We start from the raw sequence: 72,089 nt of genomic DNA, 5'->3' as shown, positions 1-72,089 counted from the left end.
TCGCTGTTCAATGCAGATATGATGTAGAATTATTTCAAAGGATCGAACAGCTAATTGCTAAAAAGTTACCGGAATATCCGACAGTTGAGGAAGAAGTTATGTTGCTAATGGAACGCGTTGCAGAAGCACAAAGATACGCTAAAATGGTAATTAATCCAGTTAACTTATTGAACAAACGCCTCGATATCATTTAACTGAACGTTCTACAATACAGGAGTTGCAGGAAACTATGAATAAAAAGAGAAGGCCACTAGATGATGAAGAAGAAGGCGCTGCAACATATCAACTGGCGAAGAAAGTCAAACTAAAAGGAGCTAGATTTAAAAAGCGCTCGAAATAATGTTTATAAAGTAACAAGTTTCCTTTTGAACGATTTTAAAGGGTTGCATCTGCACAGCTACAGATGTATTGTCACCATTTTTCTGACTATGATACCAAGTTAGGGCTATTGGTTAATAAAGAATTACTTTGGATTTTATAAAAATCATTCAAAAGTATTGCCACATTATTCTAGAATCTTATATTAGCATTACAGAAAATTTTTATTTCCATCTATTTCTACGGAAATTGAAAACTTGAAATGAAATATTACACGACATTTTGACCTAGATGCTCGACCTAGTCGTAAATTCACAATTTGGCTAATAAACTACGAGTAAACTACGTATTGCACAATTTCAAAACGTAGGTCAGAAAGCGGTCATAAGGTAGAATACCTACAAAAAATGACATGACATAAATAATGCAGCATTGCTCTCAATCTTATATAACATAGATATAAATAATTATTACTGGCGTAACAGAAGCAACATTTGAAACAAGCGATAATAATATAATTTGACAGTTGAAGTCCAAGTAGCCCATACATACTATAGCCGACGCTAGCAATTGCAACTACCGTTAGAAATTATCGGTTGATATTATAAAGGTACCTCAATTTACTTTCGAAACTTACATCATTGGTAGAATGGCATAAAATTGAGTTAATTAAACAACGTTTAAAATACAGTACTATATAGCAATGGTAAGGAGAAAGTTTTATGATAGCAACGTTTGTCAATTTCAGCCTTAAGGTTAAAACAACTACATTATAAATTGACCGATTATACCATTCTTATGTAACGATATTCTTTCCTTTGTCTTTTAACTAACCTTACAGATGTTACTAAACCGGCTATAGCAATTATTTTTCAATTTACTTCTCAATGTAAAATAGCAAGTACTTGCACTTGCTGGTGTTAAATTGCAAACCATCGGCAAGGGTAAAGGCTCTACAGTGTCTACAAATTTCCAACGGGTCTTTGAAGACTGCATGACACTGTAGTCCTCAATAAAATAGATGTCATAGCCAATGACTGCATCATAATTATTGCTACATTTGGGAAGGGTCCACATCAATTTTATTAGATCTTGTGATTTTATCGACTTTAGCTCAGGCGTATAAATTTCTACAAGCTTCTGTTTGCAAATATTTTCAGGAAATGGAAAGAAGAACGATCGATCATCACTAGATGATATTCTCGGATCACTTGGGCGTAGATCATTGATTCTCAACGATGAAAGGGGTTGATAGCGAACTGATTTAGGGTCGACTTGGCTTCTCACGCTGTTGTTGACTCCATTTGTTAAATTACTGTTAGAATGAGTCTTAGTTGAAGTAAAAATGGGTTTTATAGGCCCAGGTTGTGTTGTTCTCAGGTTTGCAGTTTGAGAAGCTAGCGAAACTTTAATGGATTCTCCTTTGCTCTGGCTATTCATAGTGTTTGTTCTAACTCGTTCATTAGAATTCGATACAGCGGCCGAATCCATAGGAATTACAACATTATTTTGAGTAGATACACGTGGTAAAGCAACTTGGATACCAACGTTACATTTTCGATTTTCAGGAACGTATTTTTTAGCTAAACCAGCTTCATCGGATAACTTTCTCTATCAATCAAATATGATAGCTCAGTGTATACCATCAATTCCATTCATACTAAATTGTAATTCAAGGTTGATTTATAACACTTACAATGGATTGGTATAGTTGATCGGACTTTTCTTTACAATGAATATCCACAAATTTTAAGAAGAGGTCTCTAAAGGTTATACACTGTTGCTCAATAGCATCAGTTTCATTTTTTAATTCTTCGACCTTTATTTTGTACATTTCTTGAAAATCATGGTGGAGTTTCATTTTTATTTTATTGATATGTTCAGAGACGCAGTTTGAAATTTGCTAAAATAGGAAAATTAAGAAATAGAGTGACGATGTACGTTAATAACTGATGAACTATTAGAATAAACAATTTCATAGAAACGTTAATAATATTATACATTAAGTAGGTAATCCATACCTAATCGAATTGTATTTATATATTTTTAATAATATCTCAACTACGCTATACTGCGAGTACATTACTCTGTCTGATATGAATAGAAAAGTACTGCAAAGATCAATTTATCGACGTAGCTGCACCTAGCTATTCGTTTTCATTTCGAGGCACTCTTATATGTCCTCCGCTCTATCATTTACGCTTATGAAAGGCGCATTCAGTTTAGTAACGTTTTGTTTTAAAGTAGCTATGCTGCAGTTTACAAACATCATTCTTCCTATCGTCTATCTTACATATAGTGTTTGATTTAAACACCCTTAGTTGCAGTAAACATACATATATATAATAATAGGGCGCTCAATTTTTACATCATACTAGTACAGGATGGCCTATTTTACCAAAATAAGTTTAGCATGTGTAGTCGACGTATTCAAGGTGAATGAGCAAATGTCTATCTTCAAGTTTTTACGGAATAGTCTGCATCTAGTATATTGATCAATACAACAAGCAACTAAATGGCCTAAAAACCCTGCATAAAATAGGCACTACACGGGACTTTTACTAATCGTACTTGCTTGCAAAGTTATGTCAAAGTTAACCATTAAGGAGAGATATGAAGTAAAATATCTATTAAACGACTCTTGGATCATCTACTCTTATTGCGCTATATAAAATTGTATCAAAAGATAGATATTGCAGTGAGAATCTACCAAATCACTCTTTACTATCTTCGATAAGTTAATGCTCAATAAATTCATCATCCACATGATTAGTCACTAATTGCATCCTAGCTAACGCGCCGAGTGAACGCAAGTCGCAATTTATACGATTTCACGTAATGCTATTTTAATTTCCAGCAATACTGTGCAGTAGATTAGGAGATTGGTGTCGTAGAGAAGACTCTAAAATCTCTCTATTACTACGCCAATCCTGTATGTGAACAATTAGCAGTAGTTTGTAGGTAAGATTCTAAAAAGCGTTGACTAGTCATCGCCAACTACATCTATTGATAATATATTTATCGATTACTAACGATGAGAAATGATGGATATCGTCTAGAATTGTCAAGCCTTACTTCCTGAGTCATCTGGTTGTTTTCAGGGAGTTTAATGGCGATCGTATTGATGTCTTCATGTTGATGATTTGGGCTCGTGTCTATGGGCTGGGCATGGCTAATTTGTGAAATCTTGATTTTCTCTCCATAAACGCCTTGAAAAGTCAATTGATAGTCCAGATAATGTATTGGGAAAGCAATCATGGCATGGTGATCCACCAGTAGGAAATAAAGAAAGAAAAATTAGCCGATTACTGCAAGACATGCAAACAAACAAAGTGATCATCACGGGTTCAGCAGGACAGACTACAAAATGGAAGTGTTCTTATGGTCAATATAAGAAGCAGAGGTAAAATAGTGAGGCGACTAGAATTCAATGATGGAAACGAATTGAGTGGCTCAATTTTCCTGCATAATATTGTGCGATAGAAATTAAGCTCTTACCCATTACTTTCTTTGCCGGTTGTTCATTTTCTTGCGCATTACTATTGGAATGTTTGCGTTTTTCAGCGATCGCACTTTGCTCATTTACTGCCCCATTCCTATCGGGCCTGTGAATATTGGCGTTTAACTGTTGTGGATCATCCGTTGTACTAGGCTGTCCTGAGTGGTTGATATCGCCATTGGGCGACGGGATAGAAAGATTTGTTGGTTCATTTAAACAGATATCTTGTATCCCTTCGTCTTGCTTTAAAGCACTATGATCAGTATAAGCATCTGTCAAGGCCGTATTAGCCTCATTTGTTAAAATATTGTCCACTATCTCGGCATTGGTTTGCCGTCCCATGGCCGTTAAATTGATAATATCGCTCTCATCGTCGCTAATTTGGACTACTTCCGTTAGTAAATTGTTGCTGTTATAGGATAAAGGTTGCCTATTATCCAGTTCATAATCATCAATCTTTTCTTGCTTGATTTTAATCTCGCCTATCAAATCCATCGTTGCAAATGGCAATCCAGCAGCAAGATCAATTCTTGACTGTCTCGATTCGACTACTCCAGTATCCTAAACGATGGTTGATAGTCAGCCTATTGGCTACATTAGTCAATGTTGTTACTGTAGCCTCGATTGGTGGTATGGTACATTGAAAGTATGCCGGCCGTCCACGGTGCAATGTTGCAATATTACAGTACAAGGAAGAAAATGGCCGAAATGAATCAAGAAACCTAGCGGAAAGTGCTCGAGCCGAGGAAAGAAAGGGCAAAGGCACACCATTCGACGAAGAGGAGAAGTGGCTACTGAAATCGAAACCCGTAGCAAGCATAAATAAATACATCCTGCCAAGGCAAAGCCAACGCCAGTTGAAAACCTGCATGGATGAAACCCTGCAGGGGTGCCGGAGATGACGACGATTGCTATCCCTTACATAGGGAATACTTGTACTCCCAAAAATAATAATAATTATTAATGATAATACTGTCATGATGATTATTGATGTACTGTATATGCCATACAGATGATAAAATACTTTTCATATCTCTATCATCTATACGTATATATGCTATGCGTCTTTGCGTAGTACCACTTAATTCGTTCGTCTGTGATGGCCAGTTTTACGCTTTTCCTGCTACCTGCAGAAAAGTATGGCGGAATTGCAAGAGCTGGATGAAGAATGAACAATACGTCAGCTTTTCATGCCGGTTGGAAAGAAAACCTTTCAGATTGTGGAATATTCATTTGGAGTAAAAGTTTAAAATTTCATTCTGATGGCCATCCTCTAGATCGGGACTACTCAAAGAAAGAAAGAATACTGTCTAGTTTTAATTCATGAATTTGCCTTCCGTATGCCATGACGGAATGGCCATACTAAATTAAGTGCAGCTCGCAGTTTAATCATAAATTACTACTTTCACTTGGTTTGTATCTCTTCAAATAATTGATGGTTATAACTTTACCATCTCACTGATTTGTATGCATTCTACGAGGGATCTACTAAACTCTATCGTATGTCTTAATGACTTCTCCTAAAAAGCAATAGAAGATAGACTCTCCATGCTGCGATTCAGTAGTTGATTGCAATTTTACCATCTCACTGATCCGTATGGAAGCTGCGGGACTCTATCGTAGATATTAGTGACTTATCCTAAATAGCGATAAACGATAGACTCTCTCCATGCTGCAATTCAGTAATTGATGATTATAATTTTACCATCTCACTGATCCATATGCATTCTGCGAGGAAGCTGCGACACTCTATCGTAGATATTAGTGACTTATCCTAAATAGCGATAAACGATAGACTCTCCATGCTGCAATTCAGTAGTTGATGATTATAATTTACCATTTCACCAGTCCAAATACAATCTACGAGGGATTTACTAAACTCTATCGTACGCGTATGCCTTAATGACTTACTTTTATCCTAAAAAGCATTAGACGATAGACTCTCCATCCTATAATGTAGTAGTTGATGATTATAATTTCACCATCTTACTGATCCGTATGCATTCTACGAGGAAGCTGCTGGACTCTATCGTATACCTCAATGATTTATGCTAAAATGCACTAGACGATAGACTCTCCATGCAGCAATTCAGAAGTTGACGATTATCATCTCCCTCATCTGTATACATTCTACGAGGAAGCTGCTGGACTCTCATATATCTCGATGACTTATCCTAAAAAGCATTAGACGATAGATTCTGGATGCTGCAATTCAGTAGTTGATAATTTTACCTTGTCGCTGATCCGTATACATCCTAAAAGGGAGCTGCTGGATTTAATGACCTCGATCCTAAAATGCTATAGACCCTTGATGCTGGAATGCAGTAGAAAGGTTAATGTATTTCCATTGCATTTGATAAAGCATCATGTACTGATAGTGTGCTATCCAATTTTCTTCAGATCACATCAGCCATATTTCTTTCAGTGGATTTATTTCTCTACACACTAATCTTGTTATGGATTCATTATCGTACGAAATGATTTTATCTGCATCATGGCAGGACGTAGTCAATGATGCGAGGAACATGATGGATAGTGTATTTGTCCAAAAAGGGAAAGATCTTTTACCCTCAACTCCACATAGAGTTTATGCAATTGAAAATAACGTTATCTACGAATGGTGTGCTATCCAATTTCTATTGTAGACTATGCTGATCATCATGATCTTCTTTTAGAGATCGATTCTGTCGAGTTATTTTGTTCTTTGGTGGACAGCATAAAATAGCAGTACAGTTTAGCTGATTCAAACATGTCTACTCCTAGAAACATGTACTACCGCAATCCCGATTACTTGTCTTAAAAGCTAATCTGCTTATTCAGGTTTAAAATTCAGTGGAAACTGAATTTTCTATTGCAGCAACATCATACAGAATTGGCAAATTTAATGTTGACGACATAGTTATCCAACAAGTTAATTCTATTAATTACAGCTTAACAGTCTCTCTCAAAGAGTTGATTATTATAATTATTGTAATTATTTCTATTCCCCAATTTGATTTTACTGACATAAAAAGTATCCGTCAGTTTTTGATATCAGTTGTATTTTCAGAACAGAGAATTCCAAAATCCATAATGGTTCTCTTTTAATTTTCGGAATTAGAGAAATTATTCATTTCTTTCCCTAAACCTCTTGCGTAGAGACTATAAAAAGCTGAGATATTATGACAGAAAACGTATCGTAGAAAAGTCATCGTTTATTACCATCGTTAAAATAGATGCATAAGTTTTACATTTGTCATGATAGAAATAACCCGCTCAAAAATGATCCAATTCCTATTTACAATAGCAATAATTACAGCCATCTCTTGAATCCTACCAGTGAAATTATTCGAAAATAAACTAACGTAATAATTGTTTTCGTTGCGCTTCCAATAACATTTCTAGATGATCAGCCCGTTTAATGGCAGACTAATAAAATAAAATAACATTAGTAATAGTAAGTGTATACGCTACTCCTCTTCCAAATTGACTAGTAGCAGCTTATAACAATCGCAATAATAAAGCTTGTAATGGACTTTACATGTGAATAATATTCATACCAAAATTGATTCTTAAAGTAGAATGCTAGACCTTGAACAATCTTGGCCCTTAGATATTATGATAAATGCAATGATACAAAAACAAACCTGATGCTGTGATCGCAGCGAATTCAAGGTTTCTTCTTTTCTTGCCAGGGCTTGTTTTACTCTGATAGGAGAAAAAAATTCAAAGATATTTTAAGACAACCACAACGGCAAGACATTTCTACTTTTAAATTGTCAATGCACGCTTCGTTTCTGTTATGATAGAAATACCGAGTATGAACTGTATCCAATTCTTCATCTTTCTGTTTTGTAATTCGATCCACTTCTAATTTACAACGTGCCCTTAGTTCGTTCATTTCTAATTTTAAAGATTTATTCTCTTCTTCGGTAACCACTAATCTATTAATTATAGTATCAAAATAAATGGGTTCAATGAATGCAATTTACTTGCATCGATTTAAAGGTAAAGTTCTTGTGGATAACAATATGAAACGAATTGACTATTGCTAGTTCCTTCATCCTATCAACGAGATCACCTTAGGCTAAATCTTACCTATCAGCAAATTCTTGCCTGACAATGTCAGTTACATTGTCTCTTTCTTTACTTAACTTGTTCTTTACCTAATCGTCATATGAGTACCGATATAAGAATTTAATCGTGGGTTTAAGTAGAAAAGAAGAATTATTGCAAACTCAAAGTTTCTTAGATAATCTTTCAGTTTTGCAGTGCTATATAGCATTGAAAAAGTTACCTCCTCTATTTCAATGATGTACTGTTCTCGTTGAGCTAATAACCTTTTACATTCGGTTAATTCACCTTCTAAATTGATATTACGATCCTAAAATCAGAAAAGAAAGAATAAAAATACAAGATTATACAATATTAATGAACGTCACAGCATGGCTTAATTTTCATCTCGATAAGAGCTCTGCACGGCGCAACAATAAATCTTTTCTTTCTAAATGTTACCTTAAGCTCATTAAATTTTTCAATTGTATTCCTCTCTGATTTTTCAGCTTCTTTTAACTCAATGGTGTATTTCTCTCGAATTCTCCTACGAAATTGATTGATTATAATTAATAAATAGCCTGAATATAATAACTACGCCTTATAAAGTGTGGGACAATTCAGCCATTTTAATGGCGGATCATCCTATAGTCTTGTAACATTACAATCTTTGTACAAAATTAATCAATTAAATACAATCTCGATAGCTTGAGAATTAGACTGTAGATTTAATTAAATATGGATCTATATTATATCGAAATGAATGATTTAGCCTATTGATAACCGTATTGAGATTGGGAAAGAATCGAAAATATTCAAAATTGGACTCTTGCAATTATCGCTTACGAAATACGAGATTCCGCTTGTCTTTCTGTTTCCTCTCTAGCCTTTTGGGCTTCTTCTTCTAGCCGATTTATAACCATTTCAATTTCCTAATCGAAATATGTAAAAAATTACAATGATAACCGATTTTAGCAGAGAGAATAACAAGTATTATACAGTGCTATGGCAATATACTATCTCCTCGATATACTTTACCTGATCTCTTCCTCTTTTAACAGCTTCTTTCAATTCTCGCTCTTTCGCAGCTAGAATTACTCCCTATGCATATTGGAATCATTAATATCGTTTAATTCAATCACTTTAATATAGTGATATACTCTATATTCTTCAGAAACCTACTAAGCCGATCAAAATATGATGGCAAATGCAGTACAAGCACAGGCTAATAATTTTATACCATTGACTATGTATAAATGATAGACATCTATTCATTTACAATAGTTTCAATATTCGCAATATCGATGTAGCTTATATCATAACCATGAATATCCTCCCTTGTAGCTGAGAATTACAGTATTGTAGAAAATTAACTATAGATATCTATACCCGTGAAAATATGCTTTTCGATAGTAGGGTATGAGCGATTACCTGTTTCTTCATATAATTCTCTTCCCAGGCCTCCTTTTCGATTTTTAACCTCTCATCAATATCTCTAACTTCATTCTAGCCATCATCAAATAAAACATTTTACTATTTATTATACATACAGTACACTTGGTACTAGGCTAAAGAGTTACTGCATAGTTAATATGTTGCCGTTATTTTGTAGTAAATAGAAATTAGCCAATATCGCTCGTATAGTAAATGCCGCTTTACCTGATGTCGTCTCTCTTTCTCTGAGATAGTTGCTTCGTATTGTATCTTTAATTTTTCTAATGCTTTTTCTTGATTTTCCTATCGCAGAAAATTTATAAACAGTCCATAAGCTTAGAGCGAAATTACTTCTTTCCACTAGTGAAATAGCGATACTCGCAGAAATTATTTCTTTATTATCAGTGGTCATAAATTCAAAAAGCTTTCCATGATAATGACTATAAACTCTACTTACTTGTATGTCTCTTAGTTTGTGATCCAATTCTTTTCGTTGTCTTCTAGCTTGTTCGGCCATTCGCTCCTTCTCTTCCTGAATTTCAGTATATAGCCTACGACGTTGTTGTTGGTAAGATTGTTCTTCCATGGCAAGTTGTTTTTCCATTCTAACACATTTTGAAAAATGGATTGTTGATAGCCAAATTAGCTTTATCCTCATATTGTAACTCTGTTTAATATTCACATAAAGATAGTGCTAACTTTATATTAAAAAATGAAATGAATATCGAAAGGACTTTAGCGCTCATATTATATGACATTGAAGGTCTTGACTTTGGAAAGCATGAATTTTTTAAAATATGAAACATGAAAAGATCCTTGTCCAAAGTCACTACACTCTATCACAGGATATAGATATTCCTGTCTACAAAATTACTTGACAAACTTCATTTTAATACTCTAAAATAGCTTGTTTAATAGCTATGAATAAGTCATAAAATTTTATAATGCAAGTTAACAACGATTGTATTTAGGGATAATCGCCCTAAGGAACTTTTAAAGAAGATAATTGATATAGGTTTTGATCTGATATTGCAAAGTATAATCACTTTCTAAATGATATAAGTTAAATTTATGCATGCTATGAACTGAATGGGTTTATGCTCTTTTTCCCCGCATAAAATAGGTAAGCAAGGCTAATTACAACCCGTAGATTATTATAACACTTCATGCATACTATATCATATAAAATTGGCTTTAAAATGTTGAAGTCAGCAAGGAAAATAGATTCAAAAATTGAACTAAATATTGCCATAATTTGCTCGATCTGTATTTCTCTTGCGAAATATTACAGCTAATTATGTAAATGTGGATTCATTTTAAGAATAAAATGATCGATAGATGGCATACTATGTATCACAAATTTTAAAACGGCAGCCTAACATACGTAAAAATGTTTACTTTAGTAGTTCCAAAATAATTAAATCTATCGATCACATTTAAATATAGTCAGACCTTTCTTTTGCAGTTTGTCTTTCCCTCTCACAAGCAGCGTCCTTTTCTTGATCTAACTGTTCTCGTAAATTTTCAATTTGTTTTACAAAACGAACGCTAGCTCTTTCATCTGCTTGCAAAACTTCTGCTTGATTCATCGACTGAAGACGTTTAATTTCCGCTTTATGCTTAGCAATTAATCGTTGAATTTCTGGCTCCATACTTTTAACCGTCATTTCCTGTCATACGAACATAGCGTAAGAATATGATCTTAGCGCTCTTACATAAAGATATGAAATTTATCTTATGATTACTAATTTCTCCCACCTTTATTTCTCTACTTTTTTGCTCAATCCATTTTTCTCGTCGCATTTTCTCAGCTGCAGATGTTACTTCTTTTAGCTTGTTAATTTCGCTAGCGTGCCTAATAAAACATTTTATTTAGTGTCGATAAGAAAAATGTTAGGATCAGCCTTAGAATGAAAATTAAATCTCTTTAACCATTTTCGAGTAAAAACTGCAAAAATACAGGACTTTACCTCTCTTCCATCGCTTTCACTTTGTGATAATACTTTTTGTCTATCTCCTTCAATTTTTGAATTATTTCTTCATTTTTTTGACTAAGCGTATTTTTATCATCTATCAACTAGTAATGAAATTGAAATATGAATAGTGTGTCCTAAGGAGAAATATACTTTGTAAAATAAAACTTCCATCTCTAAAACCTACCTGATCAATGAAAGTAACATGCCGCTGTATTGTTGTTTCATATTCTTGACGCTGGATTGCAAGCCTTCTTTTTAAATCTTTTTCTTGTTCTCTAGTGTGCTTGATGGATAATTCTTGTTGTTCTTTCTGTGATAGGAATATTACAATTTAGTACTTTAAATCGTCTACGGTATTAGCTTAAATTAACTTGGCGTACAATTGCTTGATTTAACACTTCGACCGCTCGCGACTTTTCATCTAATTGTAATTTTTGTCTTAAAATTGCGGCATTTACATCAGAGGCCATTGCTGATGCTGATTCTATATATTGATCATCATCTCTAGAAAAAGAAAGTTACAACAATTACCAAAATAGCTATTGCTTGAGTTCTAGCTATATCATGCCATAATCGAACGGATAAAATGACGGAGAAAATACATTGCATTTCTTGTTAGACTGTACCAAATTTAGATACTTAGCAGAATGTAATTTATCCATATTTCTTGATACTATAGTAGCGATTAAAATACTAGGTTTCTATTGCAGAAATTTCAAGTGTTACCGATTTGATTCTCGAGCACTTGGTAGCTGTAAATCTTGAGCCGTAGTTTCGATCGGATCCTATACGTTAGGTGAAGATGATAATAAAAGTTTACCCCAACTTTTAGCATTGAAGGAATGTCACTAGAAAATATTTTCTGTCAGCTTAAATTTAAAAATTGCTTTATACAAGCTAAAAGAAAGATGATTTCTCAGCATTTGAACATTTTACTATTTGAGTGGCCAGAGACTTACTAGGCTTTTATTACTAGTCGTTGCAACATCAACCTTCTCTATATCGTCTAAATAAGTAAGTATACTCCTGCCATATAAGAAATTATTTCAAATGTTGTTGTTAATTAGGATTCTCTTAAGTTACCAATGAAAGCAAATTTTAACTTATAGTTAAAAGTACGAGGATATTTAATTTTTACTAATAGCTCTTGATTAGCATTAGAATCATGATGTATTACTGTAGCTTTGCGTCCGAAAGAGTTCCAGTTGCTCTGTTGCTGTAATCGTTGTAAAATAGATTGGTATGATTAGTGTATTGAATGAAGGAATGAAATAGATTAATTTGTAAATAATACGATAGTAAAGGCAAGATAATCTTAATATTTGAGCTTAGTTATCATAGGTGTAATTTATTAGACTTACTTATTCGAATTAAGCTTATAGAGTTGTTCTGCTGACAAGTAAACCTAGTAACAATCGGAAAATTGATATTTCGAGATGATAATTTTAGACCAAGTGCATTTATATATGCCAGATAGAAAAAATTTTTGAACGTAACTGATTAGCACTCGTATACTACGTCTAACGCTACGGTATATTATACCTGTATATACATTTTCAAAAAATCGATTTTTACCTTCAAATATCTAGCGTATTAAATTTGGCTAATAATTATGTAAATTGTAAAGCTATCGTATCTGATATTACATGAAAGTAACTCATCTTTTATTTAATAGAATCCGCATATAATCTAAACCTAATGGGTAGGACATGCCAATATGTACACATACTTTCAAATAATTTTTAAAAGCGCTGGTAACTGTACACGAGAGACATTTTAGGCTTTTACTGTTTGCTTTAATTTCACTAAATTCCTTAACATTGACTTTAGTAATTTATTCGATAAAAAGCCTCTCTATATTATAGAGCGCTACTTTTAGATTGATTTTAATGTAATCAATTTTAATATGCATGCAATAATGAAATTTTAGAGGAATTATGCTGAAGTAATACATTTTACCAGCTCTTAAGAGCTATTTTGCGATATTTTTACTAATTCTATAACTATACAGTTCGATACTTGCCTTATCTTCGTAATTTCCTACACCGGCATCATCTTCTAAGTGATCACGATCTAAGCACAATTCATTGCAGTTAAAATGATTAATACATAACATTTACTATTGTACTTTATTCAGGTAATAGAAATGTCCTGAATTTTCAAAAGGCTAGTAACTTTTAACTTGCTGTCTTACCCCAGTTTGATAGGTTAGATCGCGTAGTAGTATCTTCTTTTGGATGTTTTAGCTCTTCAGGAGCCTCCTCGAGCAGCTTTAGTGTTTCCATAAGATCATCAAGTGCTGTTTTCTTAGCGCTAGCGCTTGTTGAATTCTCTCTAAATTGTGGAAAAATTACGGTAATGAGTAAATAAATAAATCTAGATAAAACACATATGCCTAGTCAAAGTTGCTTAGTTATACTGATTAAGACAACAATATCTATTAGTTATAAATCATCATATAAAGATAGACGAATGAAACATTCGAAAAGTCGATACGCGAGGTAGAATCGCTGCTTTATCAGTGATAATCTATTTTATCAAGTAGTGAGCAATTATGTAACGCGTGAGTTTTATTTTACAGTAAATTACTCAAACTTAATATTTCATGTCTTAGAAATGACCCAAAAGATTCTATATCAAATATTAATAGATTCTGGTGCATTCTTACGTTGGCTCTCTTGCAGTAGAAACTGTTGAAGAGACGCCTTGATCGAAAGTTGTAGAAGATATTCCCTCCTAAAAGTATTTATAATATTTGTTAGCGTCGTTCTTTCTTTTGAAATATGTTAAATATCAATTAAACTTGTAATCAATCTTTTGGTAACAATCAGGATTATTATAATTATCAGATTCTATTATCGATTTGTTTTATTACTTGAAATATTTCGTCTACTTTTCTTGAAGTACTTGCTGAAGTTCCAGGTCTGTTTACTTCATTTCCAGATTCTATAATGTCACTACTTTTATTCTGTGACCTTCTTGGGCTACTCGATTTAGGAAGGTGGTGGTTTGGTGTCGTTTTTGATTTTAGTTTGGAGACTTTCCCGCTTGCTTCTAGAAATCGCTGTCATATAAATATGAACGTTAATATATGTATATACGGTAATTTAAGCGATGCCACTGCTTATTATTGACCACTGAGATAGATTATAAGTGCTAGAGATAGAATTAGATAGTTATTCGTTGCAGTTTTATACCAATTCTTCTTCAGCTTTTCGTTGATTTTCTAATCGTTTTTCTTCTCTCTTTCTGCGTAAATCTTCAATAGCTGACTGTCTAGCTTTACGTTCCTTGTCTTCTCGCTTTTTCTTTCGTTCGATTTCATTAGCTTGAATGATATCGCTCTAAAAGTAAAGGTGTAACGAATAATGTGGTAAGCATTTATTTGGTATCCTTATCTTTAAAGGTAAATGATTGTAGCTTATAAGTGAGTCTATCGCTTTTTTATTATGTAGATTAAGTTAACATTTACAGTGGGCAAAGCAGTTGTTGGGTCTGCTCTCATTCGCTCCATCGCTGTCTTTTTCTCCATCAGTAAGCGTTGAACCGCGGCTTTACTCGTTTTATTACGTGCTGCATGTCTTCGGTACCAACGTTGAATTTTAATCGCTGAATTTTCCATGACATTTTGTAATGGTCCATGGGATATGTGTGGAATATTTTGAACATTACTCTTTGAAAGTTTAAATGTCGATTCTAAGCTATCTGAAGTATGACTATTCTTGGAAGGTGCATTGGAAACTTTTGCAGTTGATTTACTTTTGTTGGTAGATGATGTAGTTTTTCTCGTCTATTAATCAGATTACCGTACAGGTAAATATATTAATGGTGAATAATTGATCAGAATTAAAAAATGGCTGGAATTAAAGCGTTTTTATTAAAGTAATATCAGTAATTTTACATTAATAAAGCTCTGTCTAGATCCAGCTAGTTTATTATTTTCAGTCGATACATGTGATAATCTATAGTCTTGTTCAAATACTTTTCTCTATAGGTGCTATCTGATATCAGCTATATTTTGAATAAGTAGAAAATCCTTAAGAGATAGTCTTTTTGTAATCATCTACTTATATACAAAGATTATCAGTGTATAAACGAAATAGAAAAATTAAATATGCTTATCATTTAATTTGTACTGTACGATAGGAATCTCGGTCTGCCTAATGAACTTCATTTTAGCTTTACTGTAATGGTAGAATTTCTATAAGGATAGATCTGTGCATCGAGTTACTGTTTGACAAAATTGCTACAAGAGTTAAAGGTAAAAAGCAAAGTAAAGGAATATCGTTACTAGTTTTATGCTTATGATTTTATCGGCTTACTACTTATGTACCGCATAAATATAGACAAACGTTATTCGTAGAATTGGTATAAATAGTATGATAGTGTATGGGCTCACCTTCCCTCTAGCCCCTTTTACTGGTTGTGAGTTAAAAAAGCTACTGAGCGAGCTTCGGCTAGATGTACTCCTTGCAGAATTAGGTGCGGAATAATTCGATCTACCAGAAGTAATGGATGTTCCATCGATGCCAAATTTGCTACTTGATACTCTCTTATTGGATGACATGTCGAGTGACCAACTATAGTCTATCGATATTTAACGGACACAAGTCGATGGTATTGCTCCTAATAGAATTAATCACCTACATATATTGAAGATTAGCCGTTATTTGTTTAAAGTTGCGTGATTAATTACAATTATGGAAGAATATATCACTACAGTACTGTAAATTTAAGAATTTATAATCAGTAGAATAAGACCGTTATGTAATTTTTGTGATATATCGTGTCATAAGAATTAGCAATAAGATTGAAGAATCACGGTAAAAAAAAAGCGGTATCTTTAAAGGAAGTGTCTTGCATCATTAAGCTACAAAAATTCGATATGCGATAACTCAATGATTGAATTAAAGATATTACGAGCATGCTATATTTTAAATATAAATCGATCACTGCAGATATCGAACTTTTGACGTCCAATTTTACCTGTTTACTATAACGATGCATTCAGGTCAAAGCGTATTATACTATCTCTATAGCATATCAAGATGGTTATTACTACGGATAAAAATATAGTCAATCCTAGGCCATGGAAGTGACTTATTGATGTTCCTGTAGTTTATATATGGCGATATATATAAATAATCCAATTGGATATCGATTACAGTATGCGGTTGTGCCCGGCTTGAATTGTTGACTGTACTCGTATGTTGAATTACTTTAATACTATTTAATTCTTTAAGATGACAATTACACGAGAGTAGGTGATGTACTGTATCTTCAATCGCTTCTCCTAGGCTAGTACTGACTACGGTATAATGGTTCAAGCAATATACTATGATTGTTATTATTATTGTTATTATGTATGAACATTGGTAAGTTTTCTTGTAGATTGCTTATGTCATTATGTATTACTTTATGAGCGCGACAGGATGCTGCACTTGCAACAGTCAACGTTGTGGTCGCATACTGTCCGTATGCAAGGGTAGCAACGTAAACTGGATAGCAACGATCGTACTGGATAAGATATAAAAATGATAGGTTTTAAAATAGGTGTTGCATTGGCACCAACATGAAAATAATCAACCTTATTTGGCTTGCAATCGAGCTGCAACGTGATAGAATATCCTCCTATCCACGGCTCGAATAATGATCATCAAAATACGTTACAAGGCGAGGGAATTTTTCGTTTCCAAGGTTACTCATTGCGCAAGCGTGACGTTTTCAAATTTTCTCGATGGTACTGGGCATACTGTAGGTGCGAAGGCAATGGATAAAATCCTATACAGTTCAAGTGGAAGTTGCAGTTAGCGTTGTCATCTTGCCCACTAGAGTAATGCTGCTGTAGTTTAACCTTTATTAGTCGCGCAGCCGCTGTCGCAGTTGCTCTTAGACTTCTTGTTGCCGTATGGAAACAATTCAGTTTATACTAGAAGCATTTAAAATGGCGAACAAGATGGACGTTATCCTGCAGTTCTAGCACTATAAATTAGTCTTTTACAAGGTTTTAAAGCTAAAAAATCGCTTCGTTTTTGAAAAAATTTCTTCTTAAAATAGTACTCAGCATTAGAAGGGTTAAAATGTCACTATTTCTCATCTTGCTTGCAAGCAGGAATTCACTCTCTACGTCCATATAGTAGTTGTAGTTGGCGTTGTAAATCTATGATTCTGTACGTCTACTGTCTGTCTATCGTGGCATTTGTTTACTAGCAAGGCAGAGGTCCATCTACGGGGACAGCTAAGTACTGTACAGCTGCAGTTTAGCGTTCTCATCGATGTTGCATGTCAGCAATATGATACAGTCAGTACTGACTGTAAGTGGAAAATCCTCCCGTGCAAGTTGTTAACAAGCCAGGGGTCCATGGTCCAGTCAGGAAGAAGTATACATACAGTGTACTTTACTAAATTGGTACTGTTTGAGAGTGCTAAAGCAGGCTCTCGAGTGCCATCCTAAACAGCCATATACACTGTACGGACACTTCTATATGTACATTCTACACTCTTAGTGTAGACTGTACAGTCGATGGCCCTTCGACCTGATGGATAAGATGTTGAACAAGACGAGTCATTTGGGGGGATAAGCTTGGATCGAGTACTGATTTTACTACAAAGCTAAGGTCTATTTAGCATGGAATAGAGTAGCATCAGCAGTAAAGGGATACTTGCTAATTTGCGGTTGCTATACTCTAAGGCAATAAAAGGAAAGCCAAAGAGACGTGAGCACGTGGATGGAAAGAGGAAAGGGATTTTTTTCACCTTTGGATGAAAAAAAGCTGCAGACTAGTTCAACATGGGAGTTTTGGACAGCAGTTCCACATCGCGTTTAAACGTCTGCTGGCGCTGGTACAATACCTCACTCTCACACTCTCATTACGGGCATCCAGTCTATTTGCTAGTACAGTCCTGTACAGTGCAGAGTCTACAGTCACAATGTACAGTACTACAGTACAGTATTGTAGACTGCTAGAACTGTTCTGCGCTTCTCAAGTACAGGAGGGTGTTTTCACTGCCGTACTTGGATAGCTAGCTAGTAGTTTTCTTCGATCAAGTCGCCCTAATTATTGCTGCTATTCATTCATGAATGCATGAATTGAATATGCAAGAGTTCTGCTACTCGCATTTTGAGCATCCGTCCATTTGCTTGTATTACAGTACAGTATACTGCGCAGTATAGTGCTACAGTAAAGATGCTAGTGCAGAGTCTACACTCACAATGGACAGTACTGCAGACTGCTAGAACTGTGCTGCGCTTCTCAAGTACAGGAGGGTGTTTTCACTGCTATACTTGGATAGCTTGTAGTTTTCTTGGCTTCCTGAATCAAGTCGTCCTAATTATTGCTATTTATTCATGAATGCATGAATTGAATATGCAAGAGTTCTGCAACTCGTATTTTGAGCATCCGTCCATTTACTTGTATTACAGTATAGATGCTAATGCAGAGTCCACACTTACAATGTACAGTACAGTACTGCAGAACTGCTACAACTGTGCTGCGCTTCTCAAGCAGGGTGTTTTCACTGCTATACTTGGAGAGCTTGTAGTTTTCTTGGCTTGTTGAACCAAGTCGCCCTAACTATTGCTATCCATCCATGAATGCATGAAATGAATATGCAAATGTTGTACTACTCGCATTTTGAGCATCAGTCCATTTGCGTGTACTAGAGCATAGTATTACAGTATAGATGCTAGTGCAGAGTCTACACTCACAATGGACAGTACTGCAGAACTGTGCTGCGCTTCTCAACTACAGGAAGGTGTTTTCACTGCTATACTTGGATAGCTTGTAGATTTCTTGGCTTGTTGAACCAAGTCGCCCTAACTATTGCTATCCATCCATGAATGCATGAATTGAATATGCAAATGTTGTGCCACTCTGCGCAGTACCATGGACTACTACTGTAAACATACTGTAGATCAGAAACCAACGCCTGGTCGAAAAGAGAATCTTTCTCTTTTCCCATTACTGCAGTCCTTGACCGCCCAGCTAGGCTTTTATCACAGTGACGGTACGGTTCGGTTCGGTACGGTCCGTTTCGGTTTACAATGGATTACAATACAATGACCGTGCAAGGCACTGCGCAGTCTCGTCTTCCCCGTGTCCAGTGGTAGCGTTACTGGTAGTATACTGTATAGAACAAGAGTCAAAGTGCAGTTGAATCGAGTGTCAGTTTGGCCAACGGCATCGACTGGCTTCAACACATCAACCACCACCCTTGGCAATGTCGATGGTGGCAGACTCGACAGTCCAACTCGAGCGTGCAGTATAAAGTAGTCTATCTTTAGTACTGAACGGCGCAGACTACTCTGAGTGTGCGCCCTAGCCTACAGTATATTGTACTGTAGGCGCCGACACCTTCTTGTACTGTAGACTTTCCACTGTACTCGACGCCATCTTGACTGCAGCGATCACGTCGTCGCCCACCAGCCCCATACAGTACTAGTCTAAGCGGATCGGACTATCAAGCCACAGTACGGTTAGCGGCGTCTAGTAGTATGGTCAACAAAGTTGGCAACTGCAGGTTCGACAAGTTAAAGGAGAGGTTAGTTGGATGCGATGGCAGATAAAAGAAGGTTACAAGGTAAGCGGAGACTGTTTATCATGATGCAAGGTGTATTTTAATGGAGAGAGTGTAGACGATTTCATCTACAATGGACAAAAGTGAAGGGGATACTGGCTTGCCAGGGGTCAGGGGTCTAGTTGAACAGCAAGAGTCGACTGAAGAGATGATCAAGAGGTTGATAACTTGATGCCACTCTTCTCCTCCTTGTTCACTTTATCATGGCATCATTTGCCACACAGGAGTAGCTTAGCTATACAGTCTATCAACATGGTTTGCATCTTGTATCATGATAGATTATAGGGCAACAAGAGTAGGACTATCGACGAGTGGATGAGGGGATAAAGAGCTGTTAAAGAAAGGAGTCCATCGTCAGCTTGCGCTTGGCCGTAGAATAATACTGTAGTAAGAGAGAAACAGTGGCCTTTTGCAACGCTACAATAGCAACATGGAAAGCAAGTGGATGATCGTAAGCCATAGTATAACAACATGGTAGTAGTTTTCCTACTTCAACGCTACAACAAAATCCATTCTAGGCGAGATAACTTGACACCAAGTAAAAGGATCCCCATTCTATCTTGTCCACGGTATTCCAATAGTACTACTACTAGCAGTCAGTCATACGCAAGGACTACGACGGGGCCCAGTGATCAGCTTAGTGGCTTCTTTGTTGCCAATGGTGCTCATCGACGATTGAAGAATACGATCAAAGCAGTTCAGAAGAAGAAGCAGATAGGCAAGAGCTCTTCTACAATCCTAGTTGGTCCATCATACCTTTGTCAAGGTTATCATTTTGATTTCAATTGTTATAACTTGAGTTGTAATCGACATCAAACGCGGCGGTAGGAAAGAACTCGTTCAATACACTCTAACTAAAGCGGGTTTATCCTTTCATCAAGCATCGATGACCACTTGATCGATCGATCCAGTTGTACTACTGGACTAGTCTACAATAAATCCACTCTAAATAGACAATCTTACTATGAAAATGGATATTTCTACAGCTGTAGTCTACATTACAGGTTAGGAAAGAGAGAAAGACAGTCTAGCTTGGACCCCCATGACACGCTCTATCCACCATCAGTAGATGATCACTTGATCCATGCTGATGACGGTTTGGAAACACCACAATTGCTCGATATTCTAGCTTATAACAGTGCAAATTTTCATCCCAATCAGTACTTATTCAGTTATAGCCTACATTATTTTGACACACTAGGAAAATACATGCTGTACAGTCCAGCTAGGGCAAATCATACTTCATCGACATTGCCGTATTTAATATTATTCAACATTGGAAATGATAGATGGCGGACAACGTTACGCCATTTGACCATAACATTCAACATTGATTTGTGAACAACGCTGCCAACAGTATTGACTTCATGGATTGCTCGCTACAAGGATACAAATGGACTATAGTAGCCTACTGTATTGAGGGAGAAAACGAAAAGAGAGACTTTTTTTTTTGTATTGGGTCTTTCATTACAATCATAAACAAGAAGACGATGAAATAGAGTAATGAAAGCATTTTTGAGTCTATGTGTACCCTAATCCACTACAGTATGACTAGCCCTGATTACTTATTACGCTTCAATTCAATCATCCAGTGGAGAGTTTGATTACAGTTTACTGTTGAAAGCCAAAGGAGTCTAGTCAAAACAGCGTCATGATAATTAAATAATGTTGCTGAAGGAAATGCCACTGTAATGAGGTTTTTATTCGACTACATGTCATTAATCATAAACAATCAGAGTAGGTCTACTGCTTCCAAAATGGACGATAGAAATATTTCCCAAGCATTTTTCTGCCTGATAACAGACTACACTGTTTTAAATTGTGTCACAAATGACCGTAGAATGGATGGTTATCTTACTCTGGCTCGTACTCGATGATTACTAAATTGTAATATTATTGGACTAGAACATTTCCAATCAGATCAATCTCTTCTACATACTCGCTCCACCATTTTCTCTCCCTAGGCGTTGGATCAGTAGTTGTAATCATCTTTTAGTCCATGATTTTTGTTTAGATAACACATTGAGGTCGATGAAATTTCACCTTCACTTATTAGCAAATGAATAAAGTCGCTGTAGGAAATCATTCCTTACAATATCTTCAGTCATCTTCTTGGCGTTTTCCATACCACTATTTTACTATACTGTCGTCATATCAACAACTGTCCACCACGCGTAGTTTATCTTTTCCTATTAACCCTAATTTGACGAGATCGTATATATATATTAATTAGCCCACTCACTCAAAACTGTCTTTTACTCTTGTCTACCAAAAAAATATTCACATCGTTTACTTGATTTGTAACGACAATCGTCGGTGGGAAATGGTCTTGTAGATGAAATTATGAATTGAATTACATTATGACTTTAATCATATTATACGATGTATTGACCGTATTATTCATTTTTTGCTATACTTTCTCTTTCTATCATTTCATCATCAAGTGGAAATTGACCGTTGTATTAAAAAAGTCAACGAAGGTATTGAAACGTTCGAAGACGTCTGGAAAAAGGTACGAGTAATTGGCGACATTGAATCGATTCATCAGTATTTTATTTCTTGACTAAATTTCACCATCGTAAATAATTAAATTGTGCTCCGTCTGCCATGAGTAATAGAAATTGGGGACTACGATAATGTCTGGGCACCTGTGATTATCTTGTAGCCCACGCTAAGTAGTATTTTAGATCAAAATTTTCAAACAAATACTTGTACTAGTTAACCTAGAAGGTGGCATGAATAGACGGCAATACTGTATAATTTAATTTTTTTTAAAATAGCCCTTTATGAATCACTACTAATCGATTCTATTCAGTGTCGTAATTAGTAATTTTACATTAAATGCCAACTGTACATGCCATTGAAATTACATTTACTACTGAAATGATTAATTGAAATGGACCAAGCGATCACTGTAATGCTAGCGATTTCAGTTACTTAGGCGATTGGAAGTATCCTTGTTATACTACTATACGAGTACTTGTACGTATATCTGCGCCTTTTAATACTCTCATACATAATGATGGACTAGTACAGTAATATTAAAAATAAGGCATCAACTACGAACTTGACAACGAAATAGAAGAACTTTGCCCGTAGTAGACGCTTACTCTTCATAATACGATCGAATCGAAATAACGGTTTAATAATTTACCTTGTCGTTGATTCTACGGCATAGTAATATATTCCAATCGAATCCTATTCAAGAAATAATTAAAGAATAACAATTAAAACTTTGCAATAAATGATCTAATTTTCTCAGTATTTGAAAAAAAATTGCATTTGCCAACGATAAAATGAATGATAATATTTACCGATTGAATAGTCTACAGTATGATATATGCATGGATAATATACTAAAATTGATTATAAAAGTATTGCCATAAAACATTCTCTTTGCTTTAACTCTTTCTCGCATGGGATGGCAGTGAGTGAATTTCGCAACATTTTTGTGTCGTCACACTCATCGGCTGTTGTGATGTACATCAAACATATATCATCAATGCTTTGACTACCTTAAGCAATCCAGCATGATATAATGAATTAGAACATAATTATTATTTATTGCGGACTTGTAGTTAAATAATGCCAGCAATACCAATCAGAAAGAAAAGTATGAGGCAGATTTAAAGAAAGAAATTAAAAAATTGCAGGTAAGCGACTTGCTCGTGAAATTTTTTATTTCAATGTCTTTCTGAAATTGATTGTTAATCAATGACTTATTTTATTTACCACCTATACAGCGACATCGAGATCAACTGAAAAGTTGGTTATCATCCAATGATGTCAAAGATAAAAAGCATTTACTCGACTACCGAAAATTAATTGAACAGGTATTTCTCATTTTAACAAATCAATCATAACTGCTTGGTCTTTCAAAGCCTTTTTCCCTTGACTGACTATAAGCGATACGAATCATTGAAATAATGAATTCATCCACCCCTATTTGAATTATTTACCTAGCAAATGGAGAGATTTAAGGTAGTGGAGAGAGAAACAAAAACTAAAGCATATTCTAAAGAAGGTACATAACTGAGTATTTACGTGAAGCTTTTTTTGCCTTAATACCATAGTTCGAGTTGCGAGTATATTGTTTATATCATAATTCAAAATAGAATCTGCTATTATCAATCTATATTTAGTAATTTTACCACGACCATTTTATAACCAACCAATCCTATTATCCTTGCACACTCTGATACCTTTTGCTTTACTCTTTCTCTGCTTAATATTAGGTTTAGGTATGACAACTAGGCTAGACCCTATGGAAAAAGTAAAGGTGAAAATTAGGCACTGGCTAACGGTAGGCTTAGGAGAATATTATACTGAATCATTTGAATATTGAGCAATTTATTGCGCACTCTTTGAGATTAATACACATGATATTCATTGTATTGTATTGAATCTCCAGAATTCCATTGACGACCTCCGAAGACAGGTAAAGTAGCAAAATAGTTGTCAATTTCTTGCTATAGTGGAACATATCGTTTGCTCTTAAATCGACTTAATTTACCCTGAATATGCAACTCTTACAGGTCGATCAATTTGAATCAGAAATTGAAGCAATGAGTGCAGTAACGAAAAAGAAGAAAATGGACAAGGAAGTAAGCGTTGATGCTTTACGATAGAGCTCAGTTTTTGGATCTTTGTATAATTTTTTTTTTATTTACCTATCTTTTTTGCTATGTGTATCTAACAGCGGAGTGATAGAATCGAGAGTTTAAAGGAACTAGTAGAAAAACATAACTATCACATCACAAATTTGGAAGTAGGCTAACTTTATCGGTTTTGATTTAATGTAAACGCAGTTCTAATGTTACACCTTTTAATTATCACTAGTTAGTAATGAGACTCCTGGAAAACAATACGCTTTCCCCAGACGCGGTATAGTATTCCACAATACTTTACTCGATAGTCATTCCATCTGTATAATTTTCCATTATGCGCTAATAATAGGTCCAAGACCTCCAAGAAGATGTCGAATACTATGTAAACGATTGCCAGGTTAGTGTTAGCATCTTGGTGTAGGATTATTACAGTTTTCATCTAATGTCGCTCAATTCTATGATAATACAGGATCCTGATTTTATCGAAAATGAAGACATGTATGATGCTTTAAATTTAGATGATGTAGCTCAAGGTTAGCATACCTATTTAGTGTGAAATGCTGTTTTAAAATCTATATTTTACTGTAAAATTTCTGCCATGGTTTGTTACTATGATTAAATTAGCTCTCTATTGCATCTTCTTTACAAAGATTCTATTTGATAATATGGGTTGCACGTCTATATAATTTATTCGTTACATTTTTGAGCATTACATGACAATGTATGGTATTAAAAGATTGTATTAATGCATGTATAATAATTATAGGGACAACGCCAGTTTCAGCAATTTCTGGAACTCCTTCAAAGCAGGTACAATATAATTATTGTAAGGAGTGTTACGATGCCATTATTCTTAAAATCCGTTCCAACTCTATTGCAGTACGATGTAGACGATAAGAAGAAACCAGCCAAATCAGATCCTATCGATGTATGTAAACTTAATCATATTTTTCTACTTTTAAAGTAGTCGTTAAATTTTATATAATACCTATGAATTTATTATTATAATTGTTATGTACGTCATCATATTTTTTTATTTATTTATACCGTACCGTCCATTTTAATGTTTTTCTAAGATTGGTTCTAAAAAAGGAAGAAATTCGAAAGATAACGGTGGACAACGTTCATCTCAGAAATCGACCATTTCTCCTTCAAGCTCAACTCCAACGACTATCATTTCAGCAGTGACAACCACAGCATCAATCACAAGCACAAGCGAGATAAAATCAAATGGTAAATGAACTATTATATCTCAGTCCTTATTACTGATAATGTTGGAGGACTCTGAAAGGTTGTGCGACTCTTCATTATAATATAATTGTTGTTTCCGACAAAATTCTAGCTTCTACTCCACTTTCAAGTAACGGCGAGGATCTCATGTCATCAAGGTATAATACAATAATTACTGGCTACATGATTGCATGACTTTTCTAAGGTAGAAAAACATTATAATGAGCTTTATATTTTGGATTATTTAGTAGCAAAGGTACATCAGTTTCTGAATCGAACGCAAAAAGTGCTGTAACATCCGCAATAGCGACTTCAACAACCGGGATGACAGGATATGCAACAATTGCTGGTGGATTAGCAAAAAAGCAGGGTGTAAAACAAGATAGTTCTGTCAATTACGGTGCGAATATTATAGACTTGTTACATCGTGAATACTTTTGATGCTGCATGCTATACAGAATTCTATATGACAAGAACTATCCTGATTTTGTAGATGCTGCAGAATTTTTAGAGGGTCAAAATAGCCCTTCCATATCTAGTTCGCAATCGACCAAAACGTCGGAATCTTCTTCACCATTACCTGTTTCTGCATCCCCAGCTCCATCACCTAGTCTACCTCAACGTCATTTATCTGAAGAGAATTTAACGACCAGAACTAACGTATATAGCTATGCTAGTGCGACGAGTTCCTCTAATGTTGGAGTAGGTTCGATTCCTAACTCGGCGATATCGCCTTCAATAGTTGGAATACCTGGCGATAATAATAGTAATAATAATAATAGTTCGAGTTTATCTCAACCTGCTACGACACTATCGCAGACTTCTATGTCACCGGTTGCTTCCGTAACAAAACTTCAAGGAACTGCTTTTGAGGTACGGAAATCGAAGCATAACAAAACTAATAATGCAATAAATTTGGGATTAATAGAACATTTATATTATCTTACAGGCGGTTGAAGCTGTACAAGAAAGTAATTCAACTGTACCTAGTAGCAATTCACGCTCTTCAACTCCATCAGTAACAAATCATGTACCTTTAGATTTTGGCCAAGAGAATAGTAAGTAAACTATGGTAGAATGCTTATCGTAACTCTTGCGACTTTTGCTTTAATAGATGAACTGGGGCCTTTTATTTCATTTATTGCAGGTATTTTGCCAGTAAGTGCAGCAAAACTTAATGAAGATAGTTCAACTGATTCAATGCTACCGGATATCAGTGTGAAACCTATACTTGGTGTTGCTCCTCTTGGACCTGTACCTTTAAATAAGGAGAAATGCTATCAACTTGCAATGTTAGAATCGGCTTATCATCATATTCCTCAACCCATTGACTCTCACCGTGTTAGGTATGGTGGCAACATATCTTGATTCAAAAAATTGGCCACTTTATATGTAACTATTTGATTTAAGGGGTTACTGGCTTTATTAATATTTGTGACTCTATGTCTAAATTCTTATACTCGTAGAACATACCTACCAAAGAATCCATGTCCAATCCCAGCGTATCATTATCTAAATCCACCTGCACATTCAGATTCTTTTGAGTACTTTCAACGCTTACATCCAGAGTCGTTATTCTTTATCTTTTACTATCTTGAAGTTAGTACATTAATTTAAGCGAGAATGAAGTATATTATTCAGTTTGCTTTATTTGCAAATTATAATGCATGGTATTCTATTGCAGGGAACAAGAGCCCAGTATTTAGCAGCTAAGGCTTTGAAAAAGTTGTCATGGAGATTTCATACCAAGTACATGATGTGGTTTCAACGTCACGAAGAGCCTAAGCAGATTACAGAAGAATTCGAACAGGTACAGAGACTATTTTAATCGAATTGCCTTTCATTCTGTTTACTGTACACTAGAGGAATGTTCATTCAATCTTATAAATGACAGGCTATTCATAACTCCATCAGCCTAATGTATATATATATACATTATTATACATATTGTAGTACTCACTACATGAATTTATTGTTATCAAAACTTTAATTTAGGGAACTTACGTTTATTTCGATTTTGAAAAGTGGCAACAACGGAAGAAAGAAGGCTTTACCTTCGAGTATCGTTACTTAGAAGATAAAGATCTTGTTTAATGTTTATTTGAATTATTAGTGGCATTTAGGTTAATGTTATTATCTTGCACAGTAGCCATGAATGCCAGTTTATGTATCACTCGTTGTTACATGACTGTATTTGGCTATCGATTTTATTTCATCGTCTGCCATCCAACTCTTACGGCAATCCGATCGGCTTACAAACCAACATTTGCAGAAAAATATCAAGAAAATTAAAGTTATTCTATTCAACCTTCGTTATTAAACGACATTACAAATACTGTAATTATGTTTAGTTCGGAAATTTTTAACTCTTTTTTCCCTCTCAGTCTTCACTATCGAATTGGAATGATACCGGAGATTTTTTGTTTGTGTATTGGGTATAGTTTTCAGTTACGGCCTTGATGAATCGATCAATGGTTTTAGAAAATTTTAGTGTATATATGGTAGGCGAAGAAGGATGTTTTGGGATATTTCGTTATGGCTATGTAAGCAATTGAATAAAGAAAACGTTTATCATCTTATTTCCTGCAACTACTTTTACTGCTTCCATTTGAAATGTGTTAATTATGAGCTACTAAGTCGAGAAAATTATAAGGTATTCAAAGCATTTCTCGGCTTTGTGACAGTAAGGAAACAGTTGAGCATTAAATGCAAACCAACATATTTTTCTACCTACCGTTAGTCATCTACTTTTACGTCTATAATTCATTAAGGCGTATAACTCGATTGCAGTTAGCAAGGTAATTTTGCATGCATGTAGTAAAAGATTGCAATCCTATCCTACAGGAACGCAATTCTTTGACTAGATCAACTACTTGGCAAGATTACAATATGCGATTGCTAAAATTAGTCACAGCAAAGTCAAAAGCTATCGCAGACGGGAATGATCTACTACAGTACAGCTCCAATCTTGTCGTAATTTATGTCTATGAAACGATATCATGCATACTCATCAACAGTAATTGCGAGACGATTAGGAAAGAATATTTTAATAGTTTTTTATTTCAATTTTTATTATTGTAAAATACAATGTTTAGACATGATAATTTTAAAATTTAATTAAAATGATATCAAGTAGAACGGTAGTAGTAGTCACTCCTTATGGTAATGTCGTGGTGTCGAAGTTTAGCTATCAACAAAAAGTGTCTAGTATTCGTGAAGCTATTCCCAATTTGTTCACATTTGTAAGCTAATGCAATCTATTTTAGTTAAGTTATTGATCTATCAAGCAATATTCAGCAAGGAAGTATTTATTGGACAATATCATCAAGCGTAGAGAAGACGATAGTTGCACATAAAAGTACGTGTGTAACAATGGAGTCGAGCGTAAAAGTGTTTTTTATTAAAAGCGAAATTGTTGTTGTATGGCGAAAAATAGATAGGGAAAGTTTTGACACAATTCGAGCATAGACAAGATGATAGTACATCCACTGCGTAAGAAAATAATAATTTAAACAAGAGGAAGTCAAAATTTCCACTAAAAATATCGATCTCCCTCCAAAATTTGACCGCGAAGTGAATTTATTCTCACCCACTTTTTCCCCACCCCAAAAAAATCGTTGCGGAAGGTATGGAAATTCTTACAGCTATTTTTCAAGTTATTCAATAAGAATGGATTGAAATAATCACTCGATCATTGCAACTCTCTTATCCTTGTTAAAATTATAAATTCTTTACCCTTGAACCATTGCAAGAAATAGTTCTAATTCAAAATGAAATCGAACGTCGATGCCGTGAAAAAATCCGATTGCCCCAAGACAAAAAGACTTTTCTTTTTTTTTCGCTGGCGAAAAAACACATAGGGTCACTGTATCAATTCAATGATGGAAGAAAATGGTTGATCAAAGCATCCAAAAAACAGAAATTGGATAAAAATCATCATGATTGATAGTATTAATTTCCTATCAACTCGGTCAATCAAGTAGATTAACTTTAAAAAAGTTTTCTCTACTTTCTAGCATTTTTGGTTGCCCTCTTTTGTTCCTCACCAAGCGATTGGTTACGCGTCGTTTTGTCACCGAGTTTTTTTTCACGTTATCCGCCCATGGCTTAACCGATGGAGCGTTTACTTTAAAATATGACCCCATTTCTTACTAATAGACATGATAAAAATACTTCAAGGGGCCAACTAACTATCAGTTGATCCACTCTTAGATGGAGAACTACTGCATAAGGTAATTTTAGCAATGCTATTGATGACTGTTGTATGTCAACTTTGGGCCTTGCGTTTTTCCACCAGAGAAAAAATAGCGTTACAATACAACAATGAATTTTGGGGCAGTTTGAAAAAATTGAAATTAGCCAATTTGTTGGAAATGTAGCTGAAAATGACGATAAACCTCCCCCCAAAATAATCCTATAAGAATTCTACTATAGCAGGATAAAAGGGAGAAAGATAAAATCCTATTTAAGGGCAAAATAAATCATAACGGGAATTAAGAGACTCTCATTTCGCCTTGTTGATCATCCATTATTATTGTCAAGGCTTGATGCATCAATGCATCCGTGACGTAACAGCAGTTGGATTCGACATGGTAAATTCGATTAAAATCATATTTAAGCTATTTCCAACTCCTTCTTTAGCTAGAATGAGATGAAATAATGAAACTACATCATTATCGAGCATAATATGATTGAATATCGCAATTTTGTAGCCTTTATGGCATGAAAATACTATAGAGGATAGCATTTTGAGCGAAGGTTCAATTGGTCAGGATTTGCACCTTGGACGATTGTGACAATAGATGCGTCGATTTTCCAAGCTTGTACCATACAAATGTTTTGATGAAATCGATTGCTAAATTTCACTCATTACAACATTTTAATGGATTGATAGGATAACCAATCATGCAAAGTTGCATTTGAAAGCATAATAAGTCATAAAAAGTAAAATTGGACAAGATTAATTGCCATTTTAAATTGTGTTCTAACCTGAAGGCAAACCTACCGTCCATCCATCCTCGCTAGAATTGCCATGTTATGTGATGAATTAGACTGAATGGAAATAGACTCTTTAATTTGACTATTTTGCCATTTCTTTCATTAGGATACGTTGTACATGGATAAAATGATTATTGCTAACCTTAGATAGCCCATAGAGCTATCCATTGGACAGGAGAAAGCGTCCATGATGAAAATGAAATCGAGCGAAGGAGGACGTCGTTACCAGTGGGAAGGTAGCCATTGGTAACCGGACATGTGTTTGTTGGTATCAGAATTATCAATTTTAATTTAGCATCCAGTTGAATTGACCTCAAGTTATCCTTGCCAATATCGATATAAGAGGTGTGCTAACTTGTTCCTATGCCACTTTGGCCAAGGTAGAGTCATTTTAGGAAATAATCGACATTTATAACAAAAATTTCCATGATGGAGACCGACGATGTAAAGTTAAATTAATGAATAAATTGCCAATTCTAATCAGTAAATTATAAAATAACCTACAATGCAAAACAATAGCATCCATTGCATATTTTAACCTAAAACTAGCATCATTCTATCAAATTAAAACGATTAAAATCATGATCGCCGCACGAAGAAGAAGCACAAACCTGACGCCATGATGCTCTAAGGATGAATGATCCACACCCTCAACAACACTGCCTCCGATTAGGTCCGCATGTTGGCTATATAAAGGCGTGCACACCAACCCGATCACTTAGTTACTTATTTGTCGTCAAGCGCACTCTCAGTAACAAGAAAGTTATTTCACTATGAGTTCCGACCAAGCCGCAGCTGCCCCAGCCAAGAAGGTAAGCAAGCCTAAGGTTGCACCAGCCCATCCCAAGTATATTGAGATGATTTCAGCAGCCATCCGCGCTCTTAATGAACGTAGTGGCTCTTCTCGTCAAGCCATCTCCAAATGGATCACTGCCAATTATAAAATCTCTGAAACAAGTGCTTCAACTCACATCAAGCTTGCTTTAAAGCGAGGTGTTACCAGTGGTACTTTAATCCACACCAAGGGATTAGGTGCTAGTGGATCCTTCAAATTAGTCAAGAAGGTTGAAAAACCCAAAAAGAAGAAGGTCGTTAAGAAGAAGCCTGCAGCCAAGAAACCCGCCAAAAAGACCAAGCCTAAAACCAAGAAGGCTGCTTCACCTAAGAAAGCGGCAAAGAAACCAGCTGCTAAGAAAGACAAGAAGCCAGCCAAGAAAGCTGCCAAGAAGCCTACAACCAAGAAATCCACTCCTAAAAAGACTACCACCAAGAAGGACAAGGCTAAGAAGTCAAAGGCTAAACCCGCCAAGAAGGTTGTCAAGCCTAAAAAGACCGCCAAGAAATAAATTATCAACACCTATTTACTTCCATCACTTCTTAACATTATCTAAATTCTTTTTCCACAACGGCTTTTTTCAAAGCCACATTTTTATCGAAAGTCAATTTATTCGATAAATTGGGCATGCCGTTGCAAAATTACCTTATATAGTATGCAGTTTTTTAACTTTCTATTTTTTTCCGGATCAGTAGAACTATTGCCTACTGTTCGAATAGTTTGTAAAACATTGAATACCGATATCGCTATCCGTATTAACATCTAGAATCAATCAGTGCGAATGACTCCATTTACTATAGTATAATCTGGTTTCTGAGCATTTTGAGCGACGTACTGTATACGGATTAGACGGCATATTTTGTTTGCAAATAGTATGCGTGCGATATAAAACTTTGTGAAACCTGTAGAATATAAATGTAGACTCTGCATTGTATTCGAATTAGCTAAACTGTTGAATAGTCTAAACTTTTAACCCATTTTCTGTGCTCTTTCAACAGTATTTAGCGTCACTTGAAGAAAACTTGATGTACTCGCATATGCACGATATAATATTGAAATTATTGAAAATTAGTAACGCTAGTAGAGTAATGTAAAATAAATTTGTGTAAGGATAGAAAATGGATCAGTTCGGTATATCTGTTTCTGCAGATTGTCCTTCTGAAGTAAAATTCTCTTGTATTGGGTGATAATATGGAGCAGTTTTAGTTATATCAACTTAGAGCTATCAACAATAAACTCATCGTTCTCCCGCCTAAAATTTTGAAGCGTCTCATGCGCAGTTCGGAGTAGCGTATTGCAGTATCGTTCCATACTGGTAGTATAGTCAATACGGTACGCTATAGTACTGTACAGTACTATATGTACACTATACTAATGTCGATTGTTTACTACTGAATTTGTACCGCACTCTCAAATTAAAATAAAGTAGTAGTACAGTATAACACATGCATTGCCGATGAACAAACTAAACTATTAATTAATTCGAAGCTGATCAGTACATTATGGTGCCATTAGTTAAAATAAAACTGAATGTAGCGTCATTTATTCCAACTGTAAATAAATATACAGTACAGTATAGTAGACAGTCGTCCCTGCATGTGTAACAGAGTCCTTTTACTGATGGTGAAAACAGATGTCATAGGTTAGATGTCGTTTACACTGTGGCGTAGACATTTTAGACGACATCCGTTTTACACCTTATAGGGTACTGTATAGACTCGTTTAGAAATACCATTTGGACGGACAGACATTTGGCATCATTTTGTCAACAAATTGTGCCAAACACTCCGGTATGGACGCAGACAGTCGATTCTGAATCGACCGACTTTTTCTAAAGCTGAAATACTCCAAATTATAAATGGTGATATCTTTTACTGTATACTGTATATGGATTCAGCATGCTTGCATACTTGCTTGCTGGCTATCGTCTGGGTACATCCACACACAGTACATGGATTTTAGTTGTAATTCATACAAGACTATGGTAGCTAATTCTGCTAGGTGTTATTGCCATATCTCATCTTTACACGCATAAAAATCAACGTAATCATGTTGCTGTAACTTAAAATGATATACGAACTTATAATTCGTTTTATTATTCGGTATTAACATCTTCTACAGTTATCCACGTACTCAGATGTACAGTAATTGATTTCATAGGCACAAAAGATTTCATAAATTCAATCAACTTAGATTTCAATTGTCCAATAATTGTAATTATATCTATTTATTATACAATATTATGTTTTTAACCCTATAGAGAGTCACTTGAGTTTAGCCATTTCTCTCTTCTCTTTTTAGCTTCTTCATGATTGAGTCGACGTCTACTCTCGTACTATCACAAGGAATAAATTGAATCAATCATCAGTTAATTTAAATCTTGTATAGCTAGATACACAGCTGTGCATCAGAACAAACGATATGATTTGAAATATTGAAAATTATGCTGAACTGTAGAGCACACTCGTGCAATTAAAGCTGATTCATTTTATGATACAACAGGGATATGCGATGTACTATAGCAGAAGAAACGTATGCAGTACATTACCTCTTCTTGTAGACACGCATTCAATGCTAGTTTTATATCGTTGCATTTACCAAGGAATTTTGCTACTGGATGCTATGATAAGGATAAAATTGAATAAAAGTACGCAGGTTGTTTATTTACACCTTTTAAATAGTACCTATGAGCTCATTTCCTAAAAACAGCAAGTAAAGCAAACAATCTACATCATTTACAATAAGGTTCGGATTACCTCTACATGGCAATCACTTAATTGCTGGATAATAAGTTGACATTTCTTTTCATGTAAGTGAGCAGCTAACGGTGGATGCATGATTAACTTTTCAATTACTAAATGCACTCTAGAGGGCCAATATTAAAATTTTGCAACTTCTTTCGTAATTCGTATAGATCAATATGGGAAATTACAGTGAATGCAATAAATGTATGACCAGGGCCTATAATGATATTATTGAAATAATAAATTAGGTCATGAAACATGATATCATAGCCTATGCAATTGACGCCACTGTATACTCTATAATTATGGTGCGCACTACACACTGTATCCAAAGCAAACTAATTTTCAGTATTGCATCGTGAATTTATCTATTGATTTACATCTGATTTGAGAAAGGACTACAATATTAGAAAGTTATCTCTTTCATTAACAGGTGTCTAAGATAAAGATTTGATATGACTCTAGTATTGAATGTTGACATTTCCAGACGACCTTTGATAAACACTCCTCACTCTTTACTTTCCTGTACGTCGTACAGGAATAATGTTCTACATAAGCATTTAGGGTTTGTGCTACTAGTAACTCTCGGTGGTAAGTTCGTCATGAACTATCTGTTGATAGCTCAAAACCTAAAAGCAGATACCAATAGTGGACATAATGATTGATAGCTCTTCAAGAATATTCATGCAATGTATTCATGTATTAATATTAATCAGTTTCAGCCTATACTTTCTTACAGCCAACAATGCTAAATTGTTTGTTTCATCAAACAGCAGGCATGCAATCGCTATACAGTATGGACACAATATTGAGAGTGTAGCCGTTGTTCGATTTTCAATGAACGTGCATAGTATACGACATACGTAAGTCTATACTCCATTTTCTGGTATATTCTTTTATTCTTATGGACCCAAAGTAAAATTCTCGCTACAAAATCATCGATCACTTTAAAAGCCTATTTTATCACCTACCTACGCTGTATCCATAATGCCCACTCTACTAGATAGGGGCAATGCGAGCAAATAAATTTATTTGTAATTTTAGTAGAATTTGATCATTTGTACCAGCATAAACTCATAATTTAGTAGGAGCATAGACTCATCATTCAGTAGGATTATAGTTGGGTAATCCATTACTAAGCAATCTCTACAGCACACTTTCCATATCGTACAATAATGTAATCATTCATTATACCTCGATGGCTCATCCATGTCATCGCGTTACTACTATACAATGGACTTTATCAACTGCATCCATCGGAGATTTACAATTTAATTCTCAATAATTAATCTATATGTCCTTACTGGTACAGTAGCTGGTAATAGGGCACAATGTTTATAAATATATCACTCCGCATACCTGCAAATGCTAAGATTCCATTCGTCTTCAACCTCACTGCGATCACTTGGAGGCGATTATGGTTTTGATGCTCAAAATACGCATACATCACATCGCTGGCTATAGACTTGAGTTGAGCCAATACTCCAGTATTTCCTTTCTTACCAATCATTATTAGCATACTAAGAGAGTGGCAGCGACATCTGGGCACTCTGGCCAGACTCTTTTTCCACCCCTAGAATACAGTCAAATCCAGTGATATTATGGTGATACATCAGTACAGTAACTGTACAAGGCTCAAGGCAACGGATGCAAGATGGACAGACATCGGGAAAATGGAAAGGGATCCTTGACCAATTTTGAGATAGCTTTTCAAAAATGGACACTAAACCCTCCAATTCCACAAGCTTGAAGTCATGTTGTAGGCAACTTGCACATCGTAAATAAATAATAATTATTTTGGTGACTGTAGGAAGAATTGAGAAACTCAATAGTGTCATAGATTACACAGTCTGTACCGTATCTGTCAAGTCATAGTAGTCCATGGCCAAGTAACGACATGAGGATGATTGCTGGTGCTTTTCAATCCATGTGGATCACCAGGAGTAGGCTGTGATAGAGCACGGTAGCTAGGATATTTCAGCAAAGTGTACGAAAGATCTGCATTAACATGCTTGTCTGTGCTTTGCGTTCTAGTTCCTTAATAATTATGGCTGTAACTTATTTTCGCGGACATGTTAAGCGGAGTGTATGACCGCTTGGTATCAACCAAGGTTCTAAAAAATCAACATTCAGATGATTGTCTGCTTATTTGCCGTTTCCTTTCAGCAGTGATAGTTGGCGTAAATGTCTTCAAAGATAGGATCATATACCGCTTTGACAGTCAGAGTGGTATATCATCCTTTAAGACATTTACACTAGCTATCAGAGTCCATCGGTGTTATATTAACTAGGCCCGTGCTCTGCATTATAATTCTTGAATTAATCATATTATACATGTCATGTTAATGCTGAGCGATGCAATGGATGCATGTACACAATTGCACATTGTACAGTACGTTAGGTAAAGCAGCGGCAGGACAATTTCGTTCAAGTATCGAATATTATTAAGACGATGGACTTTGCATTCTAGTGCTTGGATTGATTATATACTGTACAATATTATAATGACACATGCTGAGTGATGTGTATCGCCAAGCGTAACTACAGGACAGTTTCGGCAAAGTATCGAACACGAAGATGATTATCCGTGGTTTCGCATCATAGTTTTTTACTTTATTATTGTTGTATATTATTTTTGTAGACATGCTGAGCGACATCTATCGTCAAGTATAACGAGTAGTAAAGTTCCGGTGAATATATGAAAAAATCAATTTTTATAAACTGATTGCGTATATATCAGAGCCGAACGATGATCCTCTTTTTACGGAGAACCATGAGAGATAATCCGCTCGATCATCAACTCCGCTCGCTCCCTTTTTCGGATTTAAAAATTTTAACATAAGGTTTAAAGTGAGAAATGGATATCTTACACAACTATACAACATAGCGTTTAACTCGTATTCCCTTCTTTTCATTTAATAATCATTAGTCCTGGACATGGTGAGCATAAAAAAGAAACGATAAACTTCGCTCGACCCACCCGCTGCTTCTGCTGAAAGCAGTGCGGAACACGTTCATTACATTATTTATAATTAATAATAAAGTTTCAAATTTCCATATTAAATTAAAAATTCCCATCCTCTCAATTGAATCTAAAAGATAGATGCAATTATTACTTATACAATGTATCAAATGAAATTTGTAGCCCTTCAATAGCAGTTTTTGTGACGTTTTTCTTTATTTTATGATACCCAGTGAATTTCGATTACTCAAGCGGACTACGTACTGTACTGGATATCGCTAATAAGACAGGAAAAGAAAAACGTAATCGTCACTTGTACCAAGCATTATATAGAATTTGAAGCCTTTAAACAGAGGTTTAATGGCGTCTTTTATTTTATGATATCACGTATATATCAATCGCTCTGGCAGACCAGTTATGTTGGAAAAAATGATCATCGTTGTTTGTATATGTATAGTGTTACAAGAAATTCAGAGTCCTAACGAAGGTGTAATGACGTCTTTCTTACGATATCATTTATCCGCCAGTCATAAAACAACGTAGAGGCATCGAAAAGAAAAAGGGCAAACTTTGCTTTTACTTTACGAAGCATCACGTGAAAGTTGCAGTCTTTTTTTTAACAGAGGTTTTATGACGTCTTTCTGTAATAATTATATGATAGGAAAGGAAAATGAGATTATTGAACGGAAGATTTTATGACGTATTTCTTTAATAACGAAGCTATTTTATATGCCAGTCATTAACTTAGTCCAGTGATACAGGGAATAGAAAACGTATTTATAACTTATACAATACATCGCATGAAATTTGTAGCCTTTTAATTAATAGAGAATTGATGACGTCTTTCTTCGATTTCGATATTATTGGATGCGCTAACATGTTAATATACGGAGTAGTGACAAGAATGAAATCAACTTAAATTATGATTATTATGCCGCAAACAGCCTTGATACTGATTTCTCCCTATCAGGAAAAACACCCACTATCAACAGCCACAGCAGTCAAAAACTATTAAAGTAGATGATCAAATTGCTTTCAAATGTCTTTAAGAATCTACCGTACTAATTATATAGTGCAATGGATTATCCCTATATCATCAAATAAAAAACACGATCAATACATCCTATAAATAGCTCATAGACACAGTCCTCTAATAGTTTCATTGCATAAAATTGGTAAAATTGATAACTGAGAATTGATCAATAGATTGAAAAAAAGAGTAAACAATAAGTATTCAATTTGAAAGAGCAAATTTTACCCTTCCATTGCAGTATTCTTTTCATCCCAGATTACAATTAAAGGAGTAATAGAAGATTCATATAATAATATGCAGTACTATATACGCAAAAATTACAGTGATTAGCTTGGCAGTCGATTTACTTTACCGGATTACCCTTCAAAAACTACATGTAGTTATCCTTACGGTACTATTAAAAGCTGACTTTGTCAGCATATGCATTAGCATGTTGCAAGATCAGATTTTAATCTTGCTTTATGAATTGGTTGCGTGCGGAATATTTTTAAGTGACCGCCTTCATAGTCTTTAAAATTTAAGTATAATACTCGTAGGGTAACAAGATTACATTCGAAAATGTCCATTCTAGTCAAGATTTGTTATCATATAATAAATCTTTGTTCAAGACCAGCCATACCTTTTCAATAGAATTGAACATAAGTAGCTAGGATGATACTATTTACAGCTTTCGAGGGGCCTTGCTGGTATTCTTAACATCAATTCATCATTTCTTGACTGCACGTATGTGTTATTGTAGACTTTCGATTACTTAATCCACGTGTGGTAAGGATTCTGTTAATGAAAGTTTATTTTTCTTGTTGGGCTTTAGATCATGTATAAATTTATGCACTTTCATTGGCCAATCATGCCGCAGAATTTATATTATTTTCAGTCTGACGAGTAAACCAATGCGATACTTGTAATAGCTATAAGATCGTCTGAAAGTACTACACCAGATGTCTCCCAACAAAAAAACTTGTTTATACTGATAATTGTAGCATGCTATATTAAACCCTGCTATCCAAAGAAGATTCTAGCAGTCATATACGAAATGTTATTATAGCACGATCAACGTAATGGCAGTTAGTATTTTCGGCTTGCATCCTTTATACATAACAAAAATTCTAAAATGATCCTAAAGGCAACGAATCGATCTGTTTTAATACTCGTAAAGCGCTAAACATCGTTATTATTCACGAATATTCTATCTCACGATATGATGTAGAAATTTTAATTATCGTTAGATTAATTTGTTATTTAAGGATTCACGAAAAACAATAATTCATATTTTTTATCTCGACATGGAAAGGGAGCAAGCCCATCTAACAAGCGAATCTGAATTTATTCCGGAAGTTCTTTTTGGTAATGTCGGAGATCAAATAATCACAGGCAATAATCACCACAGCTATCGTCGATTTTTTCTTAACAGCTTCGCCGTAGTTATAGGCGTTGTTGGTATTATGTTTCTTACTGCTGGGCTTATTATTTTACCGTTCTATAATGTAAAATATAACCAATCACCACATTTTGCGTATCATCTTACCTTTCTACAAACTGGAGGTGGGATGCTAGCAATTGCTAGTATAATTACGCTAACAACATTCAGTTGCAAGAAGTTAAAGACGAAAAAGAAGAAGTTATGCTCGTATAAGTCCAACTACGAAATTAATCATCAAATAAATTATCTAGTTCCGTTGGATACTGTCATAACGGCATATCCTGTTCAGATAGAAATTGTATCAGATTCTTATGATTTATACAATTGACTAAGTTGTTGACTTAATGGATTACAGACTTGCAAGACATAGCAATGAGACTATGTCATATCTTATAGATGGAAGGTAAAGTAGTAATACTTATATATGTGAATTACAGTATGCTCGTATTGGAGTAAATAGCCTATATGGCTATACCTACTCCAATGTAAAATAGACGTAGCATAATATGTAAGACTTAACGGTAAATACAGTAGAACTTTGGTGTAAAACTTTACTAGAGTGCCTTGTATCGTATCTTAAAAGTCAAATCATTATACAGTATGTCTAATCTATAAGATACAAATGGTAATAAGTAACACAGAAACATGTAAGAATATTGTTTGATCTGATTAATATTAATTGCATACAATGTTGAAAAACTGCGAATAGATTAGTTGATAACTGTAATAGGGCAATGGAATATACTTTTGCGATATAAATCTTTTTAATATGTTTGATATTTCTCTGAACTTTACGGATAAATAATGATAATATGATAAATTAGGCCTGATGTATAGTCGATCTATTAAAAGTGGATGCATATTGAAAAACGTTGAATATATATTGAAGGCAGTATCATCAAGAATAGCATCAATATATAGTATACTGTGCAATGTATATATCCGCAAATAACAAGAGGATTTGTATAGTTGGAGATATTAGATTACAGACATCGCAGATTGCCTTATGAATTTTTTAATAAGTTAAGATAGGGAGTACAGTACAGCATGTTGCACTCCTATGTTCAGTCGACATCTTGATAATTTGAGTTAAAGTTTCCAGTTTCGAAATAGCCCTTTAACTACTTTAATTTTTAATCGCTACTAAAAAGGCAGTATACTTACAACTGGCTTACTATAGCTGTTCCTGTTAGCGTAATAATTTCTACTGAGATGGTAATTTTATATGATTCTGCTAATTATAATACAACTGAATTATTATCAATGGGCTTGTTAGGTCATGTATTTAATATCATAGCTACTCTGTAGAGAGTTTATCGACTATACTTTATAAAATTGATATTGTAGCAGCAATCAACTAGATATGATCTCTTAATAAATCTGGGGTTTAAAGTATAACCTGAAAATATATTTTAAATATCCCATTGTCTGTGGGCTATATTGTACTTCCATGGCGATAATTTTAAGCTAACCTTGTATCATATTAGCGCATAATATTAATCATGCAAGAATGAAGAAAATCGCTATTATTTATTAACCACAAAACCTTAGAGGTAAATTAGCAGCCAATAACCATTATTTAAACTTTCTTATTCAGTTTTTAAGTACTTATAAACTGGATGACTGGATCGTAGGTTGCTTACGTCAGTGTGATTTCTTTATATGTTATTATTATGTTGATAATCATGTCCTCAAAGTGATACTTATACTCAAGAATAATAAACATTGTTACTTAGCCGTAAGTGGTTTTATTGATATATCTGCTCTGGAAACGAAAACTTAGGGCTAATATGTTAGCAGCATTGTCAGGAATATTTATAGATAAGTATATGATTTTAATAAAACATAGGCATTAGCGACTATAGATAATACTAGCACCAAGCTATAATCGCAACGTAATTATATAATAAATCGAAATGTTGAATCTTCTTTGTGAAAAATGTGTAATCTTTTTATAGCAGGATGTAGTTACTATTTTAATAACAAAACCTCATTGAGTTTGCAAACTATACATACAAAACTACTCAAGAGATTGAAGCCTTTATGAGCGGCCATAAAAATTGTATTCGAAATCAATAACTATTATTAGAACCATCTTAAAATGTTCACTATACAGAATTTTAAATATATTCACAGGCGTAAGCGCACCGAAAGTAAAAAGTCCTATAGAAACCTTACAATAAGAAATAGATATTCTTAATATTAATTTCTTTAAACCGTATTTACTTGTAAACCCGTAAAACAAATCGAGTAAATATTATATTGAACAAGCAAATTACAAATAAGGTAGATATCTACACAAAATAATAGATATACCGGAAAAGGTATGGCATAATTTTTTCGATGTTATGAATCTGAATTTATCAACGCAATCTCCAATTTATATGCGCTAAATCTAAATATGATGTTATGTACATATCTTGCTTTATAGGAGATCAAATGGGTAATTGAACAGAATTTCGTTTCCCTTTTTTGGTATAGCAATTAAAATGATAAACCTGTAATGAAATACAATAATAAGTATTACAATTTTATCTACGATTACGTTAAATGGTTATTCTTTCTATGAAAATAATCATTACTTGATTTTTATCTTTGATGCATCGTATTCCCTCAGCTTGGTTTAGAGAACCCTGAATAACGTCATAGCATACTGGACATCTGATATCAATTTTATAGATAAAACAAAATCATTTCTATTAGCTTCAGAGGTTAGATATGATATTTTAACTTTGTTACTAAAAAGTTATTTTCGTTTCTCATTAAATCAAACAAAAATCGTAAAATATTAATCACGATTCGACTCTCAATTGCAATTAACATACTACAATTGTTATGTATTAAGAAATAGCTCAATTTTGATGAGATTACGATAGTCTTAGCTAATCAATATCATCTATGTTGATAAATATTTACAAGTATGTATGATCTTATGATACATGAGCAGTACTCGTATGTGCGTCTATTATGGTGTTTTATAAATTGAACTACAGTGGTGCCTGAACTTTTAGATAGAAATAATCGTAAGCAAATTTATTCTACTCGTATATCTGGTAGTTGTTTACCTAGGACCGCTGTAATCTTCGTAGCATTCTACATGATACCAGGCGTTGTTAAATTTTGCCAGTATTCCACTAAATTTCTGAAATTTACAAGAGTCATTACAAAAAAGAAGAAGTTACTTCAAGAAGTAATATGATAGACATATAGATATATATTACGCTAATATGTAATATAAAATCTGTATCACAATCGCTAGTATTAGGTCAGTATCTAAATAATGATCACTGTTGATGTTGCCAATATGATTTCTATTACAGTAGAGGGTAATCGTAATGTAATCCCTTACATTAACTATTTTTCGCTACACTAATTTTAACTTGATTGCGGGTTGTAATTGGTTACCTTATCATGCTGACGAACTAGTTCCAGGTGACAATGCTTGCATTTTGGTGCTAAATATCATAAGTCATAATAATAATGAGATAATTTTTAGGTAGAGTTATTAGAAATTGATTATATGATTACATTATTGCAGCAACAAATATTTAATATAACGATAGAGACATAATCTAAAACTAACAGATTAATTTCCAATAGCATTCCATATGATATTTTTTCCCGTCATCATCTTTACAAGCATATCCAGTGTATCTTGTACCGTTAAAAATTGTAATCATTTTACAACATGAGGAACACCTAAAATAGATTAATTTAAAAAAGGATTCGAATTTACTGTACGATCTTGTGAAAGTATGTGTACATACTTAATAGACAGTGAATCTGTGATAGCATTTCTTAATTTTGATAACTTAGCGATTAAAAGTTGGCTATAGTTCAAACCTGACGCTTTCTTTATCACTTAAATCACAGATAGGCAAATTGCTTGGTAATATTCCCTGCGGTTGAATAATATGTTACAGCGTTTATTCCATGTAGATGCATTACGCTTGAATAAAATTTACCATAAAGGTTATTGTATTTTAATCGGATGCAAATCATTTCCTTAATTTTTACGTAGACTATCTTGAAAGTTTACGATTCTTTCTAATTATTCATTGCGTCTCTCAATAATGAAGCTAAGCAATTAAGATGATAACTAAGCAATAATATATAATTAGTTTATTGAATAATGTACACCCGGTAATCCCATATAAGCTTAATAGAATTACTTTTTTCTATAAGAAATGGAGTAAATTTAAGAAGACGAAGGACTAGGGCGAAATCAAAATTTTCGATATCAATAAAAGGATATTTTTGTAATTAAATGATAAAACATATGTGCAAGTTTTTGTGATTTATATCGCCTAATTACTAAAATGAACTCTAGCTGGGACGTTATGACATTGGATAAGTCAGCAATAAGGCATGCAAAAAGCATCTAGAAAAAGTAATATTTACTTACATGAGCATCTTCTGTTCTGACATACTCCACAATACTAGTAACGACGATAGCAGCACCGTGTTTCTCGACATTTTCATCTGATCAGTTAAATATAAATTTTGACATTTAGTTGACCTTATGGTTTTTTAGTAATAAATATATTCTAAGTAACATTGATTTAAGATTTTAGTTTTATCTTTGCAAAGTATTAAGTGAAGGTGATAAGAAATAGAAGAATAGTCTACAAGTAAAACAAAAGTAATATTTTGAGTGATATACCAACTTACAGCTAGGAGGACTATTCTCATTGACATGATTATTATCACCATATGGTAAGCTGGCCTTGCACTTCTCATAGCTTGGTTCTAACTCAACTTCTTCTAAAGGATGCAAAGAGCATGGGATAATATTACTTACAATCAATGTAGTCTTTTTATTTAATAAAATAGATCCAGTGTTTCTATGCCCTGCAGATTTACTTCATGAGAGAAATCTGCCATGTCAATAATTGATTTGTACTAACCTATGTAACTTAGTTTTACATCAGGTTGGATATCAGTATGGACTTCTGATATTGCTGACGTCTTTGTAGGTGTAGTAGGTGTGGAGGAGTCGATAATTGCATTTTGAAATCTGACATATTTTTAATTTATCGGTAGTCCAAGGCGAAAAAAATTATAAAGTAACAGTTAGGTGATTAGAAAATACGTGGTTCTAGGATGATAAGGAAAGAACTGCTAAAGCATTTTATAAAGAGATCGTATAATTGATGTCTTGGACTAGTATACTGCACATTACAGAGCTTTCAGATGAAGGAAAGAAGATGAGAAAGATTAGAGACAATAGCCGTACCTTAATTCTTTATCAATTTGATTCTGAAGAATGTAAGACTGCTTCTCTCTATAGTTTAAACAAGCAATGAAACGTTAATACGCTATGCTTTCATTATAATTGTAACAATAATTAAAGGAAATCAATATTTCTAATGAAAGCTAACACATAAATTATCTAAACATTTAATTCTGTGAAGAGCCATAGCATTTCTGGCTGGTGTATAGTATAGTATACACGGTGTATGCAAGTCAATATGTATGGCTGGATGAGGATACGTGAATCGAATCGTATCTATACAAACCTTTCTTGACGTTGGACTTCAAATGTTTGTAACAAGGCTAGATCTTCTTGAATTCTTTGTCGACGATTACTCTCATGTAATTGAAAAGTTCTCTGCCATAATGGCAAAACTTGAATACCGTGGTCACACGAATCGGATGAAATAATAACCGAGTCGTCATCTTGATTTAAGAGAACAATCATTATCATTAGTAAACATGCTATTTGAGTATAATACGTATAGGTGCTTCTTATTAGGCAAACAGTCCATCTTATTAAAATGGAGTCTAATCGCTTGTTACTATAATTTATGCAAGTCTCTTAACAACAGCTTTGGCCAATACAACATTCCATTTGACGATTGTCAAGAAGGGTTTATTCCTTATACATACATGAATTATTACCAAAATGTAGTCCTGTCAAGAAGGGTTTGTCCTTTGTACATATATTCATTATTAGCAAAATGTAGTCCTGTCTAGAAAGTCTTGTTTTTTCAAAATGATTTATTCTACCATGACTACTTTCGGTGTTTGTATTACTCGATTGATTTTATGTAATTAGTTAGCATGAGGAATAACTATTATGGCCGTGATGTACTGTAGAACGTCCATCAGGTACAACAGTAAGTGCGTCGTCAAGACCGTTGATGGTCTGGTATGTTTGTATATTGTCCATACGTCTAGGACCTATACCAGTACAGAAGCCATTACCCACAAATTTGATCAATTATTTCGATCCATTTCATAACTAGTTGAATAGATTAAGTAACATCGGCTGGAAAGAGTTTGTTTTCATTGAAAATCTACTTCATCCTGTGAGAATATTTTTACTACAGCCCAAAATGAACATGCCATTGCACAAGAAAACGCTGGTTTTCGTTGGACTATTTTGGATATTGGGCGTCAGCCCGTAATCCATCTTCGTATATTACGTACGTATTGATTTACCTGAACATTGGGTTGCCATGCCGTTTTGGACAAGTTGATTGGTAACAAGCAAATGGTAGACTAATTATTAGAAACTAAAACGCCGAATGGTTTGGATGCCAGTTAAATGGGAGAGGAGATGCCTACGCCCAGGGATTGTCATGGTAATTATCTGATTGTTAACCCTGAAGGACGTCAACCATGTTTGTTCATTTTTAGAATCTGCCCTACAGTGTACAGTACAATAACGGTGGTACAATACTGTAGGCATACAGTAGTACAGTACTGTACTACTGTATCACTACTGTACTATACAGTACACAGTATCATACAATCTGTATGGTATTGTACTGTACACTCATGAACTACAGTACAAGCAAAGCAAAATGGATTTTGTGTAGCTCCACGTCGTGACGTAACTGCTTGAAGCTATTTTGGGAAGCCTGAGAATGAACAATGGAACAGTCAAAGATGGCTCGTATTGGCTAATGGGATCAATCACGTGGTAAACATGGTGACGTAGTGGGCAGCTGGCTGCTGTACAGTAAACAACTTCTCGGCCTAGTGGGGCTAGTGACGGACCACTGGAAGAAAATGGACTACTGTAGAAGAATGCTTCTTCTAGTGGTCCATGGAACATGAATTGACCACCATAGTACAGTAAATAGATAGAACAAATACTACCATTCTCTTGATTTAAAAGTCCGTGATGTAGGGATACGCAAAAAGTAGTTTATTGCATGCAGTAATCCGTCCGTGCCGGGCGTAAAGAACTTGCCTTAAAGTTTACCGTGAAACGCATCATTTGTGTCATTACGCGCTATAGTAACGACAGCAAGTCAAATCCTAGTCAACCGCGCTGGGATGCTTACTGTATACTGAACTAGGGACTACGACTAGATGTATTTTAGTAGTTCATGAATGTACTATAGACCTTGCCGATTTCAACTTGATGTTTGGCAATGATACAGTATGCTTGAAGATGTTTCACCATATCATTGTGAACATCAAGTTAAAATCGAAAAGGTTTATTACAGAGTACTGCTGTTCTGCAACTGTTATACTGTACTTGCGGGTTGCGTCTTGCCATGCAGTCATCTGCCCACTACAGTAACTGTAGTAACGTTGGGATTGAGTTAGAAAAGAGAAAGCTTGGAGCATGCGAAATTTCTCTTTTTTTAACCTCTATGAAGTACTCATAGAAGATAGGCCTTCTTCTACCAGTAGTTTATAGAGATACACTGAGTCATCAAAACGTAAAAGCATCTTGTCTTATGCCTCTCATCTCCGAAGCGTAATCCATCATAGACGTTAATCAGGCAGTCCCGTCCCGTAGTCCCGCTGTCCCGCAGTCAATCATGGCTACAACGCTTAGCTAGTTGATTTGCAAACACCGCACTGTTCGCAGTAGGATATCTTCTAGTGTGCTCCAGTACTGGATACTCGTGTTGTCAATTTCACACCTTTGCACTCCTACACTACCGAAGAGGCAGAACTAGCTCATCAGCTTATTGCGTTGGCGAAAGAAGAGCAGCAGTGGCAAGGTATCGAGCAAATGGATCACGCAAGATATGCAACACCTTTAAGTACTCGCTACAGCAGCGAGGAAATGTCGCAAAATTTTTCAGATCAAAATAAATTTTCACAATGGCGCAAGTTGTGGTGGTTTTTAGCTCGTGCACAACAGGTTCGTGTAGGACTCAGACTACCATTAGCAATACAGTAGTAGGAAATGGTGTACAGTATGATTGTCGAGGTCTAGTATACAGTACAGTCTATCTTGATTTCTTGATAGCAAGAGCTCTGTAAACGATGCCGAAATGAAGACCGATAGGCTATCATGCAAATCTGCGAGGTCTTGATGCTGGAAATGTTTTTTGGAGAAAGAGTCCATCGTTGTACATGATGTTCAACATTGAATTCCATCGATTACTAGACTATAGGTGGCATATTCTTCCTATTGGATGCACTCTTCTACTATTCTATTGACGGCATATCAACCAAAATAATAATCTTATAATATAGTTTCCACTCTACAGTACTGTACAATGTACATGAGCAAGCGAATAGTACTACGCTACTCTCCCGATGAACAAACAGCTTTGCTGTACACAATTATTATTATTAATCGATAGCAAAACGTTACCATCTTAACCTAGATTATAGACTATAAATCTATAAAAGCATCGTCATCAGCTATAGCTCGATACGATGATCATTTCAATGAGAAAAGTATTCATACGAGTATATTTCCTGTATTGCGTAGAATGATTCATCTAATTTAACAACATTATTCAAGTAGAAATTAAAGTTGCTCTATCTCCAACATACGATATCTACAGGATGAGTTTTCTTATTGATGATAAATAAAATTATTGTAATCGATGCGTATTTGTTATTATTTCTTATCTTAGCAATTGGGTTTAGATATCACTGATGAACAATTACAGCAGATGGAAGAAAATATCAATCATATTGATTTTGAATTAGCTCAGAAGGAAGAGAATAAATATAGGCATGATGTAATGGCTCATGTTCACACATTTGCTGCATGTTGCCCTAAAGCTGCTGGTATCATTCACCTTGGAGCAACATCATGTTATGTGACAGATAATGCGGTAGGTTAACAGAAGTAGCTCATCAGCTTTAGCGGATGGATGCATTTTCTAGCTAGTTAGACCAAGCTTCAGTCTTGTGCACTAGATTTTACATACACTTGTATTACATGTTGTTCAAAGTCTCTATAATCGATTGAATTGAAGGTATAACTGATCCTATTTTTTAAACGCGAATACTGTAGCTGAATGTAAATAGCTTGGAGTTTAATTCTAACAACGATGTACATTCCAAGCAATCTATTCTTATTATAAGCACATACATCGAATTGAATATCTCAAAGTAATCATTGAAAATTTTTTTCCGTAACTGTCACACAGCGAAGTAATTGTTAGTATTGCCACTTCTGTAGTATTATTGTATATTTTATTGGATATGCTCAGCAGTTTTTACAAACGATTCCGTGATTCAGTTATATAGGGAGTAAAGTATATAATATCGTACTATCTACCCTATTCGACCCAATGATTATAGCCAATTAATTATTAATCGTTTATAACTAAAACATCATTACTTGTATCTAGTTCTGAAATAATTTTGATAGACTTTGATGCACATAGAATGGATATATTATACAGTATAAATCTATATGTCGTGTATGCAATCAATGATAGTTTGTCTAAGTTTCAATTTATAAGCTTATAGAACAATTATTAATGTCTAGTCTACAAGTATGGATAACTCAGATTTTCATTTTGATGGTTTGCTATAATCAATTTTTTGTTCATTCTGATAGGACCTAATTATTGTACGTAATGCGCTGGATATTATCCTACCCAAGGTAATAATACGTAGATACCATAAATTTTTGCATACTCTAATTCATTTTAAAAGTTTGAATTCCAGTCGTTGCAGTAAAGATATTAATCTCAACGTTTTTCGGTAATATCAGCTTGCAAGATGTATCGACCGTCTAGCAAAGTTTGCAAAAGAATATAAAGATTTACCTGTGCTTGGATTTACCCACTTACAGTAAGAGTAATGATCACATACGATAAAGTAACCAATTAAAGATTGTGCATTTTTACGTATGCCTCTATTACTACATGTTGTGTGCATATTTAGCCATACACATATTGCTTGTATGGAGAGTTGATTGAAAATAATAATGATTGCTAAATATTTTGAAAGCTAATAGCTCAGTTCTTAACAAGTGATAAATTATTCTGCTTTAATAGACCGGCTCAACTGACCACACTTGGAAAACGTGCAACGTTATGGATTTTCGATCTCCTTATGGATTTACGCAATTTAACTCGAACAAGAAATGAATTAAGATTTCGTGGAGTGAAAGGTACGACTGGCACTCAAGCTAGCTTCTTAGCTTTATTCAACAACGATCATGAAAAGGTAAATTATGACAACATGAAGACTAATTGCCATTTCTTAGATTTGCGAGTACTTAAATAGTCTATATTACAGAAGTATTTTTATATAAATTTGATATGTGTAGGTTAAAAAATTAGACAGACTTGTAACTGAAATGGCAGGATTTCAATCGTGAGTAAGGATTATTAAATAAGCTATTGTAAGAAACTAGTATAGGGTAATCCGAAAGCAGATTCTTTCAAAATTGATATAGATGTTAACTTTATTGAATTATTCTACTCACTTTGGAGGGCTTATATCGTGACTGGACAGACTTATAGTCGGAAGGTAGACTTAGATATTTTAAATGCCGTCAGTGGTTTAGGAGCTTCCATGCATAAGGTATTCCATTTACCGTAGTAGCTTCATCATTTAATAATTAATTTATTTCCAAAATTAAATAAATAATGCATAAATTATAATTTGATGGCATAGATTGCGACCGATGTTCGATTACTGGCCAATATGAAGCAATTAGAAGAACCATTTGAAACAAGTCAAATTGGTAATGTTGTTTATTAATTTTTTCGTTTTAAATAGAATTCAATGCTTGTTAAACATTATTTGTATTTCGTTATAACATTTGGTATCAGGTTCAAGTGCTATGCCATATAAACGTAATCCGATGCGTTGTGAGCGTGCGTGTGCATTAGCTAGGCATTTAATGACCTTAGTATCAAATGCTCAACAAACTGCTGCTGTACAATGGCTCGAAAGAACTCTCGATGACAGTGCTAACAGACGTATAACTCTCACTGAAGCATTTCTTACAGCTGATGGTGTACTACGGACGATGCAAAATGTATTTGAAGGCTTAGTAGTTTATCCCAAGGTATTTTCATCTTAAGAATCGAATTAATTATTTTTTAGTTTTTACTGCTAATAAATATAAAATACTACAGGTTATCAATAAGCAGATTATACAAGAATTGCCTTTTATGGCTACGGAAAATATTATCATGGCGATGGTCAAAGCTGGAGCTAATCGACAGGTTTGTTGCGTTGTTAGAAATATAACAAATTACTTGATGATGTCATGTATATTTAGCTGCTACTTTGTAAAAATTAGTATTTATCTGGATTTGCAATAACCTACATTATTGTTAGGAATGTCACGAGAAATTACGAGTATTATCACACCAAGCTGGCCATGTTGTTAAAATGGAAGGGGGTAGCAATGATTTGGTAGAAAGAATTCAATCAAGTGATTATTTTATACCTATCCACTCTACACTTAATGATTTACTTAATCCAGAATTGTTCATTGGTAGAGCGCCTGAGCAGGTTAAAACTGAGGAATATCTTTTATCAGGCGATAAAAACATTTGAATAACAGTGTAATTAATTTGGTAATATTCTATCTTGTAGGTTGATGAATTTCTAAATGTCGAAGTATACCCCGCAATAAAGCGCTTTGAACTACAGCTTGCAGAAGCATCGGTCTTGATTGTCTAAATGGTCATATCTATTGTACCTTTAAAGAAAATAGCAATTTAATACTATATTTCTTTGCATTATACTTTGTATCTATAACTTTCTAATTTATTATACTACCATACTATTAGCAATAAAACGTTACCTCTTAATGCGACTTTGATAAAAATGTTCATGTGTTTATTTTAGTGAATGTCTTAATTGTATTATTACATTTTGAAGCTGCAACAAGTTTTTCAACACTGACATATAAATAAAATTTTATTAAAGAGATTTGGAAATGTTAAGTCCCTGCAATACATAGAAATTCGATGAAACTCTAGATTAATCGCGATGTTAGAAATGCTTCCTTTTCACTGTCACCAAACAAACGGAGAACGCTCACGAAGGATTTGAATTCTATACTTATTCCACTCTTCAGGAGAGATCCATAGTTCTTGAGCACTATCTAAACAACTAAGTACAGCAGCTCCTTTCCAGGCGACAACGCCAGGATCCATATCCTAAAATGATGACAATAAATCAAATTGTCACTAAGATCATGCGCGCTTTATAAGCAAAAAAGGCAATTACTGTATAAATAGGTTATCTTACTCGGACTTTTCCAGTTACGTCAATTTGTTCAGCGTATTTTTTTAGACCTGTAGGTAACTTAGATCGAATACGAGCTTGCAGAAAAAATGCTGCATTGTCAAACATAAACCCTTTACCAACTAGTAAAATGGATGACAGAGCTTTCTTCTTCAATTCATCGGTAGCTAATGAACATTGAAATTTCGAAAGTGTAAGTTATACAGATATATTACTAATCGAAAATATTATCGTATTGAGAATACAGCTTACGGCAGCTATCTATGCTATATACAATGGCTTGGTCAATTGAAACTATATTCTTATCACTCAAATTATTGGATAACGAGTTAGCAGTTTGAGGAGTTTCGGGAGTTGGAGTAGCTGAATTTGACTGATTCGCTGATGACGATTTTGGTCCTACTTTTCCGCTTTGGGACTGAGTACTCTATAAGTACCAGGAAATATAAAGCGTTGCTTACTTTAAGGCACGATCAATAAAACAGATTATGAATGTCGTGGTCAAAATAAATTTACGCGATAGATAATCTATGACATTATTGATAACCTCTAGTAAACTAGGATCATCCATGATATCTTCACTATCAAATGGTACTGATGGTTGGGTTGTTATAATATCCTCGTCAATTATTCCCATTAACGATGGATAAAATAAGGCCTATAGATAACAGAAAATGAAAGAGACTAAGAATAAAAGAACATTGTTTTCTTAGATTTGACTAGAAATTATTTTTTATTCTTTACGTCATACTTACTAATGGTGCCTGCAATAATTCATCGCCCAACCGGATAGAGTAATGTAACTCATCACAATCGGGTTTAGCAACAATAAAATCATGAATAGCTCCGCCTGGAATTGTCTAGAAAAACAGATCAGCAGGTTTCATACAGTTTATGGATCGTATACATTACATATATTATAGATCAACGGATTTCATACAGTTTATTATGCGTATTCATATATTATATTAGCAGTATATTTAAATGTATTTTCGGTTAGAAGTACACCAGCACAAATTTTAAATGATTGAAATAATGATTATTACCGGGTCTAAGTGACATAAATCTTCTTTTAGGTGCTTTATTAATATTAAATCTAAATGATTGTAAGGACTGAGGTCTCGGTAAGGGAAATAGATCTAGAAAAGGTTAAAATATATGTAAGACGAATCTCCTATTATAACTGTTCCCCGAGAAAATATCTATATGACGTAAAGATTTCTACCTTATCCAATAGATAGTAGAAACACCGGGTTATATCTTTACCACCGTAACTAATCCTTAACCTGTTAATGAAACGTTGCTAACATTAACAAATGTATTAATACCTAGCTATAACTTTTTAAATCTTTTCAACAATATTTAATCGCGAAACCTAGTTTCAGGAATAGATATTCCATCATCGATACAACAGATACTAGCTTTTTGATCTCCTATATCTACTACACAGGCACTCGGAAAACCAGCTCCAAAGGAGGCGGCAACAGATTCCTTTTAATACAGCAATATATATTACATTGAGCATATATTAGGATTGCCGGACATGCCAATAGTACGAATCTTACTTGATAAAGAAACATTCCAGAAAATCCCAGGGTATTTAGCAACAAATCAGCATAGTGTTTAAATAAGCTTCTGTCATAAATATCAGGTATTAAAACTAAAGCTTTGTAATTCTAGAAAGGAAAAACAGGCATTCCTTTTCTTAGTCATGAATATAGCAGTAAAGGTTTACTTAATTTATGAAGGTTATCGAGTTTAAAACAGCAGCAATATAATACAAAGTAATACGGAATAATTATTACCTCAAAATCCGTTGCTGGAATATCCAAATAACCTTCTATAGCCGCTTTCCAAATATCAGCCAAGTCAGAAAATATAGCGGTAACAGAACCACTAATTCCCTTATGTCTATTAATTTGTCCAAATTTTATTGGCCAAAACAGTTCATACGGCTCACTTTCTTCAATATATAGTGCCTAATCCGCATCATGTTCAAAATGCAAATTATCAATTTTGGCTTTACGATGGTCACTATAGCAGAATCTTATGAAGCAGTTGTCGTACGGTACAATAAGTATTTGATCTGTTTATTTTGCATGTATCACATTATATATATATATAGGAATTAATTAATCATCATCGAACCTTTTTCTGCATGGGTATAGTACTGACTAAAGTGGTAATTATTTTATCAAGTTTTCAGTAGGGCTCAGTAATTCTATTAACGTAATTTACTAACCGCAGGACCAACAACAAAATCTGGTTGATCGTTAACATCATTCCATGTTAATAACTTTTCAGGATCCTGAGCAACCATTTCACACTTGACATTTTTATTATGTGTAAGGATCTATATATTTAAAGGATGATTCGAATAACGTTATTGCATATAATTGCTATTGTAAGTCAATGAACGTTAACCTTATATATTCGTTTAATCGTCAAGTAAATCTGCATACAAGAGTTTTTAAATGAGAAATTTAATCTAGACTCCAGTAGTCTATCCTCTTTTAAAGCATTACCGAACTGACTGTATAGTGTTGCGATTTTATTCCATAATTTGATCTATGCGAGCGCAAGGCGTGATTTATGTTAGCTAATGCAGCCTCCATCAGATGGTTGCTTTCAGTATCCTAAAGTTGATAATAGATGACCTTGAGTTAATATGTATGAAGAATTTTTCAAATATAGTGGGTCACTAGTATAGTTCAATATATTAATTATTGAAGTAGAGAAGATCAATGGTTATTATTTAGATCTAAAAAATGCATCAATAGCGTTACTGTACATATCAATTTCAAATGGCTAGCATGAACAGCACCGAATAGTAAATATACATTTACGTGCTGATTCTGATCAAGCAGTATTGCCTCCTTCTAATTATCTCAGTACGAATTACTGCAGATATCAAATTTTTCTACATAGTATCCATCAAGTGTTAATAATTCTATTTATGTTGAGGAATATTTACTTCTTGACTAACAACAAGCTTATTTTGGATTACTTTCACGTGGGTTATAATACTACCTTTATCTAATTATTTATCCTTTAACATCACTATTTTACAAGCCAATTCTTATCCGTTGCTAACCTTATAGCCATCGCGTCGGAAGTGATTCTTTCTACTTCGTTTTAACTTCTTATTCTTACATCGACGTGCAATTACATGAGGAATAGTAATGGGTTGATGATGAGATGCTAAGCCAATTCTTAAATTTAAGGAGCCTGGATGGATTACGATAATGGTTTGAGCGGAGATAGTGGGCACCTGCGATAGTTTACATATATAAAAAAGCAATCATATGAAAAATCTGCAGCGATTTAAGTCAATTCGATCTGTTATAAAATAATATGGATTATCACGTCTAAAAATTGGATAGAATTAAATTTAATCCGATTCAAATGATGAAATTTTAGACCTCATTAACAGTCTCCTCTTCCTGCACTGCAGCCATTTTCCTAGTCTAGCTGAAGCGACGATAGACGATGAAAAGTGGTGTGCAAAACACTCTGTCACATCTTTATTTACGCGATTCTAGTTTTGACTGGATTAAATAGAAAGCAGACCAGGCTAAGAGGTGACAGCTCATTTTGCACACTGTTGCTTCGCATAACACTGTGGTTACGCTTGTGCACCGTACCGTTAGAAAATGCAATAATATACGGACGTCCGTACGTCTGTTCCTTATCCGGAATTTCAATGTTATAAGACTGGTCCAAGCCAGTATATGGTATACAGTATTACCAAGTTACTCAAGTTGCAACGAACGATATACGACTTAGTATGAAACATTCGGAACGGTCATGACGGTGACATTTAGCGAAAGCTCATTTTAATCTGTATATTCGAATAGATTAATAGCTAGTTCATTTAGATCAAATTAGAGTTACTAGAAGTATTATTCACTATCATTAGCTCTGGAAAACGAGCAAAAAGGCAAGTTTACTCTTTACAATACAGAAATTTTCGACTCAAAAGTATTACGATTGGCTGTGCAGTCTGCAGTCTATAAATATGGCGATTGGAACACAATCAATTATAGGACTTTGGTGCCGATATACTTCATACTACAAAGAGTAAAGTGCTTACCTTTATGTTTTACATGAATAGTAATATTAAATAATATATATAGTGTCTATAAGCTGGTCTAAAATAACTCACTGTTAATATATTCCGATATATATGAAAATTGCGACATTGAGCTAAAATAAAAAACTTTACAATGTCAGTATATTCATACGTTGCGTTATATCATTAGGTACTGTTTGGTACCGTATACTTATTTTGACACGAAACAGCGATGCAAAGGAACTTGTTACGTCATCCTGGGCGAAAGATGCTCTTACGGTCGAGTAAAATAGACTGTCACCCTGTGCCAATTTATTCGCAGTCTATTTCTATCGAAGGAGAACGTCGTAGGGTGACAATCTATTTTGCACAACCACTCTACTTTAAGAAATTGTATGGGATAGGTTGGTCACCGGGTTGCCCCAGTGTCACATGTCCGCGATTAAAATGGCTAAATGCAGCACCATCAAATCGAGTTGAGTTGAGTTGGATTTGCAGGCTAAATTGAGCTATCAGAGTCGATCTAAAGCTACCAAGATGCGAATATTAACGGCACTAGTACGAAATGCATTCAAGAAAGTATTTTTAGGTAATCTAGGGGATTGCAGTAGCCTGAATAATTATTATCAATTGAGTAAGTTAGTAGCTGGTAGGAATATGCATGTTGCTGCAGTCAATTGGGTAATTGCTGATGAATATGGCCGTCCTAAGAAATCACGCGTAGATCCAAAGGAAGAGGTATAGATTCGCTGTAATATCATTCGACTTGATCCCGATGATGTTATATGGTTTGCCTAAGTTTGAATTCAAATTCATAAATTTGCACAGTACAGTAAAAGCTAAATTCGCTACCACTCATTGTAATGCTGCAATAGAATAATACGAATGAAGCACCTGCTGTAAATGAATTTGCCTGTGCAATATTCTATATCTATCTTCAATAGTATTCTTGACTTACCTATACAGATGTTTATTGCATATTTCTTTCATTCATAATCTTATTGTACTCTCTTCTCTTTTGTAACATGATGATATACTCATAAAGAGAAAAATTTTGATGGAAGATTACGAATACGATTCGCTTCATAAAGTACCTAATAGTAATAAGTTATTACCAAGTTTAATCAGGAAAACTGCAAAACAAAAACTTCGAATGTATGTTGCACAATATATCGGATTTATGGTGGAATTGAACAGGAACCACAAGGTAATATACCAGTTTGCATGATTTGACTATGACAAGTATAATGATAGTAGGCGAAGCTGAAGGAATTTCCATACAACTTGTATGATACAAGACTCTTAATGTACAATACAACAAAACTGCTACTACATCGAGTAATTTAATGGATAACATATGTAGTAGCTAAGTGAGCTGATCACGATATTGCACGCTACCAATTGGGCTATCACTAATAATGAAATTAACTTGATGAGTAGAACTAAAATTGGATTCTATTTTCACCTTTGTAGTTAGATAAAGCCATGAATATATTGGACAAATTCAATCAAGGCAAAATGAAAACCAAATCGAATTCGGTCATGTATAACGTCATGATTTCGGCCTATGGTAAACATGGTGCACCAAATACAGCCTTTAAATTATATAATCAGGTAAATGATGACGAATGATTTGTTATGCTAAGTATTTCTATGAATGGCATGATGTTCTCAATGTATAAAAATCTGTAGATGAAAAAACGTGGATTACAACCGACTGATAGGACATTTACCAGCTTATTTAGTGCATGTGCATGTGCTTCTACACCTTCTGCACACTTAAAGCGTGTTTATAATCTAAAAAATGAAATGGAATCAACCGAAGATGTGTCTAATGCAATTACGTATAATGCACTGATACAAGCATTAGTTGAATGCGAAGCTGAACCTGAAGAACCATTTGAAGCTTATAATACTATGCTGGATAAAAACTTCGCTGCAGATACTTACACTTATTGTTATTTATTAAAAGCGTGTAGTAGAGATAAAGTCAAGGGAATAACTAGAGCATTACAATTGTGGGAAGAGATGTACCAGAAAAATGTTGATTATAATATTTATTCATACAACATGATGTTATTAGTGCTTCGAGATTGTGATTTACCACCCGAACAAGATGGCATAGAGAGTAAAATTGACATTTTAGGTGGTTTAGAGACATTTTTAGAAAAATTATCCGAACTGAAAATTAAGCCAAATATAACAACATTCGATCTATTATCATATATTGTCCCGTATCAGCAAATTGGTGATTTAATTAAATATACCAGGGCAAATAAAATTACTCTTGATGTAGCATTTATGAATTCATTGCTTAGACGACAAGTACTTGAAGGCAAGCTTTCACATGCAAAGGTAAGTCGCTAATATTATAATTCGAACCGTAGCACGATAGTATCATATTTCTAATAAGTTGTACTTTTTGTGTACTTATATGAAATAATGAGTTATTTAACTTCGACATGTTGTATAGACTCTTTTTAAAATCTTGCTAACAACCGGTGTTGAACCAGATCTGAAAACTTACCAGGTGCTTGCGTCATGTTGTCAAAGTAAAGATCAAGGTTTAAAGATGCTCAAGGACATGAAAGTAAGATTTTGCAGCGTCTTAGACAGCTTTTTGCTCTTAGATTATAGTAGTTGTTCAAGAGCGATGCAGCTACTGACTTCTTGTAATTATTAATAAGGTAATAGATATTTTTCGGTGTTTTTGCAATTTATCACATGCCTCTATCCAGGTTGCGGGACTTAACCCAAATAGTTTCATCTACGGTACGCTGTTAAAGACTGCCGTTAATAACTACGATTTCAAACTTGTTGTCGGAGTAATGGAGGTAATCACAAATAATCGCAACATAATTTTATTGCATTTTACTTTCCAATAAATAACTTCATATAAACTATTTTACTTGTATCTTTAATTACACGATACATATTTACTGTAGCCTTGTGTAGCTTGCTAAAACATAAATGGCATTATTTTTGTAGTACATGCTTGAAGACGGCGCATATCCTAATGAGATTATTATGGATATTCTCCAAACCGCTCTCAGAAAGGTGAAATTCAATGATATTCACGTTTGCTTTTAGTGTATGGCATATTTTCATGTACCTTTTCTTAAAAATTATCTTAGTCTGGAAAAGCTTCGTCTACTAAAGTGACCAAATGGTTTCCCAAGTTTTATGCATCATGGCAGAAAAGAATAAAAGCGAATAGAGTCGAAATCGACGACAAAGTAGAAAATGCTGTATAGGATTACTTAAGTGATTTCTTAATGCCTCTTCTGCAGATATGGTCAGAAGGCAGCCCAGTACCATGACGCGTATTGTAGTGGAGATATTTTACGCAAGTATTAGGTAATAGTTATTATAAAATGTGTCTGGTAATAGCAGTAATGCCAGTGTTGATTTAATCTTAAATTAGCTTATTGGGATATTCTCACGAGTGTACAGTAAATGACAGATCTACGTATACACAATATATATATATATATATATACAACATGACTTGGAAATTGCTGCGGTATTGTGAAATTGATATAAAGTAAAAAGTAAAAGCAATTAATTTTATGATGTTATTGATGTTAGTGGACATCACGTAATGATAATCTCGACTATCTGTTATAAATTCAACTTGTATTTCATGGATAGATCGTCATCGTTAGTAAGATGTCCTTTTACCGTACCCTATATACAAAAGAATAAATAAAGACTGCAAGATTTAAGTTTACAGAACTAATCAAATTTTTCGTAACATCGTATTTTATTATTGCAAAGGTTAAATTGCTTTTAAATTTTAAAAAGTCATTAAATTTGAAATAGATGTAATTTATGCAAAGTAATGATAAAATTTAAAGGTAATCAGGTATATTCTATATTTACCGCATTACCGTAGCTATGTATAACCTCAAAATTCAGCAATAAATGTTCGTATTTATAGTTTTTTATTGTATTTTATCGTTACGTCAGGATTAAGATTTCAAATAAAATTCATAGAATGTTTCATTTTTGATCTATGCTCTAGTAAATTATTACTGGTACAGTATAGCATTGTGACAATTATAATTTGGCAAGTTTTGAACGATGAATTATATCATTGGAAAGAATGCATTATTCATTCTAGCTATTTCCAACAATGTAATTATTTATGGTAGAGGAAAGGTTCATGGCTCTTTATCTCACATCAATCAAGTAAGAGTGATATTTGCTACGTATTTCCGGTAATTAAATGTCAGTGTATGGTAGTAATTCATCTATAATGTCATTTATCAGTTTGACTCGTTCTTGTAAAGTATTGGTATATTCAATCTTATTATTAATAATATGAATCTTGTGCTGTACAATTAAATCAAATAGTCATATTTTTTATTTTAGCAAAGGTATAAGTGCTTCAGCCGATATATAATGATTGTATAAATCTTGCGAGGTAATTGTACCATAATATCCAATTTAATGTTAGGGAGAAATATTTTCACCCTACAATAATTCTGCTTGTCGTATATCTCTGCCTATCTTATAATAACTCATTAGCCAATACAATATCATAGAATTTGAAATTTTTAACTGATTGCATTTGCAAATTGTTCTGAAGATTATTGAATGATATGCTTAAAATTATCTATCTATTCAAAGATAGAATAGTCCCAGTTGAAGTCATTAAGATAGTATGAAATATTTTCATAGTCAGTTAGGAAGAAGCAGAGCAAGTCATTAAGATAATGTTCGCATCAAATTGTTGATTAATTCGTAACATGGCAGCAATAAGTTGTCGAACAGTAGCTTGAGGACCTAGTTTATCTCGCCATGTTAATAAGACCGCATATTTTTGTTCATGTGTCGATCCTTGATGGTCATTTTCAATGCTAACTAAATCCGATTCGCTAAGACCAAGAGATCGTCCTAAATCCTTCCAATAATCACGGATAATTCTTGCAATTTCATTCAGTTGAAATTCGGTTAAACAGCGATCGGATATTCCTTGTTTTTGTTGCAATTGCTCTAATTGAGGTAACGGAGAATCTGTTGATATTAAGTAAAACATTGGAAAGTTAGAACTTAGTCAATAATGGTAACTATTGCAATGGAATATCATTTTAGGATGAGATAGAGGGGTATGATACTGTTATGGAATCCCAAGTAGCTATAATATAGATAAAAATTCACTCTTAATCTTATTATCTAGTGCCACACTGAATGTATAATTACGCTATTGGCAAGATAGAGTAATACTACCGGTAATTTATTAGAAAATTAACCGATATTATACTGTACATACTGGATGATGGAGGATTTTGATCGTTTTGATCTTTGGATTGATGACGAATTCTTTGCACTACTCTTTCTCTTGCTCTAGCAACATCCAGCTGACTCTGTAATGTATTACAACGTGTAAGACAATTATCTAAATCATCTTCAATACTACGACTTCGATTTTGGACCACTTCCAACTTATCAGATAATGTCGTTCTTAACGATGATAGTTGGCGTGGCTCCATGGCACCCGTTAATTCATGGAAATCTTCTAATCGTTGTAGTAATTGCAAGTTACCATGTAATGAATGTTGTTTATTGCGAGCACTATCTAATTCTAATTTTAACCCTTGCATCCTTTCATGCAAGTATTCTAAATCCTTTTCAAGCTGACCAGAACGCTGTCGTGTCCGCTCGAGTTCTTTACGCAACCATTTGACATGATTGGTTGCTCGCATTAATTGCTCGTCTGAGCTATGCATCCTTTGCATAGCTCGATTAATTTCATCTTCTAAGAAACGATTACGACAATCTGTTCGTTCTAATCGTGCTGTTGTATCTTGCAATTGCTGCTTACTTTGTTGTAATTGTTGGCGCAATTGTTGGCATTCAGTTTCAGCACGATCTCGTTCACTTTGTAAATTTTCACAAGCTTCCATAGCCGCTTTTAATTGTTTCTCTAAATGATTGCATTTCTTTTTACTGGCTTTTAATTCCTTTTCAATCTTTTTCAGTTGTTTCCTATGTTGATCATCTTGGTTAATCGATGTTACTTTAGACCGAGGTCGTAATTTTAGCCGAGATTTAGGTCGTCCACTATCGTCGGATGAATTTCGACTCTCTGCATTGACATAAGACTGTTGCAGTGGTGGTTGTTGCGATGGCAGTCGGTGTTGGTGGTTTTCTTTATCATGATGGCTAACATCGACTGGACTACCATTACTCGATGGGCTATTAACACAAGTACCTTCACTTGAATCGGAATAATCATGACAATCAGTACGTCTAGTAGTCCTATTTTGGCCAACAGGATTGTGATATTGGGATGATTTTAATAATTGTCGCCATTGCCTTGCTAATCGTAATGCTTCAAATGCTTTCTCGATTAAATCCGGTAGTAGCCTTAGGATATCATAATATTCTAGCGCTTCGTCTCTCTTAGGTAATCCTTTCCATGTCGCGCTGCAAGATGAGAAATACTTTGGTTGTATTTGGTCTGTATTGAGTAAACGATCCCAGTCTCGAACAATTTTCTCAAGTATATTTGCAATTTTAATTAATTTTCGGCCACCAACTTGGGCATCATAGAAGAAATCTAATAATGGCTGATAGATACTATGGGTAAAACGTTGTCGTAATTCTTCTATTTTACTACAAAAATCGCAAAACATTTGTAGATCTGTAGGCGATGGACAAGCTGGATTTCCTAGTACTAAACGATTGCATATGGCATTATTAGTAGATAAATGTCGGCGTTCCCATTTGGCTAATTTAATAACATCTTGAATTGAACGTATTCGGCCATAACTGCGTCGGTAGTGTGTTCTCCAACGTCTTGTTACTTTCTTCAATGATTGATGGAAACGATGAATGAATGTACATGGTATTAAATCTTGGATTTGATTATTAAAGGAAAGGCATTGTTCGGCTAGGAAAGTTTCACGAGCCATGCCAGAGACTAATTCTAATTCGTCATGCTAAATTCAATGCAAGAGAGAAAAGCGAAATATCATCAAAAAGTTTCTCCATATTCACTCTTACATTACCGCAATGAAATATTTATTTGCTAGTATATTCAATCTTTTCTAAAGTAGACTATGATAGAATAGCAAAGTCTTTCAAAATATTATCTATGGAAGTGTAAAAAGTCGACGAAAATTTTTATCTCCTATTCGTTAATGATTGATCGAGAGTCGTAAAGCTATCTCTTCTAGTATTAACGTAGTAGAATATTGAAATAACTGATCTATGCTGTCTTTTAGAATATTATTCATGAAATTGCAAAAATCGATGAAACTTTCTCATCTTCTCCTCATTTATAATTGATTAGGCAATGTATAGTTATCCCATATAGTATTAACCTAGAAGAATATTGAAATGACCGATCTATGCTGCTTCCAAAAGGAATATTGAACAGGGATCAATACTGACTACCGACAATTTTCTAGATTAAGGCATTTGTTTTCAAAAGAAATTGGTGTAAAAGAACGGAAAGATCGTCTGAGTTACTATCTAAACAATTTTTTTATCCACCTCAATGAAGAATCAATATTCGGTAATTGGACTCGGTTTTCATTATTACATTGGTTGTAAAGTAGTTCCTCTAATACTCTTTTATCCTTATAAAAGACAATTTCTTGTAATTCTAGTTTAATGTTTTAATAAGGAATGAAATAATTTCATGGTAAAATGGTTCAAAGTCATTATTTATTCTTCCTTATTGATGTCAATAAAGGATGATTTGACGTAATGAAAGATGATCAAGCAAAAATTTATGTCCATAGTATCATTCTCGTAAACTATGAATAACTTACACACATGGTATTATTAGAATCACATATCCTAAAATAAGATTCAAGAATAAAAGCGTAAAATAAATAAAAATTAGGCGGGTGCCATATTGATTTCTGGAAAATCGCTCTACTTTGCTTGGCTCAAGTGATTATTTGATTTGCTATAGATGGAAAACTTACTTATTTTTTATATTTTAGTCTGTAAGTAACAGTAGTAATGAGTTGGAAAATAAAGGCAGCATGACTTGGTTGTTTAAGGAAATGACGATCGAAATTTAGCTTAACAGAGATGAGAGAGTAAACAGAATTCTACTTGAATTAATTGGCTGCCAAGAATTTTAAGTTGATTTATGATTCCTGGCTCATTTTTAGTATTGTTATAGAATTAAAACCATAATGGCGGAAGTCTATCTCAGCAATAGATTGTTATCAATATACTACTAATTCCTCCTACTTACAGCCACTACTAAGGCTATGCGGTGAAATGACTAAGGAAAAATACTATTCTCTCCATCGTTTCGGTTGAGGGTATCTTTGCCTACTTTGGATTGCGATATTTTACTATAGCTACCCTAGCGCAATATCCAATTCATGTACGATTCCGTAGAAATCAATTAATAAATGATATGCTAATTTCTTGGCTAGAGATTAGATTGATTCATAGCAATTTGCTTACTTTATGGATTCTACTCTATTCGAGCGTTATACAGCGCGAATATGAAATTATTAAGCGCTATAAGATTGTTTAGACATGCATTAGATTCACTTTAGCATATCCGAAAACATTATAAAAAGATTACGTAAATTGATCTAACGAGGGTAATATTAGATTGATTATAGGCAATGTATGTACTGTTATGCGAATATGAAAATTTTTTAAGCGCTATAAAGTTATTTATACGGCAGATCGTGCTATACACTAATCTTGATCGGATTAGGCTTTCGTTAGCATTACTTTAGTATATTCTAGAATATTATACGTCTAAAATTACTAAATTCATTTAGTGATAATGATATACGATTGATTGTAAGCAATGGTTCTACTGTTACTCTGTCCTAGAGTTGGATAAAAATGGAAAAGTACAGGAATTGTGTATTAATTCGTTGATGAGATTTAGACTGATGGGTATTAACTTTACCTAACACTAGATAATTTGAATAATAATGTTGAATTATTCGAAACCAAACAAATTTATATACTAATTTCGTCAATCAAGATAAAGATTGATCAATTTAAGGGCAGGAAATTGTGTATCAACTTCTTTTAATTTGTCGATCGGGAATAAGATGGATCAATTTTAGGGTAAGAAATTACATATTGATTTCTTGATAAGGCTTAGACTGATAGACGATAAATGACCATTTTTTGATTGTATCCTAACACTAGGTGATATTAGTCATGTTCTGCATGATCAAAAGAAATTTATATGTTAGTTTCTAGATCCGATTGATGAAAAGTAACTTGATATTGGCTCTTATGCAGAGTAAGTAATAAGTATGATACGAGTATTTATATATTGATACCTTAATCAGGATTAAGTTAATAGATGAAAGCACTTACTTTAATTACGTAACAAGTAAAATACTGGTTTAACTAATAGAGTCGAAATAGTTTTAAAACATTGCTCTTCATGTTTAACCGGGAATGGAAGCTGATAGTGAGAAGATTCTGTTTATCAATATCATAGCATTTTGTTCAATAATCGAATGGTATCTCATTAAAATACTTGTCAAAGAAGGAGAGCCCATACATTCTAAATACTTAACGAAATAGTTGAGTACCAATTTCTTCCCTGGTGTTGGAAATAGGATGAAATTAGAGACTTTCGAAAGATCCTTACTCAATTCTTCGATAAGTTTAGCGTATGATAGAAATAAGGATCTATAATTTTGGATTGAACCCGTTCACGCTGATATAAAGTAGAATCTCTGGTCGTTATAGTATTAAGTAGCAGTCAGAAATGACTAAAATTATTTTATTTCCATCGACAGATTCGAATAAACGTCTATTCTTACATTAGCTAATGGGTTATCGTCATTTGTTTAGTTGTAACATTGATCTACAAATTAACTATCCCAACTGACAAAGTTGGGACACAAATTCCAAAAATGTTGCATGATATTTGAAGCCATTTGCATATCGAAAGGATTGAATGAATTGGTCAAAAATAACAATAAAGTAGGCGAATATCACTTAAAAAAACAATAGGTTGAAGAAGAAGTTAGTTCTATATTGGTGTTATAGAATTTCTTTGTTCAAGAAATTTTAAATGTTGTTTCGCTTCTACATGGATGGTTATCATGCCGCTGTCTAAGTTGATCTTTATAACTCTAACAGCGATTGCAATGTAACTATAAAGATTTACTATTAGCAATCAGTAGATATATACGAATATCAATCATCAAGCAGTTGGCTGGGAGATGAATAAAAGAAGGAGAGATTCTCGTGCAATTGTATTGGGGGAGTACCGATCCCAAAAAGTAAGAAATAAAAAAGATGGTTCCAATTTAGAGGAGTATCATACGATCTATAGTGTAGGCGGCAACAAAGTCTAATAGGAAGTCAGTATGAAGTAGGTGTGATGAAATAGGCGAAGGAGAGAAATAAAATCGATTAAAACTGCCGGAGAAATCAATACTTCGATTTATACTTACACAGCTATCTTGCGATAGGTTGTTGGACATGATCAAGATCAGCTAGTGGAATAAAGCTGTCGATAGAAAAGTTTGAGATAATGACCAACTACAAACAAGGAAATCAATTCTTTGATTTCTTCCGTTTTCGATAGGATTTTACCACTTATGATCAGTAAGGGAGAAAAAACATCGATTCTGGATCAATAATTATGAGTTGATGTCGTCTTACCAAATGAGGATACTCAAGAGGGAATCGTTGTGGCTGCGATGAGTCCAATCTTGTAGCGTAATTATGATTGCAGCAAAGTATTTCATATCGTGGAGCTATTGACTCAAGATTGATTCAATAATAATATAGTAATGGAGGAATGATCTCATCATAAACAAAGTCTAATTTAGTAAACTTCAAATCAACTCTATTATTTCCGTAAGAGAGTTACGCTAGCCTTTTGTCGATCCAATATTGCCTTCTTTATTTCAGGCCAGTATTATCAACCAGGTGGAAAGAATAATAACGAGTATAATACATCTTTTTTAAGTAATCTACAAGATGGGAGTATGAATAAAACTTATTTAAATAGCAAATAAAGGCATTATAATATGATGATCAAAGTCAATTAAATCGATATAGACAAAAATGGAATTTGCACTTTTGTTGCCATATTGCACACTTTTACGGAAGTTGCCTTGAAATCCCTTTCGTGACAATAGCATAGGAATGCTATCGTCTACTTATGGCTATATCGATTGTAGTTGTATCAAGCTTCTTACTAAAATGGATCGCCATCATATGAATTGGCTTGCTTTTTGAGTTAGATGCTGTATTTCTCCATGATACAGCAAGGGTAGAACAAAAGGAATTGGAAGAAAATCTTGTCATGGACAGATGTTTTTTGTCAAAAACTTATTTTGATGCTATAAATAACTCTTGTCAAAGTAGAATTGTTTTATTGATTTGAACAATGTAGCCTAAGAGTACCATCATTATAATAGAAGCATCAATGATTGATGGAGTCGGTTGAAGTATTGGTTTATCGAGGAGATTTAATTCAGTGCGATAGGGAAGAAATTGGCCGTTGGCCATGGTCAATATTGTCCTAGTGTAGATCAACATTGTAGTTTCGCTTATGTCAGTGCTTGTCTAGTAGAAATAATGGCGATACCTAACATTTCAAATGAGATAGCGTTGGATTCCGGATCGACTTATACGATTGATTATTGCAATAGTCTCTCTATTATCAAAAATATGGAATATTCTAAATATGTAGATATCCAATTGATTATTGCAATAGTTTCAATATTGCCAAGATAGGGGAAATGCTATATCGGCAAATATTAAGGGGACATGTGTATAGTTGCTAAATATAAGTAAGTTGTCAATATTGAATATTGCGCGTTGAATCATCATGGTATTACCGGCTGTATGCAAAACTATGCATGGATTCATTCTTGGAGGAGTTTTCTTCAGTTAACTGTAGTTGCTGTCTTAATGAAAATGAAAATAGCTCTATTGATTGATTTACGAAATGTCAATTATTACTGATTTTATCTTCGTCAGCAGTCTATTGAACTAAGAATTGACTAGTTCTACAACCCGTCGCGCTGCTGACGGATTATGGCTCAATACTGTATCTCGACTTTGAAAATGATTCTTCTATGACTGATTTATAGTCTATCAATCTTTAAGAGAATCTTAATTCAATGAGCAGTTATTTTGTCATAATGGATAGAAGAGCTCAATCTTGTTTCATTTATTCTTGCTTCATTATTGCTTATCATGTCGTCTTGGTGTTTACAGTATATTAAACTGAGGAATAGTGATATGCTGATTTCTTTAGCTTAATCGCGATTGTTATACAGGTATTACTGAATGCAGCGCTTGTATATTAAGTAAGTATTTTCTAAGAGATGGGGATGTATGACGATGGAGAAGACTTGAATTAATCTTACTTATTAACTGTTGTTTCATATTTTAATATCTTTTTCTTTTAATGTACAGTATACCGTAGTACTGTATAACAATTTTGCGGGAGATTGTTGTTTCTATGATAAATGTTGGGGTGATGGTGAAAAATAAGAGCTCCATTTTATTCCTTATAGCTTCATTTTAAATTTCGTATATTAGACTCGAGATTACTTCCATATTGTCTATTTAGCTGTTAAAGCGTTTATTATACTGTACGTATATGCTTAACGTATAATTATGCCCGGCGGTAGTACGCTGTGGAATATAGTTTATAGTATGTTCATAATTCATTGGGGGATTCTAAGTCCGTTTATTCCGTTATTAACAGTTATTACAGCGACGATGGAAGGACTTGAGCTCAGTTTCGTTTCTTACTGCTTCATTTTGAGTATCTTATTCGTTTCTATCGGAGTAGGGCTTACTCATAGGTTTAATTCTTTTGCTTGACACATGCTTATTCAATAATTTATTTTGAATGAGTTTATGGTTTATTTTCTCCGACTTGAGTAGGAATGAGACCGCCCAAGGCTACTTTTGGCATTCTCTTTTTGATTCAATGTTGAAATCTGTTATACGGATAAACAGTGGATGAACGCATCGTATCTACGGCCAAGTGTTTCTAAAAAGCAATGGAAGATATGACAAGCGAACAGACGAGCAGTTATCAGCCTCATGTCTTCAAAAAGGAGACTCTAGCCGACATCCCTTCACTTCTTGTCGGTCTACATAACTAAGCAAATTGTATATCCATTATGCAATATGATAAAGAGAAAGTATCGATTACACAGTCTATCTACATGTGCAAATTTTGTGCTATAAGCCGTTGATTTGTAGTAAAAACTTCTATAATACAGTAGCACCGTAGATTTTTTTCATTATTCTTAATTTACTTCTAATTTATTGAATATTTATTTCAATGCCGGCGACAAGGAAGCTTACTGTCTTTTACTGCCCTGTAGGATTATGTCTCATTCATGACTCAATAAGATGAGTGTATTCTACAGTAGTACGACAATGCTGATACTAAGAAAGAGAATACGCTTAATTGCTTGTCTTGCTAATCAATCCTTGTATGGATATCCAACAGCAGATTGGAGACAAAAGGAGAAGCAGAAGAACCATTTTCTGCTGCAACAAAATCGACATAAAAAGGGCTTTCAGCTTGGATGGGGTAGAAAATGAGGACCCTAGTATGGTAATGATACCTATATCGAGTTAGGGTTCTATTTGGCTTGAAGACCAAACAAAGTCTTGATGAAATTACTCCTGAACTGGATGTAGTAGCGAGATTGCAATATTATGTTATTTCCCGGAAAATTTCCCTTGGATATACCTCAGTACAGTAATGAACATTGCTTAAAATGGATACACTATGTTTGACTTGAATCCTAGGACTGTTTCATATCCCGTTGGTGATACTATGCTTTAGTGGAGTGTGCAGAGGGAATGCTATTTCCTGACCTTCTCTTTACCACTCTATTGCGAATTTCGATCCAGTCATTTCCCGAACATGTCTAGAAGTAGTGTTGAAACGGTTCCGTGGTACTTTACTTTTTCTTCGAGTAGTCCCTGGTGCTATGAGGTCTGCTGCAGTCATAAACTACTGGAAAATGACCTTTTTGATACAATAGTCCATGCTGCAATACAGTATATCATCCATGACTAGTATTGACTATATTTGCTGATTCAAGAAATAGAAATGTAGACTCTTAACTTAAGCTACTAGTAGCTACTGAAAGAAAAACCGTGTTCTTACCTAGTTCTTGTTCATTATAGACTCAATGTAGAGTCATGGACTTGTAGAAATATGTACTGAGGTATATTGTAGACTCTTAGCTTAAGCTACAAGTAGCAACTGGAAGAGAGCCATCTTCTAGTTCTTCAAATCTCTACAAGTCCATATTCATAACTAAAATGGACTATACTTTCTGATTTAAGAAATAGAAATGTAGATTGTAGACTCTTAACTTAAACTACTAGTAGCTGCCGGAAGGGAACCGTATTCTCGCCTACTGTAGTTCTTGCTCACTATAGACTCAGTGTGAAGTCATGAACTTCTAGAAATACTATATTTACTGGGGTATATTGTAGACTCTTCACTTAAGCTACAAGTAGCTACTGGAAGAGAACCATGTTCTTTTCTAGTTCTTCATATCTCTACAAGTCCATATTCATAACTAAAATGGACTATACTTTCTGATTCAAGAAATAGAAATGTAGATTGTAGACGCTTAACTTAAGCTACTAGTAGCTGCTGGAAGGGAACCGTATTCTCGCCTAGTTCTTGCTCTCTGTAGACTCAGTGTAAAGTCATGGACTTCTAGAAATATATACAGAACTATATTGTAGACTCTTCACTTAAGCTACAAGTAGCTACTGGAAGAGAACCATGTTCTTTTCTAGTTCTTCATATTTCTAAAAGTCCATGGTAGGGAGCACTATCTTATAGTCTTACACTTCAAGAAGACCAAGGACTTGTGAGACCTTTAATAAGTGTCTGTCTCAGAAGTCCCTAGTCTTACCGTAAAAGAAGTAATAGTTGATGAATGTGCGAACCAGTACATTATCCGAAGATTATAGGACTGTATCAGTAGTCCATGTCTGGTCCATAGTCGTTGTTGAAAGGAGAGACAGTCCAGTGGACAACCTTCGTTCTCACACTATGTTGGTTAAACCAGGGACTTTCAAGACAGGATGTGCAGACGTCGTTTACTACAAGAAATGGCTGATAAAAAGTGCTTACAGTATACTTTTTATTGTATTATAGTAATATTAGACTTCATCAGGGACTTCCTTAGTCTTAGAAGTCCTTATAAGTCAAGGTTAGTACTAGAAATCCTCTTCTACCCAAGACTTAATGCCCATTCAATAAATGCTCATTTCATCCTTTTTGACGCTAAGATCAGTGTTTCATAAAAAGTGTATGATTGGTCTTAGAAATCCCAGGTTATACCATGGTTTTACTGCACTGTATAAGTGAAAATGTTATGTCAATCAACAATGGGATTGTATAGAGCATTGCACTACATACGATGATGTAAAATACAGTAAATTGAATCCATTGGTAAGAGGATTAGTAAGATTTGTAGTCCATATCTGCTACGTAGTCCTTGCAAAAGGAGAGACTGTCCAGTGGACAACCCATTGTTCTGACGCCATGTTGATGATACCATGGTTTTACTTGACGTATATAAGTAATAATGTTATGTCGTTCAATTCACCTTCTTCCACTGCATACGACGATATAAAATAAATTGAATCCATTTATAAGATTTAAACATTATTTCGGCCATCATCCAATGGCAGATATGGATTAAAAGGCCATCATTAACTAGTAAATATCATATAATGAATGAACTAGAATTAATGCAATGGCAGGTTCCAACTTGCCTTCCCTCTTTTCAGCATCCGTCCGTCCCTCGGTAAACCAGCACCGCGCCAAAGATAAACAGGACTGGGGGACTACTGTAGTGCCATTTGCAACTAGCCATCAAGCATGGCGTCCAATCTGAGCCAGTTATTAATCGATTTACATGCACTTCTCAACTTGCAAT

The 72,089-nt window shown here is 34.3% G+C and overlaps 10 protein-coding genes across 10 annotated transcripts in view; 5 read left to right on the top strand and 5 right to left on the bottom strand.

Annotated features, from left to right (window-relative positions):
* Window positions 1-340, top strand: part of TRIADDRAFT_21567 (uncharacterized protein) — a gene marked incomplete at both ends in the record, with an annotated part of 3,764 nt that extends 3,424 nt beyond the window's left edge. Inside the window, 2 exons of the mRNA XM_002110112.1 lie at window positions 17-146; window positions 215-340. Coding sequence (XP_002110148.1) covers window positions 17-146; window positions 215-340 — 256 coding nt within the window. The remainder of the gene's footprint in view (window positions 1-16; window positions 147-214) is intronic.
* Window positions 341-689: 349 nt separating this feature from the next.
* On the bottom strand, window positions 690-4,312 carry TRIADDRAFT_53832 (uncharacterized protein; the record flags this gene model as incomplete). Its single annotated transcript, XM_002109589.1, has 5 exons — window positions 690-716; window positions 1,153-1,929; window positions 2,015-2,221; window positions 3,394-3,527; window positions 3,817-4,312. 5 exons carry the CDS (start codon window positions 4,310-4,312, stop codon window positions 690-692), a joined length of 1,641 nt encoding a protein of 546 aa, XP_002109625.1.
* An 8,919-nt stretch (window positions 4,313-13,231) lies between these two features.
* On the bottom strand, window positions 13,232-15,826 carry TRIADDRAFT_53830 (uncharacterized protein; the record flags this gene model as incomplete). The annotated part of the gene is made up of 7 exons (XM_002109588.1): window positions 13,232-13,332; window positions 13,454-13,593; window positions 13,928-13,995; window positions 14,135-14,323; window positions 14,457-14,603; window positions 14,732-15,049; window positions 15,659-15,826. The coding sequence occupies 7 exons, from the start codon at window positions 15,824-15,826 to the stop codon at window positions 13,232-13,234; spliced, it is 1,131 nt and encodes a 376-aa protein (XP_002109624.1).
* An 11,047-nt stretch (window positions 15,827-26,873) lies between these two features.
* Window positions 26,874-27,767, top strand: TRIADDRAFT_21593 (uncharacterized protein; the record flags this gene model as incomplete). The annotated part of the gene is made up of 4 exons (XM_002110111.1): window positions 26,874-27,019; window positions 27,140-27,272; window positions 27,358-27,483; window positions 27,669-27,767. The coding sequence occupies 4 exons, from the start codon at window positions 26,874-26,876 to the stop codon at window positions 27,765-27,767; spliced, it is 504 nt and encodes a 167-aa protein (XP_002110147.1).
* Window positions 27,768-31,444: 3,677 nt separating this feature from the next.
* TRIADDRAFT_53828 (uncharacterized protein) lies at window positions 31,445-32,017 on the top strand (the record flags this gene model as incomplete). The annotated part of the gene is made up of 1 exon (XM_002110110.1): window positions 31,445-32,017. The coding sequence occupies one exon, from the start codon at window positions 31,445-31,447 to the stop codon at window positions 32,015-32,017; it is 573 nt and encodes a 190-aa protein (XP_002110146.1).
* Window positions 32,018-42,100: 10,083 nt separating this feature from the next.
* TRIADDRAFT_53827 (uncharacterized protein) lies at window positions 42,101-46,128 on the bottom strand (the record flags this gene model as incomplete). Its single annotated transcript, XM_002109587.1, has 12 exons — window positions 42,101-42,163; window positions 42,248-42,326; window positions 42,731-42,807; window positions 43,071-43,120; window positions 43,249-43,364; window positions 43,509-43,564; window positions 44,071-44,147; window positions 44,337-44,429; window positions 44,573-44,682; window positions 44,902-44,949; window positions 45,185-45,344; window positions 46,110-46,128. 12 exons carry the CDS (start codon window positions 46,126-46,128, stop codon window positions 42,101-42,103), a joined length of 948 nt encoding a protein of 315 aa, XP_002109623.1.
* Window positions 46,129-47,643: 1,515 nt separating this feature from the next.
* TRIADDRAFT_20946 (uncharacterized protein) lies at window positions 47,644-51,527 on the top strand (the record flags this gene model as incomplete). Its single annotated transcript, XM_002110109.1, has 12 exons — window positions 47,644-47,775; window positions 48,503-48,706; window positions 49,441-49,485; window positions 49,597-49,676; window positions 49,883-50,054; window positions 50,158-50,204; window positions 50,324-50,414; window positions 50,508-50,577; window positions 50,666-50,904; window positions 50,975-51,064; window positions 51,180-51,356; window positions 51,441-51,527. 12 exons carry the CDS (start codon window positions 47,644-47,646, stop codon window positions 51,525-51,527), a joined length of 1,434 nt encoding a protein of 477 aa, XP_002110145.1.
* A 338-nt stretch (window positions 51,528-51,865) lies between these two features.
* TRIADDRAFT_53825 (uncharacterized protein) lies at window positions 51,866-55,555 on the bottom strand (the record flags this gene model as incomplete). The annotated part of the gene is made up of 14 exons (XM_002109586.1): window positions 51,866-52,009; window positions 52,101-52,264; window positions 52,350-52,524; window positions 52,645-52,755; window positions 52,853-52,957; window positions 53,144-53,236; window positions 53,323-53,383; window positions 53,473-53,588; window positions 53,663-53,773; window positions 53,903-54,076; window positions 54,340-54,450; window positions 54,632-54,733; window positions 55,192-55,368; window positions 55,520-55,555. The coding sequence occupies 14 exons, from the start codon at window positions 55,553-55,555 to the stop codon at window positions 51,866-51,868; spliced, it is 1,680 nt and encodes a 559-aa protein (XP_002109622.1).
* A 1,151-nt stretch (window positions 55,556-56,706) lies between these two features.
* TRIADDRAFT_53824 (uncharacterized protein) lies at window positions 56,707-59,423 on the top strand (the record flags this gene model as incomplete). The annotated part of the gene is made up of 8 exons (XM_002110108.1): window positions 56,707-56,907; window positions 57,215-57,376; window positions 57,643-57,783; window positions 57,862-58,524; window positions 58,643-58,759; window positions 58,908-59,003; window positions 59,158-59,226; window positions 59,304-59,423. The coding sequence occupies 8 exons, from the start codon at window positions 56,707-56,709 to the stop codon at window positions 59,421-59,423; spliced, it is 1,569 nt and encodes a 522-aa protein (XP_002110144.1).
* A 1,433-nt stretch (window positions 59,424-60,856) lies between these two features.
* TRIADDRAFT_53823 (uncharacterized protein) lies at window positions 60,857-63,089 on the bottom strand (the record flags this gene model as incomplete). The annotated part of the gene is made up of 2 exons (XM_002109585.1): window positions 60,857-61,188; window positions 61,445-63,089. 2 exons carry the CDS (start codon window positions 63,087-63,089, stop codon window positions 60,857-60,859), a joined length of 1,977 nt encoding a protein of 658 aa, XP_002109621.1.
* Between the last annotated feature and the right edge of the window lie 9,000 nt (window positions 63,090-72,089).

This window comes from Trichoplax adhaerens, genomic scaffold, assembly GCF_000150275.1.
Source record: "Trichoplax adhaerens TRIADscaffold_2 genomic scaffold, whole genome shotgun sequence".
NCBI lineage: Eukaryota > Metazoa > Placozoa > Uniplacotomia > Trichoplacea > Trichoplacidae > Trichoplax > Trichoplax adhaerens.
The sequence above is the reverse complement of the archived record's forward strand: the minus strand, read 5'-3'. Positions and strand labels throughout refer to the sequence as shown.